The sequence below is a fragment of the Triturus cristatus genome, chromosome 6 (genome assembly GCF_964204655.1).
Source record: "Triturus cristatus chromosome 6, aTriCri1.1, whole genome shotgun sequence".
NCBI lineage: Eukaryota > Metazoa > Chordata > Amphibia > Caudata > Salamandridae > Triturus > Triturus cristatus.
Genome location: NC_140589.1, coordinates 741,896,963 through 741,969,051, shown reverse-complemented (window position 1 = coordinate 741,969,051; position 72,089 = coordinate 741,896,963). Strand labels below are relative to the sequence as shown.

The 72,089-nt window shown below is 46.7% G+C and overlaps 1 protein-coding gene across 1 annotated transcript; it reads left to right on the top strand.

Moving 5' to 3' along the window:
- The first annotated feature begins 39,926 nt into the window (after positions 1 to 39,926).
- On the top strand, positions 39,927 to 65,424 carry GJA1 (gap junction protein alpha 1). Its single transcript, XM_085611275.1, has 2 exons — positions 39,927 to 40,079; positions 60,373 to 65,424. The coding sequence occupies exon 2, from the start codon at positions 60,389 to 60,391 to the stop codon at positions 61,535 to 61,537; it is 1,149 nt and encodes a 382-aa protein (XP_085467401.1). The 5' UTR covers positions 39,927 to 40,079; positions 60,373 to 60,388; the 3' UTR covers positions 61,538 to 65,424.
- Positions 65,425 to 72,089: the final 6,665 nt, after the last annotated feature.

Here is a 72,089-nt window from a genome sequence, read left to right as displayed (position 1 = left end):
AGGATTACCTAAGGCTACTCCAGAGATACCAAAAGACTTGCCACCCCCATTATTTCCAATAAAGGTACATCCTAAGGGGCATCCTAGAACCGCAGAAGATGTTTTTCTTTCCTCATATTTAGATGACGCAGCTCCCGAGTATGCAAATTCCGCCCCACATAGACCGCCTGCCAGGGAGGTTCAACGCCAAGATCCAGTACCCGTATCTCTACAGCAACAAATCCTGTCACAAGTTCCGGCAAGCACATCTGTTTCTACCTCTGCTCCTACAGCTACTTCTATAGCTGTGTCAACACCTATAGTTGCTGTATCGCGTTCAACGAATCCTTTCACGCCCGATACCCCAGATGGGGCTACGGGAGGTGCTACCAACATTTTCTCTACGCCACCCAGAATAAATAAACTTACCTTTCAAGAGTCAGCACATTCACGTACCCCCAAACTCATAAACGCCCGTACGCTTAAGGAACTTCTTGTAGATTGTAGATATGACCCTGTGCCCGGCAAAGAGGACGAAATGATCATGGCATCATTACGCATCAGACGAGCCGCGGTGTATTTAGGGAAGTTACCAGGAATGACTGCGCATCTAGATAATATATACCATTTTGTTCAAACAGGGCGAGATTCTGAATGTATTAACAGAGCTATGGAATATCAGAAAGTGGAGATACAGGGGGAACTGTTACGTTTCCTCATAAATTGTGTGATCAGAAATCAAGACCGACCGGGGGTAGACCCGGAAGCAATGCAAATTCTTACCAGATGGAGTCAGAATATATCAGAAGGAAGACATGATAAGCAGAATTGTATAATAGCCATGTGCCGAAAGATCCGTAAAGAAATAGAACGCCTACACGAAGAAAGATTAGCGGTAGACCAGTTCGAACAAAACGAAGACGAAGGATCAGGACTGCCCACAGGACAGTCAGACACCATAGCCTATGTAGGTAGAGGAAGATCTTGTAATAGTAATAGATGTCTTATTGACCCGATACGTCCGATATGTCCAGATAATAACAGAAATTTCCCAACACCCATAGTCCATATAAGGTCTAACGAGCATTCGTTCCAAGCCGCTGACAAATTACTCCGAGAACGAAGGGGTTATCATTTTCTCGATTCTATGGATGAACAAGAATTAGCCAGGTCAGCTGTCCATTGGGTTGACAGTCCCGGAAAGTACAGTGATGATACAGTAGCACGCACGTTTTTGAATCTCACCCCAGATGAACAGCGTTTAGCTGGGATTTATATGATTCAACAACTCCTTATACTATATCAGAGTCAACATTCGGACCCTGGTCCCTTGCCTGATATATTGACTGAATTACTCATGAATAGATGGAGAGGTTCAGGTACTAAATTAATTAAAGAAATACTAGAATCAAGAAAGCAGTACATTCTTTTTGTATGTTCAGAACATGTCTCACTACCCATTAAGGAAAGAACCACGTATTACATGGACAGACAGAATCCTTTACGAGAAGTACACCCAATAAAGGGCGAGGACAATGAGTTTAAACGCGTATTTGTATACACGCCCATATCGAAAATAGAATTGTTAGAAATGAAGAAAGTGGTACCCAGTCACGACAAAGACCCAGCGGGTTTTCATCGAGAAATTAAAGACATGTTACTCATGGGAGAGTATACCTATCCCGACATTATGACAATATTAAAGGTATTGATGCCTGCGGGCATTTACGAAAAACTCAGGGAAAAAGAGTGGGAGGTAGGAGACCAGAAGATAGAATGGTCAGCATTAGAAGCAGAAGAAAGAGCCCGAACTGCAGGAGCAGGACTTGGGGATAAAACTAAAGCACTACCAGGTTTACTAGTACAGCTACTGCCACGTTTATTAACTACGAAAAAGGAAGATTGGGGTACTATTTCAGCCTGTAAACAGAAGCAAGATGAAGACACTAGTGATTACTATGCCCGATTTGAAAAATGTTTTGGTATAAATAGTGGCATAAAAGCAAGTAGCGAATCATACCCACATCTGTTTGTGACAAAATTAGTAGAAAATGCCTTGCCTCAAGTAAAGAACAGAGTATTAAAATTCGAGAGTACCTGGCAAGGTAACACCCCATCACAAATGTTACAAATGTTACAGTACCACCACAATAGAATTAGAGAGGAACAAGAACATGAACACAGACGCATGAAAGACACGAAAATGAAAATGCTAGTTTCTCAGACAGTTCCGGCTGAAGGACATAAAAAGGGTATGACACATTCCGGTGATTCAACAGGACCTGTAAAAGGGACATGCAATTATTGTAAAAAGCCAGGTCATTACGTACACGATTGTCCAGTTTTAAAACATAATATCGCCATAGGTAATACAAAAGAAAGACCACGGCCACCTAGACAGGATCAGAATGAACAAGGAGCCCCGCAGCATGCACAGTCCATGCCAGCTCCACCACAGTCTATACAGTTTGTGCCAGCTGCACCAGCGCTGCCTGTTGCTGCCACCCAAACCACGACACGACAGCTGTACCAGACCGCACAGTATGACTATCCTGATTATCAGCGATACGCATGAACCAGCCTAGAGAGGGAAGTTGACTTACCCCTTATCGAGATCCCAGTAGACCAAGAAGGACCTTATGTACATAGTGAATTATTAGGCCAAGACAGAAAATTTTTACTCGATACCGGGGCAAGTCGAACAACCATAAAACGTAGTGAAGTTCCAGGGGCACCCCTCTCAGGCTCACAGAATATTTCCCTTGGTTTTTCAGGAAAACCTATTGTTAATGAAGTGTCACAACCTCTTCCACTTACGATAGGACCTTTGACCCGAACTACAGATTTATTGCTTACTAAATCATGTCCAGAAAATCTGTTAGGAATAAAAACACTGAAAGCTCTAGGAGCTATAATATGTTGTTCTCCGGAAGGAGTAAGATTGTTTTTACGTGATTTTAAAGGTCACTATGTATCTAGAGACATGGATCCCCGACTGCAGACTTTACCTACACACCTATGGGCACAAGGCCCTACTGACGTTGGTTGCATGAATATTACACCATATCGAGTCACATTAAAGGCAGGAGTGGTACTACCACGAATGCGACAATACAAGTTACCACCAGATGCTGTAGTGGCTTTGCTGCAAATCATTGACGAGCTCATTGCCCAAGGAGTAGTTGTGGAAACAGACTCCAATGTATGTAATTCACCGATAATTCCGATTCTTAAACGAACAGATCCGAAGGCCCCGCCAGTATATCGATTGGTTATTGATCTGCGCGAACTAAACAAGTGCATTGTGCCACAATTCCCTGTGGTCCCAGATATCTCGTCATTACTGACAGCTATTGATTCCGAAGCAACATTCTTTACTGTAATTGATCTCAAGAATGCCTTTTTCAGCGTCCCAATAGATCCGGAAAGCCAATATTTGTTCGGATTTAGTTTAAATGGACGTAGCTTTAAATTCTCACGCGCACCTCAAGGATTTACAGAAAGTCCCAGCATCTATAGCCAAGCACTGAAACGAGAACTTGACAGTATCCACATGCCAGTTAACACTGCCTTGCTTCAATATGTCGATGATCTATTGATCACCGCTAGAAGCGAACCCGAATGTGAGAAAGCATCACTGACAGTTTTACAATTTCTAGCTGACAAGGGTCACAAGGTGTCCCCTTCTAAGCTGCAATTCTGTGTCCAGCGAGTTGTTTATCTTGGACACTCGCTGTCCAAGGAGGGAAGGCAGCTTACACCCGACCGCATTCAGTTAATAGCTAACATGCCAATACCCAAGACACAAAAGGAAGTACGAGCTTTCATAGGCCTCACTTCATACTGTAGGCAGTGGATCCCTCAGTATGCATTTCTAGCAAAATCACTCATTCAGTTGACAACACAGGAGGCAGCCACATCGACTGTTCTCCCTTGGACTCAGGAACATACACAAGCTTTTGAAAGCCTAAAGAAAGCTTTATGTCAAGCACCTGTTTTAGCAACGCCATGTTACAGAAAACAGTTTACACTCTTTGTTACAGAACGCGAAGGTACTGCCTTGTCAGTACTCACACAGGAACAAGCAGGAGCACACAAACCATGTGCTTATTTTTCTAGTACATTAGATCCCGTAGCTCAGGCTTTGCCTGCATGCCTAAAACCAGTAGCAGCGACAGCTTTAGCAATCAGACAAAGCGATGCCATAGTGTTAGGACATCCATTGACAGTTCAAGTACCACACGCAGTAGAGGTTCTTGTAAATAGAACGCAAACACAACACTTGACTATAGCGCGACTTACAGGGTACGAACTTACATTGTTCCAGCCACATATAGAAATCAGACGCTGTAACACATTGAATCCTGCCACACTTTTGCCAGTAATCGGAACAGACCCATTAGCCCATGACTGTATTGAAGTTATTACAATAACGACGAAACCCAGACAAGACTTAACCGATGTCCCATTGTCAGATCCAGACCTGACATTGTATGTAGATGGTTCATGTATGAGAACAAATACAGGAGAGTTAGTGGCTGCTTACGCAGTCACAACAGATACTGAAGTCATTGAAACAAATCGTATAAATACTTTGTCAGCTCAAGCCGCAGAGCTCATCGCTCTGACACAAGCCTGTATTCAAGCCACAAATAAAAAAGTCAACATATACACTGATTCACGTTATGCATTCGGAGTTGTACATGACTTCGGCGTGCTGTGGCGAGAGAGAGGTTATTTAACTTCCCACGGTGCCCACATTCAGCACGGACCCCTTATTCATGCCTTATTAGATGCGATACATCTACCCACTGCAATATCAATTATGAAATGTAAAGCTCATACGAAAGTTATTGATATCATTTCTCAAGGCAATGATCTAGCCGACAAAACAGCTAAACAGACTGCTCAAACACAAACATCCGACATGACAAAGACAATAGTCCCGACGCCGACACATTGTATGACAGTTAAAGATCCTACTTTTGACGTAATTGACATACAGACACATGCTACACCAGACGAAATAAATAAATGGACCGAATTAGGAGGGATCCAAACGGATCAAGGATGGATGATGAAGGAAAAATCTGTGTGGTTCCTTCCTGATTCAATGGTCCAAGTTATAATTAACACTATACATAGTCCAGCACATCTAGGAGAAAAAGCTATGCTAGATAGCATTCAACACATTTGGTTCAATAAACATTTACGAGCAGCAGCCAAACAAAAGGTTCGTACCTGTATGATCTGTTGCCAGTTCAACCCAGGAAAAAGCGTTCCCGTAGAACAGGGTGGATTTCATCCTCCTGATCACCCTTTTGAAGTCCTCCAGATGGATTATATCCAGATGGAACGATGTTGAGGATTCAAATATGTTCTCGTAGTTGTTTGTGCTCTTTCCCGTTGGACGGAGGCATACCCGGTTTCAGATTACACTGCCCCGACTACTGCCAAACAGTTGGTTCGAGAATTCTTCCCACGGTACGGGTTACCACGTGTTGTTCACTCAGATAACGGCCAGCCGTTCTCATCCGAATTAATGAAACATGTTTCACTTTTGTTAGGTTATCAGTGGAAATTCCACTGTGTCCGACACCCTGAGGCAGCAGGTCTCGTAGAAAGACATAATCAGACCCTGAAAATTAGATTGTCCAAAATATGCAGGGAGAAAGGTGTCGACTGGGTAGTAGCACTACCAGTTGCACTCTTTTACACAAGAATGGTAGCACACTCTCGAACAGGGCTATCCCCGTATGAAGTGATCTTCGGCAGACCACCAAATATGTGGGGGACGCCTATGCCACGCAAAATAACTGATATTGACTGTAATATGCTGACAGATTACTTGGCTTCCTTGATGTCTGCACTACAATCTTGTCGTTCACAGGTAGCTGCAGCTTTTCCTGACAACACTGAGGTGAAACCCCATGACGTAGTTCCGGGAGACTTGGTCCTCGTGAGGAACTTTGATCGAAAGACTCAGCTGGAACCTAGGTGGAGGTCACCTCAGCTGGTGTTGCTCACCACAAGAACAGCCGTGAAGATCGAGGGCAGGAAAGGCTGGATTCATTCAAGTCATATCAAGAAATTTCATGGACTACCAGCAGATGTGAATACCACACCTCGTGTGTCTTCACCCATTGACTCAAAACTTCCTCTTGTTGAAAGGAGTAGTTCTGAACTTTATAAACTAAAGCTTAGGTCCAACCAGTCAAGCAATTTGATTGTTTAAGTCCTCTCCAAGGTGAAGCGGTTGAATTGTCTCTGACATGTATCCCTTGGACCTAAATAGAGAAAGCACCCGAAAAATGTTGAAACGACAGGCGTACTGTAAATCACTGCGTAGCCATTGCATAATGACGTTATTAATTTTGTTTTTCTTGAGTCTTTTAATAATTACTGCAAGTATATTGTTGCACATATATTATCCTATTTCTAGACATGTTTACAATGTTACTGCTGAACATTCTTTTAGTGAATTACCTCCGCTTGAGTTGTCTTATAGATTTGCGCTGCGCAATAACACGTTTATCAGTATGTTACATCATTCCCATCAGGTTAGCAATGCTACAAATTGTTGGATATGTGGCCGACTCCCTCCCTACCAGAATTATAAAGGAATTTTACCTCTTTTTCCATACCCGTTCACACACAACGGCTCCTGTGGAGCATGGTTTAGTTTAATTAATTCTCTAGATTCGAATTCTGCAGTTTATCAAGATAACTGGGTATGGGGAAATTTGAACTTAGTTTTGCTTAAGGTCTGCTACCCTAACAAGGAGGGACTTCCCCAGAGAACAGGAACTGATCTAGAAAATGAGGTGTATGGATTAGGTAATTTTACGCTTAATCTTATGATCCTAAATGTCGAATCCGAAGCTACTCCAATTTTGCCCGCTATGTCAATATTTCCAGTAAAGGGTGACTTGTGTGTAAGAAAGAATGGTTCCATACATATGGGCCATAGTAGATGCACCACTGTAGTAGAATTTAGTGATCAAGGCAAGTCCACATTTAGAGCTTCCCGCCATTCCTATTTCATATGTGGTCAGACGGCATATGTACGTTTGCCTTTAGACTGGGATGGTACTTGCTACATTGGATTCCTTTTGCCACCTGTTTTTCTAGCTCCCCCTGATTATCACAGAAACACTCATTTAGTAAATAATAGAGTAAGGAGAGATCTCCCAATAGTCGATTACACTGAAACAGCGTGGGAAAAATACACAGATTTCAATAAAGGTCTCTTTCCCTATATAGGTACTGTTACTAATAGTAAGCTGATACGTAGATTAACTAGAACCCTTGAAGCAGTAGTGAATGAAACTATTTCCGCTTTAGGCAATTTAACAGAAGAGCAGTCTGCTATGCGGATTGTTGTGCTTCAAAATCGTCTTGTCCTTGACGTCATCCTGGCTGATAGGGGCGGAGCTTGTAGGGTCATCGGATCAAGCTGTTGCATTTTCATACCAGAAAATTTGCCATCTGTATATAAAGCCATAACTCGCCTTCATAAGATTATAAGCCAGATACACCAGAACCCAGGCACCTGGACTTGGTCCGGTTGGTTTTGGAGTGTATTATCTACCTTTGGATGGAAGGTCCTATCTTTCCTAGGTATTGGCCTTCTCATACTATTCAGTTGCTGTCTATGTCTACAATGTGGACCAGCGATCTGTGGTCTGTGTGCCACGTCGTGTATTCCACCACTAGGATTTCATTCATCACGGAAGAAGAAAGAAGAACAAATGATGCTATATGAACAGATCAATGGATTGATGAAGATTGATATCTCTTAACGGGCAAGTAGGGGACAAGGAGGGAATGTGGAAATATGGATTTTTCTGATCAGTCATGTCCCCTATCTTGGACCCCAACGGTTCCATGTATGAATCACAAGTACATGTATGTTCCCTCCAGTTCCAGTTCTGAAGACGCAAACACATGTGCGTCCACCGTCAACATGTCCTCTGTCAGATCCGCCATGAATGGGCTGGATATTCGATTCCTAAGTACGAAAGGCCACCGACTTTATATGGCTCAGTTACTCCATTTCGCAGTTCAGGCGAGTAGGCCCGATTCTGCCATCAAGCATTTCTCTGCTCTCTGCCTCTGACAGCTTCAGCTTGAGCTCGCATCTGTATCCATGAACTTTGTCCTACTCCCTGTGCGGCTAACGGTGCCTGCCTCGGCCGGTTTGCCTGCCTGCCAAAAACTGTATTTCACCTTCGAGTTATCTGCCTCGCTCCTCAGCCGATGCATTCCTGTCTAGTAGTTTAGGTAAACATTTCCTTCAGCTACCGAGCAAAGGGCCCGGCCTCTCTGTCCTCATGCAAGTAATTCATAGCCCTGTTACCATGGAAGGTTTCTGCCCCTTGCATCTCATATAGACACTTAGACGCTTGTGCACGCACACACAGTCAGTATAGAATAGATTTTGTCCAAGAGTCCTTCCTTTGTGGATAACATAGTTCTTTAAACATAGGATGTTAGATATGATTTGGGATTAGGTTGACTTGACCCCCCAGACTTCTTGTCTCCACATGTAGAGCTAAATGTCAAGTCCCCTTCACCCCCTAGTTGCACGTCAATCACACGTCATGCTGCTGCGCGCGCATCTATGCCAAGTATAATCTTATAGATCCACCTATATATGACATCATAACCAATTATGTTCCTTTTTACTCCTCATTACGCCCATTTTCGGTTACGTATGTGAATTATCATCTTCCTTATCAATTGTTACGCCTACCGCATTTGTTCCATTGTAATGTATGTTCTATAAAAGTCATTTCTTGTCAATAATGTATGTACTTCACTTCCTGAACCTCCGTGGTGATGGAACTTGGAGCAACCGATTATAATCGATCATTGGAATAAAGCCCATTCCGAACCTCTAATACCACGGATTCTGCCTCTTATTTACTGAGCTATTTTATTATGTTTCTGTATCAAATTAAGTCCCGGTAATTAAATTATTTACCACAGAATGATCTGAGTATGTTCTGGGAAGTGTTGTAGTGGACTTGTACCATGCAGTCAGACCTGGGGAGTTCAACCAGTAATCTAATCTGGTCCTTGTGTCGTGTTGTGCCGAGTAGTGCGTGTAGGTGGTGGCTGTCGGATTGCGCCGTCTCCAAATGTCTGAAAGATTCAGTGATTCGCACATTCCTAGCTGTGTACGACGGGACCGTAGCTTAGTGTCTGCCGAGGCGGATGAGCAGTCTAGTGCGGGATTTAGAAGCAGGTTAAAATCCCCCCTCATGAGTGTACATGTGGTACCCACGCGTAAAATTCATTGAAGTATTCAGGGCAGTCAGTATTGGGAACGTACAAGCAAACCAATGTCACAATGTGACCCATTAGTTTTCCTATCACTATTGTATATCGGCCTTCTCTGTGGCAATAACATTTGTGTAAATGAAAGGGAAGTCTCTTATGGATTGGTATCGCTGTGCCTCTAGTGTATGAGCTGTAGTTTGAGAAATAACGATGTGGGCCCCAGCTTCAGGCGAAATGTGTAACGTCTGTTTTAGGCAGGTGGGTTTCCTGTAGGAAAGCCACGTCTATATGGTGTCTTTGTAAGTAATGAAGTATGTGTTTCCCTTTCCTGGCGTTGTTGAGGCCTCTGACATTCCAGGTTATCATGGGCAGGTTGGAATGGTCAGGACGGTTAATTGTCGTCGTCATTTGAACCATGGAAATGTACGTGTAGTGTGGGATGTGCCGCGAGATTCTTCTGATTATTATTAAGGAGAGTACTGGTAATCAAGTTTTGATAAACAAGGCTGTGAACATCCCCTCCCAGCCTCGCGTCCCCGTACGCAAGGAACCAACCCAAGCAAACTATAACCAAATGCATCCTGTAAACATCCAAGTTGTAAATGCAAATGTACAGATTGATACATTCCGATCAGAAATTCTAACAACGTGCTATACACGCGGGGGTAGGAAATACCCTGACAGTGCCCAGCTTCGAATATATGCCCTGAATCCCGCTTTCAATTCCGACAGTAGGGAGGCTGGGGTTGTCGCTGAATCTGCTGCAGTAGCTGTATTCTGACCACGCTCCGCCATGTTGGTGCCTGCGTCCTGTGCTTTCTCTGCTGGTTTACCATATGTTAAAACCCTTTGCTTGGGGTTTTTCCAGCCCATGCCATCATGCATGTGCGTAATTCGGGAATGTCCACAATAAGAAGTTGTGCAGTAAACGGAGTAGCAATGTAGTAGTGCCTCTCTTTGCTGAGCTTTGAAGGTGTGACTACACTTGTGGAGCACCTGGAGGAAAGCGTAGCAAGGGGCACCCCATTAGGTTTAGCTGAGTGTTGATGAAGTGCAGGGTCAGCCATTGATGATTGTGTTCAAATGTGCCACCACTTTTCTTGGGCGTATTCTCTGTGAGGTTGTGTGCCCATACAGACTGTGTTTGGCTTCCAGGATATCGACCAACAAACTAGGGGGCCGTGCTGCGTATGCGGACTGCTGTGATCGCCTGCATATGTAAATGGAGGCCAGCGGCCTCGACTCAGCTGGCTCAGTGCAGAGCCCACAGTAGAGGATGAGGTCTCCTAATGCTTGCGGCCAATGATGCTGGTGGGTCTAGAGGTAGCAAGTGGAGCTCCAGACGGATGGATCACGGGGAGCCACGTCCCCTTCCCATTGGTCCCGCGTGCACAGCTGGGTGGCTGCCTACCAGGCTCTCCCGAGGTCCCTGTCACCTCGGGCCTCCGGGAGTGTCGCTTAATTCTCCCGCGTGTCCCAGGAAAGTTTGTAAAAGGGAGCGTGCAGAGACGGCAATTACGGGACCGGCAAGGAGGAGGGGGAAGGCACACTTTATGCCTCTCTCACCTCACAATCACTGTGAGCGGGAGTCCCGGGGGTTCCATTGACTCGGCGAGGAACCGGGGCAAAGTCCAGTGAAGTCCGGGTGTGGCTCTGGGCTGCGTAGTTTCTCCACACTTTAGCCCTGCCCCTCAAGCAGTTCAAGGCCCAATTTCTGGGGAATGCCAGTGATTTCGGGGGCCCTTGGCGGCTTTGTAGCTTCTCCGTCGAGTGGGGGAAAGATGAGTTGCCTAAAAATGCCATTAGTAGCGGATCGTCGGGAGACAGACTCATTTCGCTGGGGCAGCCTGGTGGAGCTTCAGAGCTGCACGGCCATCTTGGTCTGCAGCCTGGCCACACCCCCCGCGGTGCCTCCTTCAAAGATGGTGGTGCCTTTGATACAGCATTGCAATGGGAACATCACACAAGGTTCCTGCACGGTATGGACTGTAACGTCCAGGCAGTGCTGGAATTGTGCATGCACCCATGGGGGGCACATGTAGTGCCCCCCTGCATCCATCCACATGGCATGAGGCACCAGGGGGCCCTATAGGATCCCCGATGTTTTCTCTCTGCCACAGTTTTCATGGCGGTGGAACCTCATAATATGCTTGGTGGGACCACAATATCACTGCCTTAGGTCCGCCACGACACGTCCAGGGAATGCAGTTCCCTGGCGGCGTTGGCAGTCCCATGGCGGTCCGACCACCCAAGTCGTAATGGGGCAGTCAGACCGCCGGTGCGGTGACACCACGAGTCTTCAGACGGCCAGACTAGTAATCAGGCCCTTAGTCTTAATTCCATTTAATAAGGTAGGTGTACCCTAAAAGGTGTCTGGAGAGGGTTCCACAAAACGTATGCTGCCAACAACATTTCTCGAGGCATGATAGGCTGGGAAGGTTAAAAACAGCATGCATGCAAAGAACTGGTCTTCTTTTGTCAACATCAGTGGACACAATCGCATGCCCTATTCCTGAAGAGTGCATGAAACGCTACAGCATTTTCAAGGATGGCCTTGGGTTGTTCAGTCTATCATGAGTGCCTAGAGTATAGCTCAGGATGTATGAAGTAACACGAAATACAAAAGTGAAGGTTTATCTTAATGCAGTTAGGTTATTTGCTCCAATAACTCATCTGTGACTGCTCCTGTTGAGGGATGGGTAAATTCTTTTTTTTCATTCCACAGTGAGTGGATGCAAAACCAGGTCATTGTGCCCATTTCCACTGGACAGAATTAAAAACAAAAAAGCGGTATGCAGGCACAATGCCCTGCAGAACCAGAATTCCCCAGCAGGAGAGTATGTGTGTTGTTCTTGTCTCCTAAAGCTCCTGCCTTGGCTGTCATTTTTTCCCCACTTGCGGGGCAGACTATTAACCCTTATTCTGCTCCACAGGGGGCAACAAACTGACGATTTTCTCTTATTTTCAAATTACCTGGAATATTTTACCCTCCCCTACTGCTGATCGCCTTCAAGTTAGCTCAAACCTTTCTTAAAAATCCACTTGTGATAAAGTTATTCTTTCTAATCAAACAACTGTGTGGTTTCCTTTTCCTTCATTCTAATGCGATTAGCTAATCTTAATTTGCCATGTGCTTTGGCTATGGTTGAGATGGAATGTGTGCCAGGCAATTTGTTTCCCTCTATGGGTCTCAGTTAGACGAAGATGTAGTTATAAAGTTCACGAAGATTTTCATGATTTCCAGAAGTCCTCCTGTTGGCCAATATTTACTTATGCAAATTTTGCACTAAATGGAAAATCTGCATGAGTATATCATGCAGAAACAAACATCTATTATTTTGTTCTCCACTGGGAAACATTTTCCCTCTGGAAGACCCCTTCATCTAACCATATGAAGTATATTGGAGTGTCCTTCCATTTACCAACATGGAAAGGCAAATGTATTCAAATGGAGTAGTTGTACAGGTGTTTCGGGTTGGGAAAGTACCTGTAAAATGTTTATGAATACCAACGAACGGACATGGCTGTGAGTATCCACTCTGTTTTCAAAGATCACCCATTCCCCTGAAATTCCTTTTCCCTGCCTTCACTTCTAAATTTATTTAGAAAATCCACCGCTATGGTGAATTTGCCACCCGAAAAAATGCGTTTTAAGTTGTAATGTTCCACAGATCCTGGTTCTGTAAACATTGATGTGGACTTTACGATCACTACTTAATTTCTTCCACCTTCACATAAATACGCCAAAGGATTTGTCAATCAGAACCACACTCTTTGATATGTGAGATGTACAGGTGTCAGGCTGACAATAATCTCTAAAATTTAGTTCCTGAATGAAGTTTTTTGTTACACGAAATACCAGTGTGGCTGAGCAGAAAGGCAATAAAAACAAACATGTGTTTCTTCCTTAATTGAACCATTGAACCGGTGATAACAGGGTGCCTTTTTTGAATGTCTCAGGCATTCCAGAGTTAAGCAGATTCGGCAGTTTCTCCTCGGTCAGCAGTTTGTGGGAGTGCGTCTAGGATTTGTTACAATCTTTGCTAGCTTCTGTGCAGTGTGGAGAATGCCAGCTGGTGAGCAATGCTCTCTGGGAGCAGGTCGCAGCTGGGACACGGAAGAGGAAGGCTGCTGAAGGCAGAGGGAACAGCATGTTCTGCCCACTGGGGACCATCAGATAAAGATGCCCTACAGTGAATGGGTGGAAATGTACGCTCGGGCCCGATACACAAAGATTTTGTAATCAGCAAATTAAGAATTGATCACATTTACAATTATAGGGGCAGATTTACGAGCTCCTTGCGCCACTTTTGCGTCACTGTTCTCATGTTAAAAATGACGCAAAAGTGGCGCAAGGGACTTGTAAATAAACCCCATACTGTTTTCAGCCAGCAAAGGTGCACTGGGCTCTAATGCTCCGAAAGAGATTGGGGCCACATCCCCTGGTTTTGTTGTGCAAAACTGGCACTAACTGGGGAGATGTGGGCCTCATACAGCCCTTGGCACCTGTACCACTGCACTTGCTGCTTCCAGCTTGGGCAAATAGAACCAAAAATGGTCCATCTAGCACCCTCCTTGCTACAAAGCCACACGAAATACCACCCCATTGTCTTGTGCACACACAGGGGCAGATTTACTAAGATTGTATGCCGTGTTTGCATCACAAAAATCTTTTGGTCCGATTTTCTTTCCAGCACTACATTTTTTTAGTGCTGGAAATAAGATGAAAGTAACGCGAAACAGCGCTGAGCACTGTTTTGCATTACTTAGTACCAAGGGGGCATTCCATGAGTGGTGCATGGGCGTTCCCATGCAACCACGAAAGGTTTTTGATGCTAAACCCAATTTACTAAATAATGTAGACAGGGTTTAGCACCAGAGAACAGCGGAACCTTCTACCAGGCGCTATGAAGCAGAAAGTCTCCTTATTCTCCTTTATTTTCCGACTTGGCATGTGTGCTGCACTGTACAGCACACATACAAAGTGGGAAAATGTTTGAAATTAGTCTAAGCATAGTATTTTGTACTGGAAGGGTGTCCTTTCAGCACATAGCCTATGCTAGACTCACAGAAACACCCTTGGCTCAAAGGTGTCTCCGTGGCGCATGACAGCTAATTTCAGTGCAAGCACTAGGGACAGGGAAGGAGAGTGCCATATTTCAGTAAATTTGGCAGTCTCCTGCTGTCTCCTTCTCACACAGCGCAGTGCATCATTTGCGGCTGCTGCACTGCGCTGTGTGAGAAATTGGTAAGTCTGGCCCACAGTTTTTTAAGTGGGATGAAAATGGTTGCAGGCCTCGAAAGGGGGTGTGGCCTAAGAAGTGTAAGTAGGAGATTGCTACAAGAGACGTGACCTAGGTAACAATGGGGTAGCCTGGTATATGTGAAAAAACATGACATGTTTGACAAATTCTTAGAATCCTACGGGACAAACAATAGCCGAAAACAGCAGACAGCAAGATCAATATTACCAACTATATAGTACCATTTTCCTGGGTTTTTTGATGAAGGACAGAAATCGAGAGTCTAATAGTCTCCTGTTTCAGTGTCTGTTTTTCAGCTTGACAGATCCTGACCCACTTACATTACTGTCCATACAATTGATAACGTTGAATAATGTTAGTACAGCACATGCGCCGCAACACGCATATATTTTACAATTCTTACAAATTGTGTTATCTGCAAACCTGGGGCCATATTATGCATTGTGAATGTTTGCGCAAACAATCACAATGCGCCCTATTGTGATTAAGGCTCCCTGTTTTCCATTTTTACTGATTTTTACAGATTAATACAGACAGAAAACCATTTCTTTTCTTGTCTGTATTTATTTTTAAATGTGGATAGAAACTGAAATTGGGTGCTTTTTGAGTGATTCAAAATACACTTTGCCATGACTTCCAGGCCAATAACTGTGTGGATTGATAGGTAAGGGGGTTAAAAAAATAGGAATTTTAGTAAAGAGGCTTGAACAGCAGTAGATATGCACAAGGCCGATACTCAAATGTGCACATTTTCATATAAGTGAAGTGATTTATCTTCTGCAGGTGTTCATATCACTGAAACCAGACAGGCACTCAAGCTTCACTGCATATTTATTGCTTAAACAAATGCGGAAATATACCAATTTTCAGCTTTATTTTTTTCGCAAATTCCATAATAAATACGGATAAATATAGATAGATAAAGTTGACAAAAAATAAATATGGCTAAATACAGACGGAAATGTAAAAAAAAAAATACCATAAAACCGGGACCCCTAGTTATGATGTGTGCACTGCCCCCAGGGCAGCAGCGAACTCACGCTGCCCTGGGGGCAGCACATACATGTGAAAACACGGAGCAGCTGCTCCGTGTTTTCACGGTGCCGCCTGAACTTTTACAAGGTAATAGAGATCCCCATGCCGACGGGTGCAGTCAGTGACTGCACCCGCCCGCAGGGGGATGTCTGGGGGTCCATGGGACCCCCTTTACCCCCAGACGAGGGCTGCTCTCAGGAGGCGCACTGACAGTGTGCCACCTTTTAAATGGCGCACTGTCAGTGTGCCTCCTGAGGGCTACTTTGACTCTGCGCGTTGTTTTTGCATGCATCTGTAATATGGCGCGGGTGCAGAGTCAAAGGAATTCCCTCATTTGCATAGGACACACCCCTATGCAAATGAGGGAACATCCTCTGAAGGTAGCGCTGGCGCTTTAAGTACGCCAGCGCTATCGGTATTATAGAAGGAGACGCCCAAGCGTCTGCACACCCTTCTATAATACCAAAGTGCCCCGGGGGCGTGCAAAGCAGGCGCAAAAGCTCATTGTGCCCACTGGGGAACTAATTGTAATACAACCCCTGCTCTCCCATAATTGAAAAGTATGCCGTAAGCCTAGGTATAAGGAAAACAGAAAATACCTGTGATACTCAGATTGCAATAATCAGTGTGCATGCAAAATTTCTCTCATGTAAAAATAAAAAAGAACGCACAGTCCTAATTTTATTGAATTGGAGCCTGGGCTGTCTTATCCTTAATCAGGGAATAAAAGCCACTAAAAATAAAATGCAATTATATTTCAATCTTACCTCCATAAATGTCCTAAAAGCAGAGAGTTACATGAACTCATATTAAGTAAAATGTTAGATATTCTGTGTAGAGTGGAAACTTGGCTGAATATATGGTCAGGTTCAGCTGTAGCTAAGATGTGTCCTCCCAACTTTTCTATGATAAAACTTCACAATCTACTTGAGAACAGACCTATGGGATTAGTATCATTTTTAAAGATTACATAACAGTCATATTGTCAGCCAGATTCAGCGTTACACCCATTTGTATGATAGATATGATGATCATTTGTCCCCCTCCATTCCCTACAGTAGCATTTATTGAATTCCATTTTTAATACGGCTTCGGATTTGTTTCTCATGAATAATAAATACTGTGCTTAATTTGAGCCTGTGATTGCAGGCGCTCATTTTTGGAGACCGGCACTTATTTTTTCTCAACAGACTTTGATGCAGAGCAAGAGAGAGAGAAAAACACGGGACAAAAAGAGGAGGAGAAAAATGGAAAAACAGTGACAAAGCGAGAAAGCAGGGGTAAAAAAGAACTTGCAGGGTCAGATAAAGAGGCAGAGAGTGTGGTATTTGGCAAGCTGCCCATTGAAAGGGCCAGCCACAGGCTTCTTCTAAACAAATATTTTTTTTGTTTTACAAATTAGGAACTGAATTTTAATAATCTATAGTTCTAGAAGACGTTAACACCCTTGCGGATACTTCAGCGAACATAATGGCCGGACAATATTTGAACATCTGGAGCATGGTGGAATGACTCAGAGGATTAAGCAAACCTCTCTTTGTGCTGATCACACCCTTGATTTACTCTTTGTATCAGAAATTCTGACATCTAATGTTAAAGTGATCCCATGAGGATGGCAGACGATGCGTTATTAGACATTATCCCAAAAGATTCTCAGCCATTGTCCTTTAAAAGAAGAGATACAGCCAATAATTAGATAAGTATTACCCCAAGGTTCTTCAGACTAAACTCCATGGGCTGCATTACATAGAGGGTGCATTTTCATTGTTTGCGCTGCATGCACCTTCAAAAATGTGCCCCCGGCGTAAACAATGAAAATGCGCCCTATTACAATGAATGCCGTTCCATGTTTTCACAGTGCTGCACTTTTGAAGGGGATTAGAGATCCCCTTGCTGGCGGGTACAATCAGCGACTACACCCGCCTGCACTCGCGGCACAGTACCTGCTCTGCTGCAATCAGGCATTGAAGCACACCCAAGGTACACTCGGTGCCTTGGGTGGGACCTGATGATGAAGCATGCCATCAACCAGGTTGGTGGGTGAGAGTCTTTATAAAAAACAAATGTTTTTTCAAATGTTTTTACATCTGCAAACATACACAAGGAGCTTCTCCCCTGTAGCTAGTTCCCATTGATTACTAGGGGAAGTGAACTAGCTCTGGCTTTTCCTCTCGCTCCCGCTTGATATTCATTATTGAGCTACAAAGTGTGCCAGAGCATGAGAAGGTGGCTAAAGCGCCATATCTTCGTAGATGTGTCGCAGTCCTGCTCTCCATTTTGCACTATGCAGTCCAGCAACATTTTCAGATAGAGACCTTGGATTCTGGGAAATAAAGTGATATTCCCAGATCACACAAAGTGCTTTTTCTTTTTGTTTGTTTTTTGCAGTTTTATATAAATCGACCCGGAGGTATCAGGATGCTTTACTTGAGCACCAGTTGCATTACAGAGGGACACATTCATTTTTTTTCCTGTTTTGTAGGCACAGGGAGATTAAGTGATTTGTCCAGCATCACAGGATGTTTGTTCCTCTTGCCAGACTCCAACCTGGTTCCCCAGCATCAAGGTCGGCCGCTTTATCAGGCGTCTTGCCCTGGGGTAAGTTCAAGCTCATCTCAGTCTGCAAAGAGATGTTTCAGGCTTGAAGAGCCAAAGAAGTTACTGGTGTAGACTAGCTTTTAGAGGGGGAGCATCATGCTAGGAGCCTTGTGTATAAGCCAGCTGGGCAGTCTGTTTTAGAGGCAGAAGGTTTTGCTATTGACCCTCTGCTCCTATTGAGACTGAGTTGGCAGGGCAATAGATTTTAAAGAGAGTATATTTCTATGGGTCCTATTCTGCTTCTCAGATTAAGCCATTGGGCACTAGGTTTATACGCAGAGAATGGTGTTATGGGCCCAGTGCTGTTGAGATTGAGCTGGCTAGCCAGCTAAGAAGAAGGCTTCAGAGGCAGAGAATGATGCTATAAGTCCTGAGCTGCCTCGGAGACTAAGCCTGTTGGACAGTAGGCTTTACAGGCAGAGGATGGTGCTATGAGCCCTGTTTTGCTGCTGAGAACAAACTTGTTGGGCAGCAGTTGTGGAGCATATGGATGGTGCTATGAGCCCTGTGCCATCCCTAAGATTTTGCTCGCTGGGCTGTGGGTTTTAGGGGCAGACGGTGGTGCTGCGAACCCAGTGATGCTGAGACTTAGCCTCTTGGACGGTAGGCTTTAGAGGTGGAGAATGGTGCTATGAGTCCTTTGCCACAGTTAAGATTGAGCCAGTTAGATAGAAGGTTTTAGAAGCAGATGATGGTGTCATGAGCCCTGTGCTGCTGCTAAGCCTGTTAGTAGGTTTTAGAGGCAGAGGGTTTTCCTAAGAGCCCTATGTTGATGCCAAGCCTGTTGAGCAGTAGGTTTAAGAGGCATGTGATTGTGCCATGAGTCCTGTGCTGCTAGTGAAACTGAGCCAGATGTGCAGTGGGATTTAGATGCACAGGATGGTACCATGGGCTCTGTGCCACTACTGAGACTGAGCAGGTGGGGCAATAGGTTTTAGAGGCAGAGCATGGAGATATGGGCCATGTGCTGCTGCTAAGGCTGAGCCTGTTAGGCAGTAGGCTTTAGATCTAAAATATATTGCTATGGACCTCGTGTTGTACTGACACTGGGTCGGGTGGGCAGTAGTTTTTAGGTCTTGCCTGAGACAGTGCATGAGCTGATGCTTGTGAAACAGTTTGTTAGTTTAAAGCGGCCTATAATCCGCCCATTGCTTACCATTGGTTGATTTCATTGTCACTACCATTTTGTTTCTTCTCTTTGGTTAGCCTGTGCAAGCTTTACTTCCTCTTTGTCTGTGTATGCCTTCCTTGGAGTATAGCCCAAGTACTGCTTCTGTGCACAGTGAGTGACTTTCCCCTGCTTGTGCGTTTGTTTGCAGGCTACTTTTTAAATTTTAGTTCCAGCACTTCTTTAGAGTGCATATGCTTGCAGAACCTATCCTTCATATCCTTATTCCCCTTCCCACCATCCTCCCACTGTCTGTTGTGTTCCTTTCCCTTGTCTGCCCTCCTCCACATGCGCCTCATGTTGCTTGCTCCCTCCCGCTCCGTGCTGTCACTTGCCACTTATCCCTTCAGCATTGTTGCCCCATCATTGTTGATTGCCTTGTCACCCACCCTGTGTTGTTGCTCGACCCTTTCCTCCACCACACTGTTGTCTTCGCTTTGCTTATTATGCCTTGTCTCCAAGCCTCAGGGCATACCTAGGGGCATAGCTTCAGGATGGATGTTTGGGGTGTTACACACCCCTAAAAATGTATTATGTTGAAATAGTTGGGTACAAGCGCTTTCAGCCAGGCGAGGGGTCGGTCTCTCATCTGATTTGTAGGTCTAAAAATGTTTTGCCTAGTTTGAAAAATATTTTGTCTAACAATACACACTGCTCCTTAAGCACCCCCTCATGCCCTGCTTGATTGTTGGGATTCTAAGGTTCACCCCGCGCAATCTTCCTGTCCAAGCTACGCCCCTGAGCTTATCCACAGAGAGTTGCTTGCCCCTTCAATTGTAGTGACCTCACATTATTAGCTCGCCACTCCCTTATTAGAACATTGGAATGTTTAGAGGTACTTTGGGCTCTGGGACAATTAAAATCCATTAAAATGAAAATAATACCAAAAATATAAATTACATTAAATTAAAATTCCAAATGTAACCAAAAAAGGTTTTAAAAGAGTTACATTTCGAATCATAACGTGTACTATTCCCACTTCACTCTAAGCAGCATTAAAGCTCTGGACTTTGGAGAAATTAGATTTACTATTCCCACCCCAACCTAATTAACATTATTGGACTTTAGAACAAAAAGGTTTGCTATTTCCACACCAACATAAGCAGCAGCAGAGAACGCTTTGAACTTTGGAGGAGTCAAATTTACTGTTCTCACTCCAAGTTAAGTAACAATGGGGAAAGTGGTAGACTTCCAAGGGGTCTGATTTACTATTCACACTCCAACCTAAGCAACAGTAGAGAAAGTGCTGGACTTTGAAAGAGCCAGAGTTACATTTTCCATTCCGACCTAAGCAAAAGTAAGGAAACTGTTGGTCTTTGAGTAGGGCCTAATTTATTATTCCCACTACAAACTAAGCAACAGTAGGGAAACTGTTGGACACAATATAAAATATTTTTCATAAATCACATTATTAACAAAGTTATATAAAACATAACACCAATTAATAGTCTTAAAAAATAAGTACTGTTATTAAATAATTGTATAAACACTCCAAACTTCTAAACATGTACTTATAAAAAACAATGTAAACATTATTTACCAATTAAACACAATAAAATAATTTAACATTAAAAACCCTTCCCACCCTACTCCCCTATAATCACAAAAACCAGCAAGAGAAAGTACTAAAAAAATGTAAACAAATCACAACAAAGATATATAAAAGTAGTAAATCTGTAAGAAAACTAAAACATAACACATTAAAATAAAAAACGTATATAAACAATTAAATCATTTACATAATTAACATAGCTATACACTTAATATAAAATGTAACACATTACAAAAAATAATAATTAATTAAATAAAACTTTTTACATAAAAATAAGCTATTTAACCAATTAAAAGAAATACATAACATTTTTAATATATCATTCAAGTAATTTAACAATTAAATAATTTACATGATTAAGAATCTAATTAAATAATGAAATCTAGCAAGTTGTAAAAAAAATTGTATCAAAAATGTAGTTGTATATTTAAGTATCTTCCCACCGTACTCTCTTATAAACCTAACAACCCACCAACGGTAAAAAATATGAAAATAAGCCAAAAAATACATCTTTACAAGTATCACCAAAACTAAACTCAACTACTAATAAAGCATTTGTTTTAATTAAAAAATAACAAACATTCCCCACCCCTCACCCATCCCTGCAAACCCCATTGCAGAGACATATCTCTTTGCTTAATAGAAAAAATGCAACTTTAACGCCCCCAAATAATGAGGAATAGAGAAAAAAAGTATGCATTTTGAACCTTGTGATAAACACCTGGGGGGAGGCTACGCCTCGCCAAACCACCCGATCTTGCAACCCTTTCTTACATAAAAACTTTTGTCAAATGGCTCTATGTCAAAACAAATTGTAGAGATCATTTATCCCACCATTTCGAAGTTCAGTGAAGCATATCAGTCCGAGGTAAACAACTCCACACTGGCCACCGAACCACTTTGCGAAGGAGAGCCCCCTGTGTGGATTTACCCCATGGTAGCCCAGGCGCCACCAGTTCTTTTAAAGTCCCAGCAGAACTCTTGGGCTGCTGTAGGTGTATCAAACACACAGGACTTCCCATCAACATCCACTCTCAGACGGGCAGGGTAAATCATACCGTATTTGAGGCTCAGGTTTCTAAGTGTCTCTTTAACTCCAGCAAACTTCCTACGTGCCTCTTGGACCATCGCCGTGAAGTCCGGGAAAAGTGTTATCATGGATCCCTGCTAGGACAAGGTGCCCGCCTCACGTGCTAGCCGCAACGCCGTAACCCTGTCCCAAAAATTCAAGAGGCGGACAATGGTCGGTCTAGGTGGGGTGCCCGGGTTGGGTCGGGGACCAAGTGAACGATGCGCCCTCTCAATCTGAAAGGTGGACGTGAACGCATCCTTTCCAAATAAATCAGTAAGTAATGTTCTAACAAAAATATCCATTCTGCCAGTATTAGTGTGTAAATAATTGCGTTTTCTTCTCGCCTCTAAATCTTAATTTTTCATTGCTACTTACTTCAGGATTTTCTCCATCCGGTCCAGTCGTTTGATGGATTGTGCAGCCCCATCCTCGAGGTCTGAAACTCTGCCCTCTGCAGTGTCCAAGCAGTGCTCGTAGATGTCCAGTCGGGCTCCCATAGGGTCTAGCCTCTTCTCCAGTGAGTCGAAATGGCCGTCCAGTGAGCTAAATCCTGTACACAATTCTGCCATTATCGCTTCAGAGTTGGGGGGCATTTGCTGTGTGGGTAGACTCTATACCCCCCTCCGCCATATTGGGACCAGTTTCAGCCGTGGGACTGCTGGGTTTAGAAAACTGTAGTACCCTCTGCTTAGGGTCCTTCCGCACCATGAGACACACTGTGTCTCACCAGTATGATAGCCGCTCCCCAATGTGTCATATTGATGAATAACTCCTGTGCGGGGTCTATGACTGGCACAGCTGCACCACTGTGAGAGCAATGGGAACTTAATTCCGTTTATCGGCAGCTAATTTCATTCAGTCCTTCTGGGGTCAGCAGGTCTTGCATCATGTGCTGCTGATAGGGAGGCCAGGCGTTGCAGGCGACAGAGTGGAATATGTAGAACTGCAGCGCGGCCCGCACCTAGCAGGCTCCAATACAGTCACCGCGTGAGTTCCCAGCCCCACCCCGGTTTCCCCAACACCAGCGGACAGCCCCACCAGGCGGCCGGCCCCCAGGCTCACCCACAGCCCCTGCGGGGACTCCAGGGGTGAAGTGGACAGGTTTACCTGCTCGGGCGATAGGTTAACACAGGGGGGTAGCGGTCCTGGATCGCTCTCGCCGGCTTGCTCCTGTTGCCCGTGCTTCAGGGCTGGAACCACTGTCCGGCCAACTCCAGTGCTCAGAGCAGTATGCCGCACCGGCCTCCACATTTCAGCAAGGATGTACATCCAGGCCCCAGATATTGGGAAACTACTGGCTGCCTACCACGTCAAGGTGCTGAGTCACTCCGACCACAATATCTCGCCGACGCTCCTCCGGCAAGGGGCCTACCATGTCCTCTCATAGGCAAGACCAGCCACGCCCAGACAAACCGCAGCAGCCATGTGCGACATACACTGTATCTTGGCATCCAATGGGTCTTTCAGTGTCGGAGTGCCTGGATTTCAAAGGTGAGTCGTCTCTAAGCCAGTAGCAGTGTCCAGCAGGCAGGATGACGCAGTATACATACAGATAGAGCCAGGATGTCAGGTGATTCGGCGGAGCTTCAGCGCTATGCGGCCTTCTTGGTCGGTAGCCTGGTCACGAACATAATACAAAATTGATATTATATACAACTATATTTCAAAAATGCTTTTAAAGTCTACAATTTTATATGCTTATCTCCAATATCGGTGTCACAACATTCTTGTCAACTGCAATATTTTTGTGACTATATATGTGTCACACGATATTTTTTTAAACTATATTAATATTGTACACCTCCAAAAGTGGCTCAGGTCACAGACCCATTTATGGGAAAAATAAGCATTTGTATTAGGCCACCGCGTCCACTGGTTTAACTCGCCCCATGATCAACTTTTGGGAGCCAAGAACTTACTGGTCTTACTTTGTCTCCCAAGGATTTGGGAATCACAAGAGGATCATGTGCCTCTTCCCCTTCTCTCTTCAGTAACATTCTGGTCACATTGGGGCATTACCTGGGAAGCGACCGCTCATTGCCACTAAATGAGAATCGCGGCACCAGGCCTGGTAGTGGATATTACAGCCCCATCCTCGCAAAGCCACAGCTCCGGTGGAAGGGCTGACAAGCAGTTCCATCTACCAGCCTCATGATCATGGAGAGAAAAGATGGGCCCCCCCAGCTGTTTCTCTGGTGCTTCATTCTGTGGATCAATCCCCAGATTCCCCATTTGGTGTGGGGCTCCTACAAGTAAGTTTCTCAGCAGGGGCTTTCACTGGCAGTGCATATTGGTTGAGTCTCTGCTGGTGTAAGTACGTAGAGTCCAAGGTGCTGACGCACTGTGCTCCAACCGTCAAAGCCGCAGCCTCATTTTCCCCACATCGGGCGCTTCCGGAGGCTCATCTCGGGAGGGTATCACTTACCACTGCAGTGCAGAAAATAGCTTAGGTAAACTGGGTGTCATGGAGCCCTAGCAATGTGCAGCTCTATTAAATAAAACAATGCCCCAAATATGAATAATGAGATTTGTCATTGTCAAACGCAGGTTCCTGTTGAGAGTATAGAGAGGTATTGAGGTATTATGGGTATACTGTCCTCTTCCATGGCATAACCTAGTGGATGGTAAAGAAGATGTAGAACTTAATTATTGCGCTAACCGGGGGCAAGTGTACTGCATTAAAATGCTGGTTTGATATTTTCCCACATTTGTAAATTGAGGCAAGTATAAACTGACCACCTGATTTCTGAGTCAGCTCAGTCAGTCGAATTTTTTTTGAGAGGCTGACACAAACAATGTAGCAATCCCTCGGGAGGGGCATAACATGCGACACAGTGTCAAAGTAAGCACATTGATTTGGCCAATGCAGGACATCTGTGAATCAAATATTACTCGCAGGTTATCTACTTTAAGTGATATGATTGGTGACTCAGAGGATTTAATTTGATTCTGTTCTACTGAATATCAGGAGCTCTGGATTTGCTTCTTTCAGACAGAAAAGATGAGACTACATAGTAGAGAACTGTGTAGCCCTGCTTGCTAAATGCAGTCGGCTGAAATGTCAGGACTAACTGGAAACGCCACAAAGAACAAATGACCACTTGGACACTATGAACTGGTGGCTTGAGAGTTTTTTGTGGAAACAGAGGGATTTCTTGTGAGCTGGCTGTATTCAATCAATCAAAAAATTCTTTATTCGAATATTACTTCATGAAAGAAACACTATGACAATTTTTAAAAAGAAGCTATAAAGCATAAAAGAGAATTGCAAAAAAAACACAGAATCTTAAAATCCTAAAAGAGCATTACATAACTGGGTCCAGCCCCGTTAAGGCTCTACTAAAAAAAAGATTAAATCACATAGCAATCTTTCCTTACATCAAAAAAAGAAAAAAACAACTGGGTCAATTAAATGTCACAAATTAGGGATGCTGGAGAAGTTGCCTTCTTCACAATTGACCTGCGTATATCCCAAGACCAGCTCAAAAATTTTGCCATAGCAATGACTATATCCTCTCGAGAGTTTGTACTTAAGATACGAAATGCTATCTTATATGATCTGGTTCCTAAATTAGAGCAAATCGGCTTAAGCCATGTGGACCTGGGGCGGGCAAAGGCGGGGCATGCAAACAGGACATGGGTGATTGTCTCAATCTGAGTAGGACATGTGGGGCAAAACTTATCTTAGCCATCCTTCCATCTGTTTCTAAAAGAATTAAGTGGGAGGGTCCCCACTCTAAATTGATGGAATAGTTTACGGTCTTCAGGTCTAAAAATGAAATTCCAGTATGGCTCAAAGCTACTTATGAACTTATGGTCCATAAAAAGACCAGATAAGGAGCTGCTGCTTACCCCTGATCTAATTATTCCAAGCCTAGATTCCCAATATAGGGATTTGAAGTCCTGTTTGTTAGGGAATTGATTGCCCCTGGGATCTGTCCAAAGGTGGGCCAATCCCATAACATGTAACCCACCTTTAATATATTGAAGCCAGGCTATTCTGCTAGACGTATCTTGGTCTTTAATGTACCAAACTGCATTTGCATATGAAAGTAGCTCGGGGGTAGTCCACAATCTTCTTCAATAAGAAAGGGGTCTAAAACTGGCTTCATCATCAAATGCCCTACAACCCAAATCTAACAGAAGAGGTTTAATGGGTGTGGACTGAGGAAGACCAGTCAATGATCGCAGGAACTTATTTTGTGCTAGTACTAGTTGCGAAAGTTTATCGTAGCCCCATATCTCTGCCCCGTAAATGATTGAGGTTCTTATTTTCCCATTATACAATGCAATAGCAGGTCCCACCGGTTTCGTATGTGAGGCTTTATGTTCTTTCAATAGAGCACCAGCTAATTGATTATGTTTTAGGGCAAATAAATCAATTTGTGGCTTCCAAGTCAGCCTGCGATCCATGGTGATCCCCAGATATGTAAACGTATCCGTTTGTTCCAGCGGAATAGTGTTCATTGACAGTTTACTCTTAATTATTTTGCTTTTGTGCATCACCATGTATTTGGTCTTATCAACATTAATGGCTAAATCATGGTCATTACAGAAATACAAAAATCTATTGAGGGCCCGCTGCAGACCAGATTGTGTCTTAGACAGTATAAGCGTGTCGTCTGCAAACATGAGGAGTGGGACCCTATAACCATCCAGTAAGCGTGCATCAGTTGGATAGTTAGCAAAGTAAGAGGTGACCCTGTTGATGAACAAAGAAGACAATGTCGGGGCTAAAACACACCCCTGCCTTTCGCCCCTGTTGACAGGAAATTTATCTGTGAGCTCACCCTGTTGTCCCCATCTAACTTGGGCATAGTTAGAGGTATGAAGTTTTACAATAAGCGATAAAAGCGCCAGCGGCATACCAACCTCCCTAAGTGAATCCCACAGCTTACTACGAGGGACCAGGTCAAAAGCAGATCTAAGATCTATAAAAGCCGCAAACAGGGTTCCCCCTGCTAGGATGACCGTTATCCAATAAATCATAGAAAATCTAAAGACCTGGTCAATTGTACTAACGTGGGATCGAAACCCTGCTTGAAAAGTAGATAGAACCTGAGATTCGTCAATCCATTCATTGACCCTATATAGAACGATCCTGGCCACAATTTTTTTAAGTGAATCGATTAAACTGATGGGTCTATAATTGGATGGACAAGAGTGGTCTCCCTTTTGAAAAATGGGTATAATTTCTGCACCTAACCAAGAAGTGGGCAAAGGAGCACCCCGTGCCAGGGCATTTATCAAGAAAAGAATATAAATGGCCCAGTTTTTTTGTCAGATTTAAAAAGATCCGTGGGGATACAGTCCGGACCTGGCGCCCGACCTGCCGGCGCGGCTTCGATGGCATTCTCAATCTCTACCAGACCGAAGGTTAAAACCTCTGTGGTTACAAAATCCGTAGAATCAAACACTGGAATTGAAGAGCAAGTGAACTGTGCTTGGTAATGAGAGACCCACAGATCTGGGGGAACATTATTAAGTGGGGTAGGCTGAAACACCCCGCTTCCCCATTTTATTCAATACCAAAATTTCAACCAGTTCTTCTCTTCTGAGGCTTTAGTTAATTCCTCCCATCTTTCCTTATCAAAACTCTCTTTAGCCTTAAATAATACCCTTTTATACGATGCCCTGGCTAGTTAAATGGCCTGGGTATCGTTAGTTTTAATTGCAACAGAGAGCATTAATGGCCTGGGTATCGTTCGTTTTAATTGCAAGAGAGAGCTGGCTGTATTCAACAAGTGATGCACCAGGCAGATGGCAATGACTGCTCCACACGGCCATAGTGATTAAGAGGCATAGATGACTTAGCACCACACCATTTAGGCCGACTTTGAAGCTGATGGTATAGAGAATTTAGAATTAAGGGCCTGATTAGGATAGCGGTCTAACTTACGTCCGACCGCCATCCTGGTGGGAAACGGCACAGCTCGACAAGCTATTGGCGGTCCTGCCATAGGAATTAGAATGTGATCGCCTTGAAGGCGGTCGCAAAGTGTAAATTTTGTATTGCGGTGGGTGCTGCAGGCTGCAGCACATGCCGTAGTACAAAATATACACCCCATGCATATCCCTGCACTATGGTGCCTGCCACATGGTGCAAGGATAAGGCACATGTCGGAGGGCCAGGGGAGGAAGGGGGGCCCACTACGGGCCCTCAATGTCCCTTTCCTCCTGCCTTTTCATGGCGGGTTAACCGCCATGAAACGGCAGGCAGAAAGGGATATTGTAATCTCTCCAGCGGTACCTGAGCAGGCACTGCCACAGTTGTAGAGATACAAGTCCCTTCGACGGACCGAAGGGCTCCTTGAGCCTGTCGGATCCGTGGTGGTTGGTCTCTCCGACCACCTACCATCCGCCCACCATTATAATGTGGTGAGCAGTCAATTTGGGTCCGATGGAGATGGGACCATCACCAACGGGGTGATGGTGGCGGTCCCACCTTCATCATAATGAGGCCCTTCATTCTCGCTTCCGCCAGGGGCAAGTGCAGTGCATCAAAACCCTGGTATGATATTTTCATGCATTTGTAAATTGAGGCAAGCATAAACCGACCACCTGATTTCTGAGTCATCTCAGTCAGTAAATGAATTTCTTTGGAAGGCTGACACAAACAATGTTGCAACAGTCAAGCAAGTTATGACTAGTGCTACTGTTACCTCGAGCCTGTAGCAGGTGTTGAGGAGTAGTACGATTTTTCAGGGGTAGGGACAGCTGATGAATGAAGCCTTTGACTAATTATTAGAAAGACTTGTATAGCGCTCAGCTACCCACACATGGTTTCCTGGCACGTTAAGAAGCAAGTAAGGGTATGTCCTTCACAATCTGAATCAGAACAACCAGGTCTTTAACTGTTTCTGAAAGGTAGTAAGCGAAAAGCAGCTTCTTAAATATTCTGGTAGGGCATTCCAAACCTTGGAGCCCTGGTAAGCAAACCATCAAAATCCCAAGTGACTCTGGGAGTGAAACACAAGGAAAGATCACACAAGCATAGTGGACGGGCTGGCTGATATGATCTCACCAAATACTAAAGATATTGAGGGTCGACTGTGAGGAGTTGGCCTGGTATATGCTGTCCACTAGTTAAAGTGGACACCTTGTACCAGTCCAAACAACCCTTATTGATGATTAGGTTAAAGACAACCTTTATTGAAAGCTAACCTAGTGGTAGCTATGGAGAGCAGCCTTCAGGCTAAGTCTCGAAGGAATGTAAAGCAGCTTGGTTTACCAGATTATAACCTCCTGAATGACCAAATGAAAGGAGAACCACACAAGGTATATATATATAAAATATATGTATTTATTTCTAAACACTCTCTACTAACCTCTTTATGAGATTAGAGAGCAAGGCACACAATCTTACAGTTCTAAAACGACAGTAAATAGCACAATACACAGTGGACCCCAGGGGGAGACCAAACCATATATTAAGAAAGTGGTATAAGTACCACGACTTGACTAGACACAGTGCCTAGAGCACGTAGAATCGCTGGGACCCCATGGAACCACCCATGGTAGTGACACAGGAGACCCACAGGGGACATGTGCAGTGTGAGAACACAGCTGCGAGCCCCGTACTATTCTATGGGAAAGTCGCCGTTGGAATTTTAAAAGTTAAGGACACTTAGGAGAGGACTTTGAGCAAAGCCCTTTAGACTTAGGCTTAGTCTCAGGCTTCATAACCAATCTGGAGCAAGTGTGCTTTGGCACGCCTAAGGCAAGCCCGTCTGCACCTGCTCGCGCCCGACCGGGACCAGGGGCCAGGACCCCTGCCCCCGCCTCCTATACTTCTTGGAGGAACTCCTGAACCTAAATCAAGGTACGATGCTACTTAATAACAATGTAGCGGTCGCACTCAAGTCGGAAGGGTTGTTGAGGCCACAAACAGGAACTGGGAACCTAAATCACACAACACTCTACCCGAGGCCGTCTCGGCCCATTAGCTCTCCAGGACTTAGGTTTGCCATGCTCAACACCCGTTCATTGCAGAAACATAATCTTGAGGTTTTCTTGCTTCTTCAAGACGATACTCTGGATTGGGTTGAGGAGTCCTCAACCCCGGACCTGGTAGCCGCTATGCCTCCGAACTATGCGGCCCTCTACCACAATAGACCTGGCAGTTCTAAAGGGGGAGGGCTCGCAATCCTTTACAACCGCCTCTTAAAGGCTGAGACTCTATGTACAGAAAGCATAGAGGGGGCTGATGTGCTGGGGTGAAGTTTTGCTCTCAGACTGTTTGTCTTGTCATTCTGATAGTATTTCGCCCCCCGCGAACGCCACCCAGGTTCTTGAACACCTCATGGAACTAGTCCACGACATCCGCTCACTGTACCAATGTATGGTGGTGATGGGGGACTTTAATTTCCACTGGGATCAGATTCCCAAAGACAGCCAGGCTAAACAATTGGAAGAGGCGTTGATTTCTTTAGAACTCCGCCAACTACTGAACGGCCCCACTCATGAGAAGGGACATACACTTGATCTGGTTTGGACATCCCATCCGTTCACCAGTCCTATAGTTATCAGTCCCTGCTCTTGGTCGGACCCTTATGTAATTAGTGGCCGGTTCCCACTCATTAAGCAAGCAGCCTGTCCAACTCTGGAGTGGAAAGTGTTGCGGAGTTGGAACAAAATCAGAGCTGACGACATGGTTATTATCCTATATAAATCTACCTCTTCAATAACAACTCAGGGAGACCTTGATGCAAAAAGCGCTTCCCTGTCGACGAGGCTGAAGAACGCTATTGATACGGTAGCTCCAGCATGCAGGGAAAGAATAAGGGATAAAGGTATAGGGGCCCCCTGGTTCAATAATGCTTTAAGCAATATGAAACAAACTCTTCGCCAGTGCGCGAGAGCCTGGCGGAAAGCCTATGACCCAGGCGCCTGGTCAGAATACAACTCGATGTTTCTGTCTATAAAAAGGCAATTCTGACAAGGAAAGCAGAATTCTATGAAGCAAAGATTGCGGCGGCTGATAACACACAAAAAGAGACTTTCCGGATCCTGAAAGAGCTAAGACAAGATAAGGAACAGAAGCCCTCCTGCCGGGAAAATTGCAAAAAGTTCCAGGCCTTCTTTACATCGAAAGTGAAGGACCTTCTGATGGAAATCCATCTTACCCCTACGTTCCCCTGCCTTTTAGCACCAGCACTCTTGCCCCCTATGTTTGATAAACCACTCACCGCCTTCCCCATGATTACCTATGATTCTCTGTCTCTCCTAATAGGGCGGGTGAAATCAGGGTCACCTGCAGACCCCCGTCCACCAAGGATCTTTAAGGTGGCATTTCCCGGGCTAAAAAGCGAGGTCCTCTCGCTTCTTAATCAAACCCTGGAAGCAGGGCACGTCCCTAATAGCTTCAAGGAGGCATGTTTCATCCCGCTCCTAAAAAATCCTGGGCCAATTTCCCAACTCCCATTCATAGCAAAAGTACTGGAACAGCCTGTGCTATACTCCCTGTCACACCGTCTAGAGGATGACCACCTCCAATTTAACCAGGCTGGGTTTAGGGCCCACTACAGCACGGAACTGGTTATGCTGTCGGTACTAGACGAACTAAGACTGAGGGCCAACAAGAAAAAGCCATGCGCCCTGGTTTTGCTGGACCTATCCGCGGCATTTGACACGGTCAATCATGACCAACTATTGTTGCGGATCTCAGAGCTGGGCATCCAGGGCACGGCCCTTGCGTGGCTTACATCATTTCTTAGGGGCCGATCCCAGAGAGTACAGTTGACTGATCACGTGTCTGTCCTTACTTTCAACGCCTACCTCCAGCCCCTGATAGCTGCACCGAACAATATGGAGTGCCGAATCTATAACTATGCCGACGACACTCAAATTATCATCCAGATTGACAACTCCCCGACTGCCCACTCAAGAATTCAAAACATTCTAAAATTCACTGTTAACTGGATGACGGCCAATGCCTTTAAAATTAATCCAGACAAGACTGAGGTATTGGCCGTCAATATTGACGCCAATCCCTGGAACGATCTATTTTGGCCACAAGAGCTTGGCACCTATCCGGAGCCGGCCTTGGCCGTAAAAAGCCTGGGCATCAAAATTGATGCCAAGCTTTCCATGACCCAGCAGGTGTCTGCAGTAGAGGGCACATGTGTCGGCTTGTTGAGACAGCTGCGAAAACTTGCCCCCCTTCTCTCCTTCACCACACTCAGACTGGCTGTATCAGCCATGATATTGTCGCGATTGGACTATGGCAACTCCCTATATATCGGCCTTCCAGGAAAACTGCTGGCCAGATTACAGGTCACTATGAATGATGCCGCCAGACTAATTTTCGCTCACGCCACCCCCCTTCTACGTCAGCTGAACTGGCTTCCGATCAGGCAGAGAACAAAGTTTAAAGGCCTCTGCATTGCACCCAAAAGCCATCTATGGCCAAGCCCCGAGGTATATCAAAGACCGCTTAGTCAACTACACCCCTAGTAGGATACTACGGTCCTCGGAGGCCAGCCTGCTGGCCTGCCCTCGCTTCAGCCTGTCTTCGAAAGGAGGAAGAGCTTTCTCAACCTCCATCCCCCAATTTTGGAACTTGTCAGATATATACGTAAGGAACATGCCCTCCTCCCATTTAGGAAAAAGTTAAAGACAGTACTTTTTTCAGAAGCCTGGGGCACAGTCCAACCTGCCCCCCCCCCGCCATTTTCTAGGGTAGGGCTCTCCCTCATAGCGCTTAGAGACCTGAAGGTGATAATGCGCTTTATAAATGGCAATTACAATTACAATTACTTAGGGGGTTCTAGGGCCAACACCCACGGGAGCACTGGAGTACTCGAGTTACCTCACCCAGGGAAGCCGGGTGCATAGGTGTCAAATGGTGTCGGGAATCGTCGTTGATTTCAATGGCGATCTGCTGCAAAGGGCTGCTGCCGGAAAGAAGAAAAGTGTCCGGGGTGATCCAAGCCTGGATCGAAGATCAGAAGAACCTGAAAGCAGAGGGGACAGAGTCTTGGTCACTTGCCAGTGACCAGGGGCACGATAGACGTATGCCCACTGATGTCGGGTGTTTCAGGTGCGAAGAGGTGAAGCTTGACTCTGCAGCCACGAGGACCAGGAGGTGTCGATGACAACCAGGAGTTGGATTCGAGCTGTCCCACAAAGAATGTCGAGTGCTGCGGTGGCGGTGCTTGGATTGAACACAACAAGCCTTGGCAACAGCAATGCACGCAGGAAGAGTAAAGATGCTTCGGTGCGGACCATCAAGGTCCTGGGGACTCCCCAAGCAATGGAGAGTCAGGGCACGTCTGGAGCAACCAGGGTAGCCCAATAAGAGTTAAAGTTACCTTCTCAGGGATCCACAGATTGACGGACCAGGGATTGCGAAGGGACCTCGAGAGGAATCACACAATACCAGCCCACGGAACACTCGGTGAGTGTAGGCCAGTAAACTTTGGTGGAAACGCTGCTCGGTGCTTGGACTACCAGTATTCCAAAGCACAGCCTCAAGGATTGCCAAGAAGCATATGCATTTGCAAATGTGCACGGTGTCCAGGGGTTCCGGTTCCACGGTCCCCACGAGGGCTACGGGTCTCAGCTGTGCTGGGAGCTCGGGTCGGCCACTGGGAAGTCTGGAAACCCACCTCCTGTGTTGCAAATTCTTCGGAGTCCGGCGGAAGCTTCGGAGATGCAAACCGGTCAGATGCGTCTTAGGTGCCTGCCAAGCAGGGGAGTAACTCCTTTACTCCAAGGGAGATTCTTCAGTCATCTAGCGCAGTGTAGCTCATCGAAGGGCTGGTTTCTCTTGGCAGAGTTTCATCCAGGTAAATCTAAAGTCCTGTAGTCAGGGGTTCCTACTTTATACCCAAGGAAGGGGTGGGACAAACTCTGGGGACCTACCTATGGGAGGGTCAGGAAAGAGGGGTGGCTACACCCATTTCCTTTGTCCAGTTTCGTGCCAGAGCAGGGGCTGGTAGCCCCTGCAACCGGTTTGAGTTGGACTATGCACAGGGACACCAAATGTGCCCCCAGTGCAGACTTCAAAGCACTCTTGGAGTGCACCCACCTAGCCCCAATACACTAAAGCCTATCTGCGTAGTGGTCACACCTCCCTGTTACAGGAAACCCAATGTACAGGCCTCCCCTGCCGGAGTTTCATTCAGCAGCAGGAGGGCAGACTCGTGTCTGTGGCTGGCAGCATCCATTTGTGATGCCAGGGTCTGTTAAGCTGGTACCGGGTATACTGGTGCTGTCAGGTTTCTCCCTCTAGTAGGGTGGAATCATACCTCCCACACCAGTTACTGGTGTGGGGGTATGATTCCAAGGTGTTTGACACCAAACACAACATGTTTCCATGCAGCCATTCCAATGTTAGCATTTACCGTGAGGTTATAATGCACTTAAGAGTATATGGTTTGGCGGCATCACAAACAACCCCGGAATAAAGGTTCCGAAAGCTGCAGAGGGGCTCTGCTCATGCATAGGCACCCTCTCACATGAAACCCAGCACCCTGCCTTCAGGATTGTTAAGGCCTGCCATAGGGGTGACTGATAGGTTTACATGTGCAGTGATATGGAGAGATACAGGTAACCTATATCTCAGTAAGGGGTGCATACACCACCTTACACAGGCCGCTGTAGCAGACCTGTTGTGTCATTTTAAACGGCTTCCCAGGGGTAGCACAATACATGCTACAGCCCCTGGTAGGCCTCTGGGGTACATATGCCCTGGGTACATAGTATACCATATACTAGGGACTTATAGGTGTACCCCAGAATCCAATCTGGAGTGTACCTAAAGTACATGGAATCCATTTAAGGGAGAAAACAGATAGGCAGGGGTCCTGAATAGCAGGATCCCAGCCAGACTAATTCGAAAACCAGCAAAACACCAGGAAAAAAGTGGGGGCAACCATGCAGTCAGATTCCACCTTCCTACACCAACACATAATCTTGCTCTGTGTACAAAGCTCAGGGCTTTGAATTGGATGCATTTCTCAACCTTAAGCCAGTGTAACTCCTGGAGAAGCAAGGAAGATGAAGCATTCTTGGGAAGCCTGTAGAGTAATCTAGCTGCAGAATTCTGGACCACTTGTAACCTTCTTATGGAGGCTTTGTGAGTTCCCAAATAAAGAACATTGCCATAATCAAGTCTAGATAGAATAGGGGCCTGGGTGACTGTCCTTTGGGCTGAGAATGAAAGCATCCGAACAATCTAGCGCAGCCATTTCAGGACTGCAAAAGAGAGAACGGCCACCCTCACAACCTGAGGCTTCATGGGCAGATTTTCATCCAACAAAAAGCAGAGGTTCTTCACCTTGGGTGCAGAATCTGGCAGAGCACCCAAGGTCACTTGCCAGTGCTGCGGCCCCAAAGGGAAGGGTTTTTACCTAGCACCAGTAGCTCTGGCTTATCTCCATTGAGCTTAAGAGAGTTGTTATCCATCCATGAGGCAACCAAACTGAAGCAAGAGTTGAGGGTCCCAGAGTTGTGGTCCTGTGCATATGACAGGGTGAAGATGATTTGGGTGTTCTCTGAGTAGGAAAACAGCGTGAGACCGCAGTTTTCAACCAGATCAGCCAGAGGGTGAACATAGATGATGACTAGAGCCGGACTCAAGGCAGTACTCTGGGGAACCCTGGATAATGATGTGCCTTGAAGACCCAAATAGACCAAACCCTCCAGGAACATAACATGCAACACAGTAACAAAGGTAGCACATTGGTTTGGGAAATGTAGGACATCTGTTAATCAAATATTACTAGCATGTTGTCTGTTTTACCTCTCAGAGGGTCTGACAGCCATTCGAGTGGATTGAGGTTGATTCTGTTCTACTGAACATCACAACCTCTGGATTTGCTCCTTTCAGACAGAGAAGACGATACTATAGCCTTATAGCCCGCCGTAGCGGGCTATACCGGCTGTTAAAGGCCCGCTGCAGCGTTAAAGGCCCGAGCCGAAGGCGAGGGACTTTAACAACAGCAGCGGGACTTTAAAAGCCGGTATAGCCCTGCTACGAAGGGCTATAAGGCTATTAGAACATTCTGCCACTAGAGGGCAGAATGTTCTAACAAAACGAAGCCTTCAGGGAGCGCGAGGGGATTGAAATCCCCTCCGGCTCCCTGAAGTCTTTGTTCACAGCCAGAGCTGTGAACAAAGACACATTGGAATGTTGGCGCTCCGGGCTTATACCAGCCATGATAAGCCCGGAGCACTCCATTGTTTTCAATGGAGCTGCCAACATTCCAATGTTCTAATATATATTAGAGAACTGTATATCCCTGTTTGCTCAATGCAGCTGGCTGAAAAGTCAGAACTAACTTTGAAGTGCCACAAAGAACAAATGACCACTTGGACACTATGAACTGGTGGCTTGAGAGGTTTTTGTGGAAACAGAGGGGTTTCCTGTGAGCTGGACTGTATTCAACAAATGATGCACCAGGCAGATATCAATGACTGCTCCAAACAGCCATAAGGATTAAGAGACTTGGATGACTTAGCACCACACCACATTGGCTGACTTTGAACCTGATGTGAAAAGCTTTTCAGCCTTTTGGGAAACCATCGAAAGGCCCAGGATGTTTCTGCACTGGTCTCTGTTTTAGGAACATCCCAATTCCTAATCACTGCAGTCATTGCTGCAGTGTCCAGGAAACAATTTCAAAAGCATTTATTATATAACACCTTTTAGTACCAGTTAGTCTACTTACATATGTTGTGTTGTTAGCATTTGTGTAAAAAGAACAATTGATGGACAGAATGCAGAACAATGTCATACATTCAGCCCAGTACAGGGATCTGGGCCTTAATCCATCATTTTTTGCTCACCATACCATTCCAGTTTGAACCCAGCCATATGCAAATCAGTCTTGGCCCTGTGCCCAATTGGAATAGTCCAGCCCGAACTGCGAGGTTATGTCCTCCCTGGACTGGAACCAAGCATCCTAGGACCGGTTTCGGGGTTTCACCTCTCATCAGCCAGGATAGCTTGACTCTAGTGGCATGGAGAGCACGGGACCCACGTCGGGGCATAACCGTCCAACTTCGAGTGACAAATGCAAAAAGAACAACTGATGGACAGAATGCAGAACAATGTCATACATTCACCCGAGAACAGAGATCTGGGTCAAAATCCATCGTTTTTTTGCTCACCATGCCATTCCAGTTTGAACCCAGCCATATGGAAATCAGTCTTGACCCAGTGCCCAATGGGAACAATCCAGCCGGAACTGCCAGGCCAGGTCCTCCCTGGACTAGAACCAAGCATCCTAGGACCGGTGTCGGGATTTCACCCTTCTTCAGCCAGGATAGCTTGACTCCAGTGGCATGGAGAGCACGGGACCCATGTCTGGGCGTACCCGTCACACTCGGGGTGACAAATGCAAAATAAACAATGGATGGACAGAATGCAGAACAATGTCATACATTCACCCTACTACAGAGATCTGGGCCTAAATCCATCATTTTTTTCTCACCATGCCATTCCAGTTTGAACCCATCCATCTGCAAATCAGTCATGACCCTGTGCCCAATGGGAACAGTCCAGCTTGAACTGCCAGGTCAGGTCCTCCCTGGACTGGAACCAAGCATCCTAGGACCGGTTTCAGAGTTTCACCCCTTATCAGCCAGGATAGCTTGACTCCAGTGGCATGGAAAGCACAGGACCCACGTCTGGGCATACCTGTCCCACTCGGGGTGACAAATGAAAAAAGAACAATTGATGGACAGAATTCAGAATAATGTCATACATTCACCCCAGTACAGAGATCTGCACCTAAATCCATATTTTTTTTTCTCACCATGCCATTCCAGTTTGAACCCAGCCATAGGCAAATCAGTCTTGACCCTGTGCCCAATGGGCACAGTCTAGCCCGAAATGCCAGGCCACAAATTTCAATTAGTGTGGCCTTGTTCAGTGGTTTGTGGTCTGTGGTAACTTGCTCCAAAATATGGTAGGGAGAGGTTGTCCAGCATTAGAAGGCAGTGATTAAGGACCTAATTACGAGTTTGGCGGTTTGGGAGCGGGACTGTAAAGTCCATGCCATGCAGAAACTGTGGGTGCATGCAGACAGGGGGGCACAACAAGCGCCCCCTGCATGCATCCCCAGGCCCTGAGGCAACAGGGGACCCTGTAGGGCCCCTTTAGTGTCCTCATTGCCACCCTTTTCATTGCAGGCTCACCGCCATGAAAAGGGTGGATGAGTGGAAACTCGTAATATGCTTGACGGTGCCACTGCGGCACCGCCAGAATATTGTGGTCTCACACCGCTGCAACACCGTCACAAGATCACGGATTTCCAGCAGTTACTGTGGTCCTTTAGCGGTCCGACTGCCAAATTCGTAATAGGGCGGTCGGATCGGCTGTGTGTGGGTGCCTGCACCGTCAAGGTGTGTGTGGCAGTCCATCTGACCACCAAACTCATAATTAGGCTCTTGGACAAGATAACACAGTTTAGTCGAGTGGTGAAGCTTCTGTGGTGAGTGATATAGCTACCAGATCACATCTCCACTTGTGGCGTATTTTCTTAGGTGCCACCAATTAAAGGGTGGCATGGCAACACCCACTTTCACCTTGGGCTCTCCGATTATTCTCCTGAATTGATCCAGTGTGTTACCTATTTAGATCGGAGTTACGAGTTGAGTGATAACTATCACATCCTTATAGTTTTTGCTTAATAAATTCTGGTAGGTCATATCTGCATTAATGTATTGGAGGGAAAGTGCAAGAAAAAGGCACAAGGCACAGAATTCTGTGTGTTAAAAACCAACTCCACATGTTATGCTCCATTTTCCTTTTAGAAATTCTGAGAAGGATGTATTTACCTTACGGGGTACACAGTAACACCTCCACCTGTGATAATACTATTTACCAAGAATGGTAAACATCCCACCAAGTTCGACAAACTCATAATGAGGGCCCCAGCCTCACTGGTGTAACCAGCAAGGGACTCAAACGTGTTGATTGCTTTTTCGCCCTAAGTTGGCAGGGTATGCCCAGACGTGGGCCCTTGCTCACTTTGCCACTGGATTCAAGCTAGCCTGGCTGGTGAAGGGTGCTACCCAGAAACCAGTCCCAGGATGCTTGTTTCCAGTTCAGGGAAGACCTGGCTGAGCAGTTCGGGCTGGACTGTTCCCATGAGGCACAGGGTCAAGACTGATTTGCATATAGCTGGGTCTGAACTGAGGTGGCGAAGTGAGCTAAAGTATGATGATGGATTCAACCAGGGCCGGTCTGAGAACAAAACCAGCCCTGGCAAACTGCTCGGCCGGCCCCCCTGGTGGGGCTGAGGGGATGCGGCCGAGCTGTTTGCAAGGGCCGGTTTCGGCCTATTTCGTCAACGCGGGCCGAAATTGCAGGCTCCAGGTAACAAAAACGGCCCCCCAGGGGCCCAAAACGTGCCCCCACACTGGCGGCCCACGGGGAAACGCCCTGTGCCTGTTACTGCCAGTCCGGCCCTGGATTCAACCCAGATCTGTGACTGGGGGTGAGTGTCTGAAAAGTTTCAGCGCTCAGTCCATCATCTCCTTGTTTTTGCTTTGATTGAATGTCATACCTTGTACCTGAATCCGATTGGGCCATATTGAAGAATTGTGTTCTATATCTTTGACTTTTGTTCCATGTTGTTTCCTTAAGTGAAACATCCCACCTCGCGCTATGGCTTCAAAGACACAACTCTACCTGCATTGTTGGTGGTCCGGCCTGGATGTACAAACTCTGTCCTTAGTGGTCTCACTTCCTGACATGTCTTCCTACTAAGGGCCATTCTGGCCTCTCTTCGCGCACATGCAACACTCGCTGTGTCCCATTAGCGAGCAGAGCAGAAACCACACCGCTTTCGCCTTCTAGTTTCCCCGTGATGCGTCCTGCTGTCCCACCTTCCTCCCCCTCTCCTCCCGTGTACCCCTCCACCCGCCCCTTGCCCATGCTCCCCTCCCTCTCGAGCTCTGCCCGGCCCCCATAAGACCAAGGCGGAGCCGAGGCTCGGAAACTTTTTAAAAGCCCTCTGTCAGAGTGCGCTCCAAGGAAATAAACTTTCAGCGGCTTTAGAACTTCTCCGAGCAGGAGGAGGGAGGAAGGCGCACACAAGGCGGACCTTTAAAGCGCACAGAGGCAGCTCCGCAGTAGAGCGCCTGCCCCCGGTGCCACCGTTGGCCGGCAAGGTAGGTTTCACGCCTTTTATCCCCAGTGGCAAAACTTTCTTGAACTTTTCTGTGAGTGGCTCTCCACTGTTGGCGCGGGTGCCACATCAGCTGAGAGCCGTGCCCTCCCTGCGGTGCCGGCCACCTGCCTCAGCCTTTGAGTGGCGTTGTGTTTGAGGTGAGACGTGGAAGTGAGACTCCCGGCAGCGGTGAGGACCTGTCGGAATCTAGGGCTGTCCAGGACTGCCGGATACTACTTGGAAAAATAAGCGGAAAAACTGAGGCAGTGGGTGCCGCTCTGACAATGTTTCTTCGAGTGAGGAATATTCCAATGAAGGTGGCCTCTGGCAACATCAGTCGAGTTTCATTCAGCGTGCGAGAGGTTCATCGAAATTCAGTGTGTGCCACTTTAAAATGGACTGTCTAGGCACTGTCGCTCCGTGTTTTTTAGGGAAGTTTGGTCAGGATATAGAAGGCATATCTCATCCTATTGCAGCTGAGCGAACACCCGCACTTTCACTTCGCCACCATTTTATTGACATTTCTTAGAGATAGCTCAGAGTATTGTGCACTAGCTGCAAATGTATGTGTATGTGTGTGACCTACAACTCACATGTTTTTATCTCAACCAGCTGACTCGTCCTCTCACCTTTAAAGGTCAACGCAATTTACACTCACCGTTATGATGCTTCATAATAATAAACGCCCCCTCAATATATGGTGCGAGCACGGCTGCCACTTAACCCCTTAGGTGACTTCACCATCATGGCTAAGTGAACTCTAAAGGGTCAGTCAGCTTCTTGGGAGGATGAGAAAATTCAGGGAGGGTGAGGTAGCACCACAGTGGGCGAAGTGCTACCAGTGGAGGTATTTGGGGACCCCTCACTTGACGGGTCAATGAGGTGATGGAAGGAGGGCGAGGAAGTACAATTTAAGTCCATGGGACGCCTCTCTCGGTGGGTCAGTGACGTACGTGGCTCCAAGGAGGGTGAGGTAGCCCATTCAGGTCCACGGGACACCTGCCTTGTTGGGCAATTGAGGTAGCCCCGTGGAGGGTGAGGTGGTCCATTAAAAGATATGTGGCGTCTAGCTTCTTGGCAGGGGTCCAGCCTAGCACATTACACACCAAAGTGCCAACAGCCTGCTGCAAACAGCTTTGCTCTCCTGTCAGTCCATGTCAGTAACGCCACCCCCACCCCCGTCCATTATATAACAGCTTGATGAGATGAGGTCTTTTACACAATAGCCACGTTTATCTTAACGCGTGAATTTCAGTTGGCCCCGGAACCAGTACAATGAGATACCGGAGCTGTGAGTGTACAAAGTGCGCGGTGCTCGTGTAACTATGCCGGTTTTTTTTTTATATCCAGTAACTCTCCGTGTAAAAAAAAGTTTCGGTGTATTTCTGAGGTGTTCCGAATTTCAGCAGGGAGGGTGGTGGGTGATTTATTACTACTGTGCCAGGGCCACACGGTTTGTGCAATTGGAGCTGCATGGATTCTTAACTAAGGTGTCTGACTTTCACACTACGAAAACGTACGCATCAGACCGCGTGCCCCAACAGCATGGGCTGTTTTTTTTCCTTCATATGTAGGCATCGCCGCCTATAGCGCCTCAGCCGGCGCCTTGTCTCAACCCCTGTGACTTAAACTCACAACCGTTCTGTGGACCCGGGGCCCTCCTCACAGCACTCGAGGCAGGGCATTACATGCTGCTGCGCTTCCGCCCAGCTCGCGCACGGGAGGTGGCATTGTATAATGTGTGCTCCTCTGCATACCGAGCACTATGACAGTCCACATCTGCCGGCGAGTGAGTTCTACTCGGGAGTGCTTTAACCCCCAATGGAGACACTGAGAACCAGTGTTGTTTCCAACACAGCATTGTAGTTCCGTAATTTTGTAAATGACTTAACAAAATGATACCGTCTCAGTCGCCCCCTGAAGCATGAAGGTCTGAACTGGCCCTGCCCGCATCTGCGAAATGAGCAGCGAATGTTTAACTCCTGGAGTCAAAGGCATGGCTGTTCTGTCACCTGACACACCGGCACGATGATGCGGGGCTACATGGATTCAGGCGGATTTAGCGGAAACAAGAGTCCGGGACCTGACTTTGTAAACCTAGAACCTGAGCGCAGATGGTAGAGATAACATAGTAGGAAGCCTGGTTCATCAGAACCACAGGAGAGTGTGCGACACGCTCCATCTGACAGAAACATGACCTCCGCCGGACAGACACCAGTCAATGCGCAACGAATTTTCCAACCCAGTCGCACACCTCAGTATAGCGGAAGGAGCTATGTCTCTTATGCCTTCACCAAGAATGTGGAATAACCCTCATCGGGACACTCCGCTTGGAGACAATTATGTATACTCAGAAACCTTCTTATCTAAAGAGATAGTCATCAGTTCCTCACTTCCGCCGATAGGGACATGAATTACATGGACATGCAGGCGCCCAAGGCACTATATTAGACACGCGAGTGGACAGATAGAGAGAGAGAGACAGACAAACAACATTCAACAAGTTGTCACTAGATTTACACATGGGAACTGCGGCACAGCCCAATACTAATTTAGGAAAGAGTATTTTACACAATATATCAATAAAATGTTGATGTAAGAAGCAGTTATTGTTATAATGTGTACAATGGATCGATCCTCGCATTTTTCATGTGCTGTCATTAAGCTGCGTAATGGTTAATGTGACGTCTATTGGAATTTCCATTGATTCACTGGATCGGATATTGACCAATCAACGACTCTTAGTCACGCTTTTGTCCAGTTGCATTGGATGGGATATTGGCCAATCAATGACAATATCCCCTCTTTGGTCCAGTGATTGTTGATGTGGAAAGAGGTTCCGGTATAGTGGTTAGGGCTGCGATTCGGAGTCAGTCCGTTTTGGGTCAGAGCCCTGCTTTCCCCTTGACTCATGGTATGACACCCCAAACAAGTCTAGTCTCGCACTCCTCACATACGTCAAGGTTATTGCCTGCTGATGTGACTGCTCGCTGCTGTGGCGTAATTCAAATTGATGCGAGCCCACTCCTGCAGAAGGTGTTTTTAATTTAGGGTTGTGTGTGTACTGCGTGTGTGTGGGGGGGGGGGGGGGAGGCAGCGGGTGCGACTACCACGTCAGTCACAGATATTCATAACCCCAAGACTCAATGCGGACCCCCTGAAGTGTGTCCACCCTTTGTACCGAGGGGGCTTCAGGGGCCTGGGATTCGCCCCTGGTTCGCTGTCTTTGCTGGTGGGAAGCACTTTCCTTTCTCGAGCCATACTCCACTTAAGGCTAGGAAAGTTACTCGCTGTCTGTGCATTTTTGGTTATTAGGTCACAGAAAGATAGCTCAGTGTGTCAATGTGCCTGATGCAAGCTGGAGTCTGCAGCTGTACGTTTACGCCTTGATGGGCCACTCAACTGTTCAGTTTGTGGAACGTCTGTAATGAGTATGTAATGAGTATCAGAAGTGAATGACAGTAATCCCAGACGGTTACAACGCTTGTGGCAGGTGGCACTTTATAGAAAATACACAACTTTGTACAGTTCACGGCTCATTCTGTGGCTAGCCTAGGTGCACCCCACCTTCCACTCACGTTCACACCCCTAGAACTGCTACTAGTGCATGCAGCTGTCGCGACAAGGGCTAGTCTGTCGTGCCTTCTGTCCAGTGGCCCGAGGGTTGTTCTGAGCAGGTATTGGCTCCGTGGAGCACCGTCGTCCACACAGCGCCAGTGTCCCGCGCACTCTGGGCTGAAAGCAAATGTTATCAAATATTGCGCTGTTTGGTCTAAGAGTAGATGGTTGTGCGTATGCCTTTCGTTGGATGGCGCGTAGAAAACCTAGAATGTGCCCAGGGTGCGGGCACTGTGTTTCGAGACGTTCAGGCGTGACCGTCCAAGACACTGTGAGCGTCTCAAGGTTTACTCCATCCAGAGACCACCAGAGGGCGCCCAAACTCCCAGTAAATATGCAATCGCTGCAGAAATCTGCTATACAATTCATCCTACTGTAGTCATTAAAATAAGTACTGGTGAGTTGGGCAATTGTAGTTACCTGTCACAAACCCTGCAGAAGCCTGGTCCGATTAGCGTCTTTCAGGCCTACAGACCATCCCATAAATGAATTATCATCATAACCAGGACCACTGCATATATGATACAGGGAAAGACCAAATTATGTGGCAGGATGGACTAAACCATGAGGCAAAAAAAGGCAAATTATGTGGGATAATGCATCACTTTTTGTGTCAGTATTAACTCGCCTTTTTCGAATTTTTACACATGTTAACACTATCTGGGCAAATGTTTAACCTCATCACTACCAGTCTGCCCACCCAAATACAGCAAAAAGCAACAGAAAGGTGACCATTCAAATTTTGTGAAGGGCCTCCTACTGCATGGCAACACATCGACGCGTTTTAGTAACTTTTGATCCATTCGACCGAGGAACATTTTTTAGTGTGTTAAAATCTGCAGATTATGCATCCCATGATGGATTATGTGGCAAATGCGGCAAATCTATAATGATGTGGAGAAAAATGTATAATTCCAATAGCTCAGATCAGTACATTGGTGTACAGTTGCTACCTAATTGGGAGGCCAGTTGGGCCCAAACAGTTGCCTGCATTAGGGCCAGAGACACCCTTGCTCTGCCACTGTGCATTAGGAGGGCTTCAAACAGGCCAGGCTGCCCCCAACTAAAGACTGCAAAATAGTTGCTCTTGAGCTAATCTCCTGGGATTTCAGGATCAGCATGTACTTTATTTCCCGGAAATCTTCATATAAGCACGCCCCTTAAGGTGCTTTTCGATTTGCAGTGTATTCTTTTTTTTTTAATAACATATTTTCTGAAAGAATAACGCCATGTTCCACGTGACAGTCAAATGAGATTCATTCACTCCAGGTGTCCAGTGAGTTATGCACAAATCAATAACACACACATAGCTTTTCAAAGGCAGCATGGATTAAAACATGTATGGCCATGTCTCCCATGGATGCCACATGTTCTCTGTCATTTGATCACAATAATGCGCACAAAGGGGCTTATTTACATATTAAAAGTGACGCACCGGCGGCGCAAAGGTTATTGCGAGCTTTGCCTCCCGCGGCACTGGGTGTGCAGTTATGCTATGGAATGGGTATTTAAATGGCACTCACTACCCCTGCTTTAGCACTCTGCGCATGGGTAGCACGGCTACCCCGTGTGAGCCCAGCATTGTAATTTCGTCATGCATGAGGGTTACTGATTGTCATGCTGTTTTCAGGCCATGTCATGCATTTTTCTGTTTTTATCTCATGCAAACGTATTGTGCAATTCCTTATAACTGGAGGTTGATGCTGTGTGTTTGGAGTTATGGGTGGCAATTCACTCCTTTAGGAACTCGGACATTGTATTGACGTTTATATAGCGCCTTCTATCCCTAACCGTATTCACGTGCTTTGCGGACGGGTAGTAAGCTACTCCATGGAATATTTACATTAAAGATGGTTGCCATGGACATTGGGTTGCAGTTTGTAATGCTTTTTGTTAACCCATCTGTCTCAATCCCTGCACAGGAGCAGGTAAGACATTGCCTCTGTAGAGGCCTTCCATAACCAGAGGCTGAAAGGCCTGCAGCAGGAAGTGTCAGTCACGTGACTGTAAGCAGGTTCCGTCTCTGAGCACATGTCCATCAGGGGGAGGGGCCGGCCTGTGAGCTCTGTGGAACCTGTACCAAGGAGCGGTGCAGTGAAAAATGCCCTCTTGGTAACCATGTGTTCTGCCCCTCCTAATGATGGAGGGAGAACCCGGGCCTAGGGTATGCTCGGGTGCGTTTTACTCTTGCCCGGATTGTTGGTTGGCTCGCACCACAACTGGTGCTTAAAAGGCATTCCAGGACCTCACAGTTTCTGGTTTGCAGTGGAGTTTAGTGATTGGCTTTCAGCTGCTAACTACTCCTCCCACCTGACCATAAAATGCATCCCCACTCTTAGGGGACATTCCAAGCTTCCATTCCATTTCATTCCGTTCCGTTCAATTCCATCCTTGTAGCCTCCCTCCCCACACACAGCATTTCCAAGACAGGACCCACAAACATAGTACAATGCACAGCCCCCTCCCCTTCCTCAAACACCCTCTACTCACCCGTCCACACAGCTGCGCACCAGTAGTGTCGCAAATAGGTCACGGGCTGTCCTGCAAGCATGGAGAATGGCTCTTTTAAATGTTGTTGTGGTGGTAAAACACATCAATAATCCGGGGTTATAGGCCCCTCTGGGCTCTGGTGCCACTGCACAATGGTAGCTTCCCTTGCTACCCACTGCAATAGGACTCACAGCTATCCTACAAACAAAGCCACCCCTTGCCCCATAAAGCCTGCCCACACCAGCACAATCCTCCGCTGTTGCTCATGTCGCCCATCTTCTCACACGTGACACTCAAGAGAAAGACAAACCCATGAACGCAGCACGCATGCAGGGCTTTAAATGGGCAGGTGCTATCAGGTACTCAGTACCTGCACTTCTTTAATATGGAAGGGATAGTTACCGCACTTCTCAGCACTGCTCCAATGCTTTCAGTGGGAGAGTACCGCACTTCTCAGCAGCAGGCAGGTACTCTGTGCTAAGGAGCGCCTGCACTTCAACATTTCATTTCAAGCACTACACGAATGTATGCGGGGCGACAGACAACTCCCTCAACATCTGTTGAAACACAACCGACTGTGAACACCCCACTCACCCCGTGGCCGCAACGCACAGTCCCCTGCCCACGCCAGGCCTAGTTCACCCCACATTGTCCACTCCCTCACACATTACAAATTAAGTGGAAGCGGGGGTAGAGATAGCATTGGTAGGAAGGGCTGCTTGGAGACATTGCAAATCGCTGACTCAAGCGAAGAGAAGATTTATTCTACATAGGAGACTGGAGCAAGCATGTTTTTCAGTCTCACGTGCTGAACACTTTCCGCGCTCTTCTCTTAGATATTTTGCCACAGACTGTGTAAACGAAATGTTTGAGTTTGCAAAAGAAATGGAAACAAAAGCCCAGCTTCGAATGCGCCATGCAAGAACCTCACTAGAAGAAAATGATTCAGCCCCAAGAGAGGAAACTGAGTTTCTGTGCTAAGTACGGAATAGGAAGGAAGACTTCGCGCCGATTGATAGCCGAGCCACTCAGCGGGGTAGGTTTTGTACTATCTTGTGCATAACAGCAGCAGGCCTCGCGGCGCGAGCTGCCTCTTATCATAGGATATGACAGCAAGGAGCAGCCCGAGAACGTCAGCAGAAGGCGCGTCACCCACAAGTGTTCAGAATTAGCGGCGCGCGCTTCGCCGCACTTAGGGTCGCAGGTTCGAATCGCTGCATAGTCAATTCGTCCTCACAGGATTCTCGTGCCATGGCTTAAACGGGGCTGGAAGGGCTGTTACCAGTGTAAGGCAAGAATAGGAGCCCGCCTAGGGAACCACCAGGGTCAGTCAAGGATAGAAAATTGAGCTACGCACCAAAATAAAAATGGCCCCCATAGATGAATCAGATAGGAACAGAATGTGCCCACGTTCAGAAAATCGGATAGTTTTGTATTTGTAAAGACAAGCTGCATAGGGGCTTTGCAAGGTATGGGAGACTGCACGCATTTGTGCTTGCTGCACGAAATGTGGTAACATCAGAGAAATCAACAGTAAAATACATCCCAGCAGGCCATAAAACAGGCCCACACGCAACCAAAAGAACAGCCCATACACTGAGTTATCCGATTAGCCCTCCTGGCGCTGCCAGATTGTCTGGAGGCCAGTCCAAACCCGGAAGACGCCATCTTGCATTTACAAATAGCATATCCGGGCCAATGTTGAAGAAAATGGCAAGATACCACATCTCATGGTGAAATACAGATGCTATCCTGTGGGCAGACACTGGCCAGCTCTGAGCCTGCCCTGCTATCGTTTCAGCACCTCTCAGAAAGGAGTACGTGGTGTGGGGCATGGCTTTTCCACTCAATTTTCCTCTGTGGTCATCAAGCGAATGTCAATGAAGGTGGCCCTGGAAACAGGCCACGCGTTTTCTGTTGCTGTGCTCTGCTTCTCAGGGGTGTAGTGTAGCCAATGCAGTGCTGTGGAGCCCCACCCTTCGGTGTCCCCCATTCAGCCTCAGGACTATGAGTATTTGTGACAGATGGGAGTCTTAGGAGTCCTTCAACACATTCTGAACGGGGCTCCATTATATTCTTCTTCGGCCACTGCTGCTACCTACAAGCAAACTTCCAAGATGGCAGCAGCCCCCGCCCACCCACTCTGGCACAGCTAAACAACAACAACGCTCTTTCAGCTTCTGACACATCTTCTCATTGTCCTGTCAGTTGAGCATGTGAAAGGAAAAACATTAATTATTTAAAAAAAAAGATTTAACAAGAACTTCACTGAACTGCTTTTGATTTATGTGTTGATCAGAGTTATGATATTATTGCCCTGCCCTGCTTGCTTCTCATCCATGGCTTCCAGCGGTTGGCTGGCCCTTCTGTTATGCATACTTGTAAAGCTCGCTATCACCCGCAAGGGTGCGCTGGTGCTGGGCAGGCGTGTGTCCCGAGCCCTGCCTGTCGAGGGTGGGTTACTTGAAAAGCCAGGTCTCCAGCTCCTCGCGGAATTCAAGAAAAGCGGAGGAGCATAGAGTGGGAGGCCCTTCCGCAGTTTAGGAGCAATTTAAGAGAACGCCTGTCCTCTTGATCTGCTTCTATGTATGTGTGGGGTGTGCGAGGAGACGTCTTACGTCTGGTGGAAGGAGGTGTGTGGGGCCTTCCAACGCAATCCACGGTTCTAGGCAATAACACCTTATTGAAACAATGATATGCTACAGAGAACAAACAGTACATTAACTGTCTAGACAACACACAAAACACTCCCTCCCAACTCGAGCAACAACACCCCATCTGCTATGTGTCAGGAGACTGTACTGCAGCATGTAGGCGCAAGCTGAAGCTGTGTGTATTCACATATTCATTAAGGGGTGCCCTAAGTCTGAGTTAACGGTTTCAAGTGCTTGTTCCCCAGGCTGTGTGGCTTCAGAAATGAATGTCAGTCACAGGTCATTTCATAAAGCTGTTCAGCAATCACTGGCTCATTTTGTCTTGTTTGGATGGTGCCTATGGGGTGACGCTGAAAGGGTTTGAGTGTAAGTTTTGCTAAAATTGAAAACTTACATCACACTATCTACACTTTGTGACAAGTCAAAAAGCGGGTATGATTGGAGACTCTACAATGGAAATGTAGTAAAAATTGATGAGCCACGTCCCACGTTGCTCTCTATGTGAACGGGTTTTAAAAAGTAATCAGTTCGTTGAAATGTCCTGCAATGTAATGTGTCGGTCGCATATGGGGTCAGACATTTCTGGGTGCCTGGGCTGAGAAGAGGCACAACTAGCTTTAGAACCCCACACACTGTCTCAACCAGTCACTATGCAATGGGCTTTGCCAAACAAGAGGTCAAGGCGCATTCAAATTGAGAATGAGGCAGTGTGCACAGGGGCAGAGTGGATTGGCATCAGGGGCATAACGCAGCCCCTGCAGCCCCTGTGACACAGGAGGGTCCCCAACTATTCATGGGGCCCTTAACCCTTTAAAGGGCCCCAAGCAACCTGATTCCAATGAATATCTGTGGCATAGGGGACACTGGGGCCCGTCATCACATTCTGCAGGGTGGCCCAATCGTTTTGCATTACTCTAGTGATTGGCATGCACGCACTATGAGTCCTATCTGAGGGAAAAGTCCCAGGGTTCATTGATAGAAAGTCTAGGACTGTCTCAGTGAGACTTCTTCACACGTTTCCTCTACCTCGAATGGTACAGTCCTTGTGACTCGGAGTGCGTCAGTCTTTCTATGAAGAGTGGTCAATAAACAACTGACGCAAGCAGAAGCTGCTGGAAGCTTCTGCAGCCTTCACGAGGAGAACTTGCCCCGGCCCTTTAAATGAGCACAAATACTGGCAGCATTAAAGAGCTTGACAGTACCAGGCCATTCGGAGCCCTGGCACAGCCTGCCCATGTGCACAAAGAGCTTCTCTCTTGGCTTCGTCCGCCCCTGGCAGGGCGCGAGGTTCTCAGGAAGGCTGCCCAATCACTAAGCCATCCGTTTCTAAGGCAGAAAGAGGGCACGGAACACTGGCTTCCCAACAAGCCCCTCGTGTTTAAAGGGCCGCCATTATACCAGCCGCCCGACCTCTCCTGGCCCGCTTTCCGCTTCAGCAGTCATCACAACCTGTGACCCGCTGAAGGCGCAAACACAGCAGATTCCGCCAAGCTCCGCCGGGCACTCCGTGGCCTCGCTCTCTTCTGGGAAGTTCTTGGATCAATTTGGCAGACTCCAACTACGGAGTCATTGGACTGGAAGTGGAAAACCACCCTAGGTGAATACACACGAGTTTACCCTAAGCACAACAATTAGAACATGGGGTCGTAGTAAGGATGCACTGGGCCCTGGTTCAAGGAAGGAAAATGGCTCCTCTAACTGCAGGTGACGCAGTAAAATCAAACAACTATTGGGATTCAATCGGCCCCTCAGGGTCCCGCCTCCCGGTGCCACTGCACCTGCTGCACCAATGGTAGATACGCCGCTGCTGCTGTGCATTTTAACCCGCTCCAACCATGCATCTGGCATTCATTGTACCATTTACTGCTTATTGCACCCTCTTGGTGTATTTTTGCAAATGTTCCAGCCTGGAAGACTGTTCTTTAGGGAAAAGAAGGATAAAGGACAATTATCTTAGTGCAGGGGGGGGGCCCTCGGCTGCAATGGAACCTGTCTCAGCGTTCTGCTGCCACCTGCCTTCAAAAAGGCCATCAAATTGACACTCTGTAAGTATACATTTTGGAACATCCGCCAACACTTTGGCCACCTCTGGTGTATTGCAAAATATGTGGAGTTTCCCCTCAAACTCCCATATGTCACGGATATAGTCAGGAGGCCTGTTTTATGTCCCCGGACCACCCCCACCTCCTCGTTTATGGACTGGTCCAGATCCTCTGCTCACTGACAGGTCCAGGAAACGCTATTGATGACACCTGGCTCCCAACCCTAGCATTTGGGTGCTATGGCCATATCTAAGTGCTTTGACTCGATTATTACGCAACATGTGAGCACTATGTAAAACATGGAAATAAATAAATACTTTTTCACTGCTGGCTCTCCAGTGCTTCAACATTGCTGACTTATTTCGGTCACACCAGTTGGGCATGGTCAAGTGTCTAGCTCAGAACCTAGACAACGGTACAGTGAAGATGCAAGAGGCCAATTAATTGAGTGGTCGGCAAACAATGCGCCGACTACTCAGTTACGGCACTATACAGTTCCCCTATCGTAACATAATGTAACATAGCACACCATACTGTAACTTAGCAGTTTCAGTGTTAATTAGCTAGGAAACCACTCCTACCAGGGTTCCGACTCTGTTATATGGCATAATTCATAATGATGGGACCCCATCCTGCAGCAGGGGGTTCGCGTCCCATACCTAGCAGAAATTCATTGGCTTTAGCTTGAGTGGCGTGCCCCTTGAAGGCTAGGCCCCCCTCTCCCCTGCAGCACTGCAGAGGCCTGCATTACACCCCTGCGTAGGGAATACAGCGGTCTGGGGTTGCTTTAAATAGCACTGCTGTTTTGTTAGGTCATTCACAAACATCACAAAAAAGGGGTCGCATTAGACACAGTGGCCCGAGGGGCATGTGCAACTGTTTTCTGCACCTGTGGGGCATTTTAGTATTACAGAAGGGGCCATAGATGCTTCTGCGGCCTGTAATACGGACAGCGCCGGGACACATACAGTGCTCCGCTTGGAGCCATCTTAAGAGGGCATTCCCTTTCTGGCATGGGGGCATGGGGGCATGGCTCCAGGCAAATGAGGGAAACACTCTGCCTCTGCTTTGGAGTGCAGAGAATATAGGCACAGAGACAAAGAGGCCATCAGGAGGTGCATTAATGCGTGCCCCAAAGATGGTGAAGAGGGGGTCCGCTGAACAACTCCCGGCAGGCAGATGCAGGCCCTCACTCACCTGCAGAAGGAGTGAAAGGGCGACCGACTGATTGAAGCAGCCAATCCTTCTTTCGCTGTGCATGGGGCTTATGCCGGCACTTCAACAGGAGAACAGGGAACGCCCTACAGGCTGGTGCAGCGAGTGATTGCACCTGCCTTCTGAGGGATATCTTGGGGGGCTCAATGGGACCCTCTTTGCCCCTCCAGAGGGCTGTTCTCTGGGGGGGGGGAGCACTGACTGTGTCTCACCTTTTTGGAGCGCACACTCAGGGTGCCTCTTGACGTCCTCTTTGCCTCTGTGCCTGCGTCCATAATACACAAGGGGATTTACCTATGCCAGGAGCTCCTTTCAGCCCCAATACCCTCCTCCCCTCCGCTGGGGCAACAAGCCTAGGGTGCAGCTGAGCTCCTGCTGTGCTGCTCGCAGGAGGCTGATCCATCACCGTTTCATGGTTAATTAACTCAATTTTTCACTAGAGAAGTGTATGTGTGAGTGACAGAATATGCAGTAATTCAAATACTCGCCCTGCATTCTTGTAAACACCAGGACATCTATTTAGAAAGAGGAAAAAGCCTCTGCGGATTGTTTTTTGGGCAGCGCATTGTGTGCCCGGGCAGTGAGAAAGAATGAATGCGCCCTGTATAGTAACTATGGTGCGTTTCTGCTTTCTCTATTTGACGCAGCCCAGCACAGCAAGTTGTGTTGCTGCGTTGCACTTCATCAAATATTGATAAATATGGCCTAGAGTGTTTCCCTTATTGGCATCCAGCCACACCCTCATGCAGGGGTGTAACACAGGCCCCCCGCAACCCCGGGGGGGGCCCAACCTCCAGGGGGCCCCTCAGCACCGCACTTCAGCTGGAGAGCTCCAGATTGAGTTCGGAGGGGGCCCCTCCATGTACCCTGCAGGGGGCCCCCTCAAGTTTCGTTACACCACTGCCCTCATGCAAACGAGGCAACGTATGTGCACCAGCACTTTCCATATCACTGAAGGAGCTGCTCAACCCTCGGCAGCCCTTTCGGTAGTACTACAGCGCCCAGGAGGCACCAAAAACTCCCACCCTGGGGCACTGTATGTAACACAGCCCCAGATGTAAATGACACCACAAAATCCCACTGTACAACCTGGCCAGGACGAACAGAGAAGCTGCTCCGGCCTCAGTACAAGTCCCAAACATGAACAAGAAGATCAGGTTGCACTGCGGGAGTTCCCTATATGTGCACACACATATCTGAAGTGCTTTAAGTGGGCCGGGTCTCACCGGTGCTGAGCACCGGAAGTTTTTTAAACAGGGGCTCGAAACGGGTCTCTATCGTGCTCTGTTTTGTGCCCTCGCACAGGCGATCCATTTTTTCTGGACTGCAGTGACAGCAGGCACATGATGTGCGGTGCTCACACTGCTCACTTCCACTAGTGGAGAAGTTACAGCATGACGTCATGCCAGGTGAGCGTTGTGGGGTGAAGGGAAATCCTTTAACGAGAGTAATTTTCTCACTAGCTATAGTTGCTGCTTATTTTTCTTATGTCACTAACAACCATTGACAAAGCCAATAGTAATGACTTGTTGTAGGTATGAGGTTACTTGTTGTACCATATAACTGGATGCAATGACAGAAACAGCAAAATACAAGTCGGGCGGCACACTATGCTAAATACAGATTTTAAGCGTGTGTGTTTTAAGCCACGCCCTTAATTACATTGACCACGCCCCTTTGAGAGACCCCCCCCAGTTTTTTCATCCCACTTAAAGCCCTGCATGCCTGTAAAGCACGCTGATAAACCGTGTAATTCTGCATAGGCTATATGTCATGAGGGTCTGTTATGAACAGGAAGATCCTAGTTTACAAGTAAAATAACTTGAGAGTAACCAGGAGGGTTGCTTGGCTACTCTCGGGAGCCACGCTCATCTACTAGGCAGTGGGTCACCGTCTTTGTTTAATTGTCTCTCTCTTTGCTGGCGCTGCTGTGGCGAGTCTTGCCTCATGGCTTCTAAAACTCGCAGACGAGCCTGAAATATCTCTATAAATACAGGCAGAACAGCCCTTCACAGACCCCTGCGTATTCCCTGCTTGTCGCGGAAATGGTTGCCCTGGAAAGCATTGTCTTAGAAATGATAAACAGTCGGTGCCTGTTTTTGTGTGGTTTTTTTTCTCTCAATTTTTAACAGCGTTGGATTTAGCAGAGATGCCCTTGCGACGCTGCTGCTTTGGACTTCTGTGAGACATACGCACCGTTCATTTCACAATCGTGCACAGAGGCAGTGCGGCCTCTGGTCGTAAAACACGCTGTTCTGTTAGTGTTGTTAAGTGGGCCTGGTTATAGCACCCAGTCGACGTCAGACGTCGAGAAAGAGCTTGCTTTTGAAATTCCACATCCTAAAGCAATAATATTCCGGTATGTACATCTTCTATGTTTAATGACCCCAGATGCGAGCACGGCTGTGCCGCACGGGCAACCCTTACAGGACTCTATTGGCTAAGCTGCCTTTCTGCATACACTTCCTAGTCACAGCCGGGCCCTAGTGAAAAAATATTGTGACGTTTTCGAAGTGCCCCAAAGGATGGCGCACGTGGGCAATGTGGGGCGGAGAAGAGGAAACTGGAGAAGTTATTACTCCTGTGAAACACATCAGGATGCCAAAAAGAGCACAGACCACTCAGCAGGAAATACTCGACAAAACTGCAATGTTTACAAATGTACTGAACGTGAGGTAAACAACTATGCATATTTTGGACTTCATCAATTTATGGCAAGAATATGGAGCCAGTGGTAAATGTTCACTAAATGAGAATCCAGACTCAGAGCTGCATAAGTGGCATAAATACAAAACAAACTCAACCCTTGGACCTGTATCCCGTGAGAGCTTCGCGCGTGATGGAAGGATGATACAAGGATCCCTGTGTGCCTGTCAATGCTTCCACATCCTAGTGTGGTGTTAGTGTCTCTGGACCCAGTAGGCGTCTTCCTGGGCCCTATATCTATCCTTGTCTATCTGAAAAATGAGCATGTCCATGAGTCTCATCTCGTGTTCCCTGAATCAACCCATGTGTCTCTGTGCCTTTTTTGTCTCACATCAGTGCTTAATTTAAGCAGGTGGTTGCTAGTGGGGCCCCCCGGCTCTCATTTTTTGGGTACCGCCACTTATTTTTGTTCATCAGACTTCCACCCCGAGCAAGAGAGAGAAAAACACCAAAAAGGGAAAGAAAGACAGAAAAACAGTGACAAAGGGAGAAAGCAGGGATGAAAAAGAACCCTTAAAAGTGAGATAAAGCGACAGTGTGTGGCGGTGAATGAGAGAGGCATGAGGTGGAATCAAGACCAGGTAGGAATTCGACACCTCGATATTCGTAGTTCCTTTCGTGGGCCTTGGATCCAAACTTTATGCCCTAGCACTTATTGTTTTACAAATTAAGCACTGACTCACATTTAATTGCTCTTTGTGCTGTCCAGTAGCTTCTGGCTCCCAACTCTGTCCCCTTGCCTCCCCATGTCTTTTTGCGTCACTTCATATTTCTCAGTATCTTTCAATGTGTCTCCCTGTGTCTTAGTGTTCTTCCCACGGTTTCCCTGTGAAAGAGTATCCCCTCTCTCCCTGTGTTGTTGTCTCTCCAGACCTGGATATTTCCATGTCTCTTTCTCCACATCTCTCTCTCTCTGATTGTCCCCTTGTGTCTCCCAATGTCTCTACCTCTGTGTCCAAGTCTCCCTGAGTTTTCCAGTGTCTTTGTCTCACCCCTGCTCTTTGTGTCAGGATTTTCCAGTATCTCCAAGTGATTCCCAGCATTTTTCAGTGTTTTCCTGATACTCAGTATCTGACCCTATTCTCTCCCTTTTTCTCCCCATATATTTTGAGTCTTCTGGTGTCTTTTTATGATGCTCTGTTTCAGTATCTTCAGTTTATCCATTCCTAGAGGTCCTTGCCTCCCTGCACTTTCTAATGACTGTGTCTTCCTATTTCCACATCGCTCACTATATTCCTGTATTTAAGCCTGACCCTCTTTCTCTACCAGTGTCACTCTGTGTCCAAATCTTGTGTTGTCAATGGCCGGGATCAGAGGGGCAAGACATAGCTATACTTTTTTGATTTGTGAAAAACTCTTCCCCTACGTTTTAGGTCTCGCCTGACCCAGCGCATGCGCTGGTCTGGCGAGACATTTTGTGAGGGTTCCAAAAAGTCCTACCAGGCCAGCCTAGACCTACAGTGCATGTGCGCGGGCGCGCGCGTCGCGCTTTACCGCGATTTCTTTCACTTTCGCGGCCGCACGTTTGATCGCGATCACTTTCGCGGCCGCACGGCCGCTTTTGATGTTCTCCGTGAGGCTTCAATAGATTGCAGCAGTTAAAACAAGCATTGGCATAGCCAATATGTCTCGTTTTGGGACCTTATAAGTGTTTAGTTATGCAACTGTTGCATGGTTAAACACTTATAAGGTCCCAAAGGCGAGACCTATTGGCTATGCCAATGCTTGTTGTTAATAGACAGCTGGCTGTCCCAGGACGGTTAATTTCGCTTGTTTAAATGCTTCAGTTGAAGTGTCATTCAGCGAGTCTCCTGTGCTGTGAACCCAAAGCCAGGCAGACAGCTAAACAAGCCTTCCTGATAGGGTGCCTGCTTGCCTTAAAGAATTGCAAATGTGCACCACAAGTTAGGGCCTCATTACGATATCGGTCGGAAAGGCTCCAAACGGCACTCAGATTTTCCTAACCCGTGTCGGAACCCATGTTTTTCACCGACTCGGAAACATTTCCGACTGACCGATTACGATGGAAGGTAACCGTTCGGTCTTTCCGACTCGGTTCTGACTGGCATTCAGAGACTCCGTGTCGGTCAGAGCCAAATCGTACCAGTCTATGGGCTGCGTTTCCGACCGACGTAATATGCTGTCGGATTCGGACAGCCTTTCTGAATTGGTCTGTCTGACACGAAACGGCTGTCAGAAACTGACTTTGGGGACCCGTTGCAGGTCCCCCTTCACCCGAAGGACTCTGGTTGTGGCCCGTAGTGGTACCCATGGGTCCCCTCTTTCCAACCATCCACATTGTGGCAGGCACCATGGAGTGCCTGCGATAGGGTGCAAGGTTTTCCGCAACCACCCCATTTTTCAATGGGAGCCTGTGTTGTTGGTCGGAACACAGGCTCCCATTGAAGTGAATGGGAGTCCAATAGAACGGCCTTCGGAAGCATCGTGATTGGTCCGTCGGACTCATCAAACCCGAGTCCATTGGAATCGATTCCGACAAGGAGTCGGTCGGAATGCGTTCCAACTGACATCATAATGAGGCCTTTAATCTGCAAATGTAAATGTAAATGTAAATGTAAATGTATGTGTCTTGTAAAGCGCACTGCTGCCCTGAGGCGTCGTGGCGCTGTAGACCGCTGGGGAACCCGTCCTGGCTATCCCTGTGAGATGGTCCCTCCAGGGAATCTCCAAGGTGAAACCAGGCATCCCCGTGTAAAGGGTAATGTAAAAAAATTAGATTATGTACAGTGTGGGTATTACTAAAATCTATATTTTGAAAGCACCATTTTTTTCTTGAACCATTTTGCACATTTTATTGGATGTCTAGTTTATACTGCGTCTAATGCAAGTTTAAAATAATGACTTACATATTCAGAGTGCTTTCTGTCACAGGCTGTCACCTCGCATCACTAAAATTACACAAGTCACTATTCTTCACTGCAACAACCAGGAATTTATTCTGTGGCTCTCTGATTACAGACACAGACCTCTGCAGTGCATTAACTAATAGAGGTTTCATAATGCACAATAGTGCATTTCCCACTGAGTAACAAGCTATTTAGTTTTTTTTTCATTTAAGCTGCACGTTATTTTATATGTAGCTACCTAACACTGAAAGACCCCAAAAAACGTCCTGAATAATTTGTCTTTTAGCCACACCTTTGACCCCACCCCCACAGTCGCTAACCCCATCCCAATGCATGCAGCATCACGGTTTCCATGCTTTTTTAAATGCACTTTGATCGGATCCCGACTGGATTACGCAAACACACTTTTCTTGGGTCTACCAAAATATCTTTTGACCCGTTTGCAAGTGGTGCAGAACTCGGCTGCCCGTGCTATTTACGGGCTCCCGAGAAGAGTAGGTGCAACGGCTTTACTGAATTCTTTACACTGGCTGCCGATCGCTAAAAGAATTCTTTTTAAGTGCCTGACTTTTGCCTTCAAGGCTTTACAATGATCTGGCCCTAAGTACATAAGGAAACGTCTCTCCCGATATGTACCTAGCAGGTCTCTGAGATCATCCTTTCTATCCAAAATGATAGTCCCGGCTATCAGGCGTGCAAGGATGGGAGGCCGATCGTTCCGCTACCTAGCCCCGAAGGAGTGGAATGAACTACCACTTTCTCTTAGACAGGCTCCCAATCTCCTTGCTTTTAGAAAAGAGCTTAAAACGTGGCTTTTTACTAAATAAATATTTCCACTACTAAATTTGATCCTTTTCTTCTGTCTGTTTTCTTTAGCTGTTATGTCTTGTTTTGTCTGCCAATATTCTTCATTAAAGCGCCGGGATGCTCCTTGGAGTAGCCGAGCGCTATAGAAGAAATAAATTAACATAACATAACATAACTTAGTGTCACCTAGTGTCTCGCTTTTTTACCCCATGTCCTTCTTTGTTATCATGTGTCTTCCAGTGTCTCCCTATGTTTCCCTGTGTCACCCAATGTCCATATATTTCAATGTATCCAGAGCCCAAGTGCCTCTCAGGAGCCACACCAGTTTTGATGCAGAGAAAACTGTGCAATAAATTCTCTCTCACACACTATAGTCCCATAGACTTGACAAGTAAGTGGGTTTATACACACACCTTAAATGTAATACAAATCAACGATTCTCAGTCTTAAGACCTTAACCCCTTGAGTGCCCCGCCCTTTCCCCGCCCTGTGCCGGCCCTTTCATTAGCGGGCGGGGTTCATGACGAGATAGTCTCGTCATGGGCACAGCGCAACCGCGGCCCATGACGAGACCATCTCGTCATGGGCACTCAAGAGGTTAAAATTTGGAACTCCTTGCTACTGAAAGTTAGAACCCAACACAAAAGGGGCAATTCACAAAGGCATGCATGAGTACATTAAGTAGTACCCCAGAAGTAATGCCTTTTACTCCAGGAGTACTAGTTCACATAATAAGAAATGGTTTTTACTTCAGAAGTACTAGTTCATATACTCAGAAATGCCTTGTGCTCCAGGTGTACTACTTAACATACTAATCAATGCTGTTTGCTCCAGGAGTTCTTACTCACATACTTGTAAAGGTAGTTATCACCAAGCGTAGTATTCCACATACTCCTAAATGCCTTTTGCTTCAGGAGTAGTACTTCATATACTTAAAAATGAACACATAGCAGCTCAGTGTGAGGACAGTCATACGTCTGCAACTCATTATGGAATATTCACTGGAAAGGTTTAAAACAATTACACTTACATTTTTCAGAAAGAGAACACACCTGTTACTGTTAGAACATAGAGAACCATGGCCTGGTGAACCTTTCGTTGTGACTTAGGGCCTACTTACGAGTTTGGTGGTCTTCCTGCAGGACCGCCACTGCTACGGTCCTAGTAAGACCACCAAGCCCATGGTGAACCCGCCTGCCGGATGATGAGTTAAATCCAGGGCGGGCAGGCGGTGCGACAGCGGTGTCATAGCATCAGGTATGTTAGGCTTATAGGAGAGCCTAAACCACATACCGCCGCTGTCAGAGAGCCTGCTGCACGTATGTGCATGGTGTGGCATGCCCCATGTTGTGCATGCCACACAGTGCATGCATGAAGGTGCAATTGTAGGGGGACACAACATGTGCCCCCACACCCACCCCCCATAGGCAGATTTGTCTAGGGGTCCCTGTTAGGTCCCCCCTTACCTGCATTTCCACCACCCTTTTCATGGTGGGGTCCCCCCATGAAATGGGCGGTGGAGATGGAGGTCGTAATATGCTTGGCAGTGCCAGCATCGGCACCACCAGCATATTAAGCCACTTTCCACATCACCACCGCCGTGGCATCCTGGATCCTAGTAGAGGCGGCGGTCTTGTGGCTATCCCACCGCCACCGCGAGTACGGCAGTTCCAGCACCGCCATACTCATAAAAGGCCCATAGTAATGTACTAAGTACTATATGCTAATTCGAATGCTATAATTTTTGAAAAACTGAAACCAGTAAGTGAAAGATTTGTAAACACAAGGTCCCTATTCATTTGTCTTACGAATCATTCCTTCGCCTACTTATTTTTCCTGTTGCACTTTTAAATGTGCTAAATATTGACTATACCAAATCTTCATTGTTCTTATAGGCAGCATTTGGCAAGGATGGGTGACTGGAGTGCCTTGGGGAAGCTCCTTGACAAGGTTCAGGCCTACTCTACGGCTGGAGGGAAGGTATGGCTCTCTGTGCTCTTCATATTCCGCATCCTGCTCCTGGGTACCGCAGTGGAGTCCGCCTGGGGGGACGAGCAGTCCGCTTTCCGCTGCAACACTCAGCAACCCGGTTGTGAGAACGTTTGCTACGACAAGTCGTTCCCCATCTCCCATGTGCGGTTCTGGGTGCTGCAGATCATCTTCGTCTCGACGCCAACTCTGGCGTACCTGGCTCATGTCTTCTATTTGATGCGGAAGGAGGAGAAACTCAACAGGAAGGCTGAGGAACTCAAAATTATCCAGACCGATGGGGCTGATGTAGACCTTCCCCTTAAGCAGATTGAAATTAAGAAGTTCAAATATGGCCTGGAAGTGCATGGCAAGGTTAAGATGCGCGGGGGGCTGTTGCACACCTACATTGCAAGCATCTTTTTGAAATCTATATTCGAGGTGGGATTTTTACTCATCCAGTGGTACATTTATGGCTTTACTCTGAGTGCTATTTACACATGCGAAAGAGAACCCTGCCCACATAAAGTGGACTGCTTCCTCTCAAGGCCCACCGAGAAGACAATCTTCATCTGGTTCATGCTGGTGGTGTCTCTTGTATCCCTTGGCTTAAACATCATCGAACTGTTCTATGTCTGCTTCAAAAGTGTCAAGGATCGCATCAAAGGGAGGAGCGATCCCTACTCTGTTGCCAGTGCCGTGGTGAGCCCCGCCAAAGACTGTGGAACCCAAAAGTACACTTATTTCAATGGCTGCTCTTCACCCACCGCCCCTTTGTCTCCCATGTCCCCTCCAGGGTACAAGCTTGTCACCAGTGACAGGAATGCTTCTTCATGCCGCAATTACAACAAGCAGGCCAGTGAACAGAACTGGGCCAACTACAGCGCGGAGCAGAACAGATTGGGGCAAGCCGGCAGCACCATCTCTAACTCTCACGCTCAGCCCTTTGACTTTCCTGATGATGGTCAAAATACAAAAAAAATATCTCCTGGGCATGAGCTCCAGCCCATGGCCATCATTGACCACCGTCCACCAAGCCGAGCCAGCAGCCACGCCAGCAGTAGGCCTCGACCGGACGACCTGGAGATATAGACCCTCAGGCCTACAAGCTTAGCAGTGAAAAATACTGGGTCAGAGGACGCCTTGGTCTGGTCCAGTGAGTGTGGTACTGAACAGTCTCAGCAAGGAGACCCGTTGCAAAGACACTACAGAACTTTTGTTTGTGTTTTGGGAGGTACACATTTGTTTTGCAGTAACGAATCAAAGAGAGTAAACACTAAAATGACTTAAGACAAGACAATGCCCATCCCTCCCATTGTTGTAGAAATGCTGTAGAGCTGAGTGTGTGGGATTCTGGGCCTAGGGTGCTCGTGGAGAGTGTCCAGTATCACAAGATATTGAAAGAACTATTGTCAGGATGAAAGGCAGCAAACCACTTTCAAAAAGTAAGGGTACCAAACTACTTCCATATGTTGGGAAGTGATTAACTGCACACAGAGGGGCTCTCCGCTCCAGAGCCTAATGATACGGAAACCAGGCGAAAAGAGGAAATAGAGGCCTCCCATTTCAGTGTCTGGTGGAATTATAAAGCTGTGCGTGATATTAGGAAAGGGCTGTGATTACCTTCGGTTTTGTACATCCTGCATCTTAAGTATTTCTAGGAAAACATTATGACACGTGACACCAGCTCACGTGCTTTTCTCCACGATGACTCAAAGCTAGAATAAAGTGTCTCAATATTTCCCCGAAAGAAGCAACCGCCGCCATTTTGAGTGAGGACATGTCTGTACTCTTGTCTGTCAATTTCAAGCATGTTGTTTCTGAGCTGGTAGCATTCACCGTAGCCTTCTTTTCTACTCTAGCGTTCAAAGTTTTTAGTCGGATTTAAAATTTGAACAGTGTCCTGCAATGATGTAAGACTTCCATTGTACCACCAGTCTAGACCGAAGCGGGTTAATTAAACTGACAAGTTCTAGCAAAGAATAAGTCCTGTCCTTTTAAAATGAGATGTTGTGCATATACCATAGTAGGAGTGTAGTGTCAGTTTTGTACATTAAATATGACAATTACCGATCAACAAGCCTTGGCAGTTTACTAGACCATTAGGGGGTATGTCCAGCTTCTAGCCAGGTTCTCAAGCCAGTGCCATTACAGTTTAAAGTCTGATGCGAAAGTTTAGAAACTTTGGAGCATATTATCAAGAAATGGCGTTACAATTAACGCCGCTTTAGTGGCAGGAAACTGCCGCTAAAACGGCGATAATGGACTTGCTAATATGCGTTATAGAATTCCAATAGAAGCCCAGGTTAGATGTCCTGCACATCTAACCTGGGCTTCTATTGGGCCTATTAGCAAGCCCATTATCGCCGTTTTAGCGGCAGTTTCCTGCCGCTAAAACAGCGATAATTTTAACGAGGTTCCTGCTAATAAGCCCCTAAGTTCCTGTGCCTTTCTCATATCTGTCCAGAAAGTCAGAAGGGCAGAGACCTCTTGTTTCTCATAGATGACCCCACTAAACTGTTTCTGAACACGATGCGAAGAGGGAGACATGTCTGAAAGTTTCAATCTTGAATGAAGCATGGCATTTTGTAAGACCATTCTATCCTCAACTTGCAAAGAGATAATTTGGTTTCAAACAACTTGTCAATCCCTGGATAGCATACCTCCATTTAGAGGTGAAGGGGTTTGGGGTAACAACACAGCAGTGGATATGGCCTTGCTTTCACTGTATTACCCTTTTCCTAAGCACCCTTGAATATGGTGGCTCAAGGTCCACAGAAGATAAGAGACAGGGTGGGTGACTATGAAGCTGAGTGAAACCAGGGTACTTGGGTTCTAATTCAATTTAGCTGATCCGATCACATTTTTAGAACCCCTGGGAAAACCATAACTCCAGAGTTCTAAATTTCTTTGTCTGCCAAGAAATAGGGTGAAGATTAGTATTAAACAACATATTATAGAGCATTTATATGATCATTGGGAGGGGATGGTACCTTTAAAACATACAAGACACAGGAGTCTCTGAAATTCACAGCAATGCAGATTATTCTGGGACCAGATATCCTACACATTAGAACAAGGGAATCTTCTTGAATGAGAGAGCACTCTCTTGATGGCCTGAATCTGTGATGGGGACACGCCTTGATGGCCTTCAGATTGCCCTGTTACATGCATGGCTTGCATTATATTGATGGTTATATCCATTAGACGCATCAGTTGTGGAAGCAGCAAAGTGACATTATCCACGGTCCCCTGTGTGGAAAGACCACAGCCAGGGAGAAGCCTTCTAGTGCAGCCTTCAGCAAATAACTAAAAATAACTTTTTTATTGGGCCAGCGGTGGAGAAAAGCCACTTGCACAAGATGTACCAGCGAGGGTGTATTTTAATGACCTGAGTATAATTATGATCTTAAAATATTTAATGATTGGGAATGCTGATATCACCGTTTTTTTGTGGCACAGACTGGCTCAAAAGGGAGCCGGGATGAGACATCAAGCATCGCTCAATATTTCTGTTCTGAAAGCATCAGCCCTAAAGATTATAGTTTGCATCAAGTGGATAATCCTATAGATCTGGCAACTTTACCAGTTATAAACATTCCATTCTTGAGATTTGCACTTTTGAGTTCAGCATCTTTGAGCTATATTGAAATTCACTATGATTGCGTGTAACCATAATCTGTACTTTTCGATGTGTATGTGCCTTTAAAAAAATCTGGCTTTGCACTGTTGACATGTAGCAAAATCAGATTTTCCTTCAAGGTGAATTGGCTTTCTATGTGATGGTGGAATGCCAGCAACTACGCGTCCCTGCAATGACTTTGCCTCAATGCGTGCCATTGGATTCCATCTTTGACACCACACACTCTGATATCGATGATCTGATTTGAACACAGTCTTTCTGGACATCCTCTACATGAGAAGCCTTAAGAAGCATAAACTGCATACCCCCTGGTCACATGACGGCAGCCATTTTATCATGCTGGACTTCCATATTGGACGACTCCATATTGAGCAGAATGGCTGGATCAACGTACCGCTCAAGACAATGCATTGCAATGGCTCTCCAGTGACGCTGAACCTGTATGTAGCATGTGCAACTCACAGGGGGCAAGGACAGACATGCCACCTGTTTATTTTGCAATCTGTGACCGACCATAGTGTTTACTCGCTATTATTTAGCCAGGTAGGGAAGCCAATGTAAGACTGTGTTTTTTTGTATTTTTTAACGTGTTGTCAATGTGCCCAATGTGGGATATTGTTTCATAGTCAGATTATGGTTAGGGACTTTTTGTTTGGTTTTCTTTAAGTAGCAGTAATGCCATTCCTGGCGTCAGCGGCTTCTCTCTGGTAAGAAGTAATAAACTGATGCTTGTTCGATAGAGTTTTTAGTACTGTAAGCAGACTCACTTGGGTGATTACTGTGAGAAGTTTAGAAGAATTGCTTTTTTTGCTGGAATATTGATTGCGCTTCATGGGTGCAAGGGTTACTGATCGTGTAACTCGTTTGCGTGGGTGTTGTTGCGTGGGTGTTGTTCACTTTGTACTGTACATAAACCTGACTGCAAAAGAGAGGCGGGATGGCCTTTTCACAGTTAAATGTTTCTGGGGGACTTCAGCTGTGTTTATGTTTGCACTTAGAGTTTGTTTGGAATTCAAAATGAGGCTGACGGATTTTTTCTTCACATGCAATTAATTTATTTGAAACACAACATCTGTTGCCATTTTACAATTTCATCGCTGGTAAGGCGAGAGGACGCAAGGCGAAGGAGGTTGGTAAAATATGTTTCACCATAATGTCTCAGATGAACAGATGTCATCCTTACCTTAGACTCATGTGTCCGACATTCCACAGAAATCTGCTGAGTCTAACTTTGTTGCATGTCCACGGTCAGTGTCCATCAAATTCTGGTCTTTTCTGAGTGTTTGTTTGTCAATGCAGAGTGTTTGTTAGTCAATAAAGTTTTACTTTAGTATAACGATTTGCTTTCCGTTATTTGGTGAATATGGGGGCAGATTTACAAGCCCCTTACGCCACTTTTGCGTCACTTTTAACATGGGAAAAGTGAAGCAAAAATGGCGCAAGGGGCTTGTAAATATACCCTATGGTTGTTTGCATTGTTATTAGGCTATTTCTTCATCGTTTTCCGTGTTGCAATACAGTATGCACAAATGTCAAGTAGATTAGAAATCCACTTCAAACAGTTTGCATATTTCAAACCTCAGCAGGGCTACGCGGTGCCTATTTTACAGATTTTTACTTGGATATCATAACTTCAAAATCTCCTGGTGCACAGCAAAGCCTTAAGGATTCTGGGGAACAGGGCCTGTTCACAATAAATCTTTCCTGACTGCGACGGGCTGCCGAAGAACCAATGAGGGCTTGGTGGAGAGGTGTGGTTCACTGGTTAGAGGCGGCAGACCCGTAAGCAGAGAATTGGCCAGGGACCAGGGTTCAATTCCCGACGCGGCAGGGTCGTGGACCAGGGTCAAAAACGGACTCGATAATTCTCGCCTCGGTACCTACTCTAACCAGGAACACACTCGGCAACTCTGGGCATTAAGCTTGCCTCATCTCTACAACGGCCCCCCACAGACGCTGGGGATGCCTGGTTTCACCTTGGAGATACCCAGAAAGGGACCATCTCACAGGGATAGCCAGGACGGGTTCCCCAGCGGTCTATAGCGCCGGGACACCTCCTCGTGAGGTAGCTGTTCGCGCTTTACAAATATCAGTATTGTGCGCGGAACCCCTCCCCGTCCACGCGACCGCACGTGCACCTAGGCGGAGCTCACGTCAGGTTAGCGCCGCTGCCTCTTGAACAGAAACATCTGAACAACCCGGGGCGAGGTCAGGCTGAGAGACAGGGGTCGGGGCCATAAATAGAAACACATACTATTCATTTAATACAGGCACGAACATGGTGGACGTGTGAGGCTTACAGGGTCGGACTGGGACAAAAACATAGGCCTCTGGCACCAAAATAAAAGTAGACCCCATACAGACAGCTGAATACAAAAGTGGCAGACATTTTTAAATCAGGCCAGTTTTGAACTTCTAAAGAAACACTGTAAGAGCGTTTTGCAAGGTGTGTGAAAGTGCATGCATTTTTGTTTGCTGCAGGCAATGTTTTTGGTAATATCAGGGAAATTAACAGTAAAAACAGGCCCACCTGGCCATAAAACAGGCTAACAAGCTGGGGGAAAAAAAAGATGACGCAGTGATCTGTCAGACCAACCCAACGGGCACTGCCTGATTGCCCAATAGGCCAGCCCAACCCTGGAGGCATAAATTAGTTCCTCGTGAGACAGTCAAGGAGGGAAGTCAGGATTGATATGAGTGGGCCTAGGAATGTATATATGTTGAGGGCATACAGCTGTAGCCTTATAACAGGCTCTGTGAAACCAACAATCAGTGGCGTAACACAAAATGACAACATTTGATGAAAGGGGAGTAAAGTTTAACCTAGACTGGATGTCCTCTGGTCTCCCTGTTATACAATGGCATGTGCAGCGTGGAGAGTCCCTGAATGGCGTTACTGCACAGACTACAGGGACCTCTATCTTGGTACTTTCAACTGCACAGAGGCCGTGCAAAGGGCTATTGAGTGGTTACTCGTAGTGGTGGTTCTAAGTCTTACAATTTAGGGGTACAAACAAATTCTGGCACAACAGCAAACACCAAGGTAGGTGGGCGGTCAACCACTTTTAAAGGAAATGGGCCACAAGACTAAAAACCGAGGGCATATTCATGAGGGGGTTGCGTCACGTTTGCACCATGCAACATGGTACGTGTGACGCAAACCTCTAAGTCGGAGTTTTGAAGCCACGCAAAGCCACTTTGTGTGGCTTTGAGTAACTCCAAAAATCTAGACTCTAACGCAACGTAGCGCAAATCGTTGCGTTGTGTTACTCTGCCCTGGGAAAGCATTCCTTGGGCGTTATGTGGGTGTTCCCTCGTAGCTCTCATTGTTTTTGACACATTCCCAGATTTACAAGACCTTGTAAACCTAGGAATTTGCCAAAAAGATACGCCTCCCCAGGAGAGGCATAACAAGGAGAAATATCTTTATTTCTCCTTGTTACTTCCTCTTTCTATGTGTGCTGCTTTCTGCAGCACACATAGAAAGAGGAATATGCCTCTCAGGTTTGTTTGCGTGCAGGAAGGTATCCCGTCCTGCACAAAAACAATCCTGCATGCAATGCAGGCCCCCTTGCACCATGGTGCAAGGGTGCCTGAGTTGGCGCTAGGCAGCCCATTGTGTGTCAGTGCAGGGGGAAAAGACAGGAACTTTGCAAACTGCAGCGCGAGGGTGCAGGCCACTCACCTGGACATCGCAGAGGAGTTAGAGGGGCCAGACGCTCTGATTCCTGTGCAGGGACGGCTGCAGCTTGTGTTTCCGGCCGCCGCTGCCACTGTTTGTTTGTTTGCCGCTACACGTTGGGGAGCACAGGACTACGGCTCCCAGGATCCCTGAAGACCCCGCCCCCACCCGCAGGCACTTCTGCGCCCGGAGGCGCTAAATTCGAACGGCTCCCTCGGGGGAGCGGGGGAACTTTGCAAACTGCAGCGCGAGGGTGCAGGCCACTCACCTGGACATCGCAGAGGAGTTAGAGGGGCCAGACGCTCTGATTCCTGTGCAGGGACGGCTGCAGCTTGTGTTTCCGGCCGCCGCTGCCACTGTTTGTTTGTTTGCCGCTACACGTTGGGGAGCACAGGACTACGGCTCCCAGGATCCCTGAAGACCCCGCCCCCACCCGCAGGCACTTCCGCGCCCGGAGGCGCTAAATTCGAACGGCTCCCTCCGCGTCGCGGGACGAGCGCGGGCGGCGCCGGGCTAAGCCCGGGCAAAGGGCGGGCCGTCTGTGGCCGTCCGGGGCAGGAGGAGGCAGGGCGGGCCATCCCCCTGACATCGGACCCCAGAATATCTGCCCCACTTCAGGTACTGCTGCTGTCGTTACATTTACTTTTTCGCCCTATGAGCGTTGCTGTGGTGGTGTTCAGCTTTAGTGTACTTCGGCTGTAATCTGGGTCTAGTCGTAGGGGACAGTTAACTTCGGCCATATTCTATGATGTCAGGCCCCAAGAAAAATAAGGTGGTCACGGGGGCTGGCTCCATGAATAATTTTCTAGTTAAGAGGGTGACCAAAATCAACGAGGATAGAAGAGCTTCCTTGGGCAAAGTAGACGCTCTGGATTACGCCCCCTCCCCAGCTACAGCTGCTACATTGGAGGATTTCCTAGATGGCGATAGAATCTTGGACTGTACGCCACAAGACCATAACGCTACCGAACTAACCTGTAATACAGTAGCTCCTATTCTCCAGGAGCATGATAATGCAGTAATGGTCTCCACAATGAATGATACGTTACGCCCTGACTCTGAGGAAGAGACAGAAACATTGGAAGAAACTAGGGGCAAGAGACCCGTTAGATCATGCAGAAGGCAACAAAGCAAGAGGGGGGGTAAGACCATCCACAGGAGAAGGGTGGAAAATCACCGGCCGGATAGTTACAATTCCCCCAAATCCAAACAAATTGCAGAGCCCATGAAGGAACCTAATATTACATTGAGCCCAGAGCAGTTTGATTTGCTAATCGAACGTATTGAGGCTGCGGTAGACCTAAAATTTAAAGCTTCCATTGACTGTCTTACTGTCAAATTGGATTCCGCAAATGCGGAGATTAAAAGACTTGGAGCTCTACTGGATCAACAGCTGGTTAAATTCTCTCAGGTGAATCCCTTACCCCCTCATAATAGTTTAGCAATCCCTAAAGTGACGGGAGGTAGTGCTACAAAAGCTCCCAACTCTCTATCCTTGATCCCTCCTGTTATTAGCCCGGTCCACAATCTTACTGTTCCCCTAGCAGTCCATCCTCCACCAGCAGATTTGGATACCGATCAGGCATGGGGTTTGCAGAGACCTGGCAATAACAATAACGTTGTACAAAGTAGATGTGCCAATACTATTAATTTGCCCCCGGAATGCGCTCCTTACGTCATCGTACTTGCAAATGTTCCGCTGTTTTGCTCAGGTAACACTGAGCCGCAAGTGGAAGCGCATGACTCCCTTAAAAACAAAGTGGTGGCCTGGTTAGGCGCTAAATGCGGTTTCCCTTCCAAACTTGCTGGAGATATTATTACGACAAGGAGAGTGAATTGGATTGGCCCATCAAGGAAATCTTGTAGAGGGGATTGCGTGGTTGTGAACTTTAAATACCCACAACACGTGGCCACTGTCCTCCTGCGGGCAGCATCCCTGTTGGAGGACAGTAATAGTATCCGTGTTCGTCCACTGGGGTATTTTTACAACAAGGCCAATTTTCCCTCCGTGTCGAGACCAAGACCTTATCCATTTACCCCGGTAGGGCCCAGTCGGGCGCAGCAATGTTCTTTGCAGGACCGTGATAATGCTAGTTCATGGGGTCCCCCCATTACAACGTATAATAGGTTTGATGCGCTCTCAGGCCTCGACCTCTGTGATTGACGGGAAGAGGGAGAGGGTACAGAGGACGCCGCTGTTGCGGCCCCAACATCAATGGTCCACGTACCTTCTTCTGAGGTGGTCAAGAACAATTTACCTGAGATCATTGCTAGTGACAATGGGGGCACGGTTAGGCTGTTATCTTGGAACATTGCTGGGTTGCGGGCTAAGAAGGGAGACCCCAGTTGGGAAAACTTTGTAAAGAGTTATGATGTTATTGCCTTGCAAGAGACTTGGGACTTGGAGTGTGACTACTGGATAGATGGCTTTACATCTTTCTTTGTCCCTGCCTTGCCTTCCCCAGCTGGACGGAACAAAGGCGGCCTCATGATGCTGGTTTCGGTGAATTTAAAAGGCAAATTGATAATGTTGGATTGTGCTTCCAAAAATTTTATCTTTCTGGAGTTAACCTTAGAGGATGGTGGTAAATTATTGTTGGTTAACTGTTACAATGCCCCCAATAGTAACCCAGAATCCTCGCATTTTAATTGGTTATCAGATTTTTTAATTCTCTACGGAGACAAGCAAACCACTTTGTTTCGATTTATTTTAATGGGTGATTTTAATGTTCATTTGTGTTCTAAATGTGTTATGGTGGAATTGGAGGGGCCAGGCAGTGTGTCACCCCCTCATTTAGAACACACACAGAATGGTCGAGCACTTGAACATGTACTGCTGGAAAATGAGTTATTTGAACCTGAATTTTGTGACATTACTACACGGGTTGCCACCTACACGGGAAGGGCTAGCGATTCGATTATTGACTTCATTTTTATCTCGAGATACTTTCTTAATTACGTGATTACTTATAATGCAATTGCTATGCCCATGAGTGATCATAATCCTGTCGGACTGGTGCTAACAAATAGTGCCTTATTGTCAAAATCTGTTGTTCTCCAGCAGACTATATTGCCTATAAAAGTAAAGGATCAGGGGAGAAGACTTAAATGGGAGTCGGTTGTACCGGAAATTTTTTTTGCAACTTTATCTAATTCAGTCGCAGATGAGTTAAGGGTGTGTGCCACTCCTTTAGCTGGGCACAATGACATTATATCTTCATTTGAAGATATTTGCCGGTTTGTGTCTAGCAGTCTTTTAGCCAAAGGGCAGGGGGCTAAACAATACCCGGCGAAAGGCTGGTTTGATAAAAACTGTAGTAAAGCCCATAACCGCCTTAAAAAAGCCCTCAACATCCGCCCAAGGGACAAGGAGCTTGTGGCGCGATTGAGAAAGGATTATAACACGGCCATCATTCTGCGTAAAAATGAATTAAAAAGTAAAGCTTGGGAGGACTTAAGGGATAAAGCTACCCTAAAAAATAGTGCTGAGTTTTGGACAATAATAAATTCTCCATTTCTTACAGGCGCTCAAAACTCAGCTCAGGAATTAAACATCTCAGAGGTCGAGTGGCTATCCCATTTTGAAAAAATGTATGACAGCTACAGGGAGCCGGACCCTTTTATAACCCCTGCAATTGGTAGCCCCATGGAGCCTGTGAGTTTTGAAACCTGTGAGGTACTTAGAGCCATAGAGGAGACAGCAGGGCGCAAGGCACCTGGCCCCGATGGAGTGCCAGCAGACATTTACAGGGCAAATCCACTGTTTTGGGCAAACATTTTAACTAGAGTTTTTAACGCTGCCGCAATAGTGGGTTTCCCTGAGTCCTGGTCTCTTGCTACAATCGTCCCAATATTTAAAAAAGGGCAGAGAGGAGATCCAAAATGCTACCGACCTATATCGCTCCTGGACTCCTCGGTAAAAATTTTAGGTAAGGTTGTCCTGGCGAGGATCTCCGCGTGGGCCAAGGGAAATAACATCCTATCCGAGGCACAATTTGGCTTTAGGTCAGGGAGGAGTACTGAGGACCAATGCCTCAACCTCCACCTCATACTGTCCAAATATACCAAAGCAAAAGGGGGCAGCTTATTCCTGGGTTTTATGGACCTGTCCACAGCTTTTGATCTTGTTAATAGATCTAAGCTGTGGGCAATGTTGCTGGAGATGGGCCTCGACAGTTCCTTGGTGTACTTTCTGGCGGAGCTCCACAAAGATCTGAGGGCCCGTATTAGAATGACCACCGACGGAAAGTGCACTGAGAGCTTTAGATCCACTAGAGGGGTCCGCCAGGGATGCATCCTGGCACCAATGTTGTTCACGC

Excerpts from the sequence above, each read along its gene's own strand:
- GJA1 (XM_085611275.1), top strand. The coding sequence starts at position 60,389 with ATGGGTGACTGGAGTGCCTTGGGGAAGCTCCTTGACAAGGTTCAGGCC.